General features: G+C 44.2%; 1 protein-coding gene and 1 long non-coding RNA gene across 2 annotated transcripts in view; both read left to right on the top strand.

Annotated features, from left to right (window-relative positions):
• The window catches only part of LOC135976609 (uncharacterized), a 10037-nt gene extending 604 nt beyond the window's left edge, over positions 1–9433 (top strand). Inside the window, exons 2-3 of the long non-coding RNA XR_010593891.1 lie at positions 8799–8876; positions 9296–9433. This is a non-coding gene — a long non-coding RNA (uncharacterized LOC135976609). The remainder of the gene's footprint in view (positions 1–8798; positions 8877–9295) is intronic.
• Positions 9434–23384: 13951 nt separating this feature from the next.
• SPNS3 (SPNS lysolipid transporter 3, sphingosine-1-phosphate (putative)) lies at positions 23385–71073 on the top strand. Its single transcript, XM_024103640.3, has 12 exons — positions 23385–23637; positions 28920–28985; positions 30265–30401; positions 31418–31569; positions 33492–33558; positions 35004–35191; positions 38690–38842; positions 42790–42979; positions 51107–51172; positions 63942–64040; positions 67982–68153; positions 68701–71073. Exons 1-12 carry the CDS (start codon positions 23412–23414, stop codon positions 68763–68765), a joined length of 1581 nt encoding a protein of 526 aa, XP_023959408.2. The 5' UTR covers positions 23385–23411; the 3' UTR covers positions 68766–71073.
• The last annotated feature ends 1016 nt before the right edge of the window (positions 71074–72089 follow it).

The raw sequence follows: 72089 nt of genomic DNA, 5'->3' as shown, positions 1-72089 counted from the left end.
AGGGTTGTTTGAGCCCTTAGAAGAGGTGCAGGCCTCTATGCTGAATAGTGAAGGCTTTTGGGTGTTTTGTTGGATTCTTATTATTTATATCGTTTATTTAATCCTGTAAGAAGTAGAGTCTTTGGTTAGAGGACTGAATGAGTGAGGAGAAGCTGAGGAAGTAGCTGTCTTTCTACAAAGATAAGGTAAACTACATTTGCAAAGGGCTTTACTTTGTGTTGGTTTTCTAAAATAAATAAATAGGTCCTTTCCCCTCCCCCCAAAGTTTCCTATTACTATGGGAAATACTTGTCTTATTGATGGAAGGGCACTAGAATTGGGGTTGGCCACAGAGTGTGTGAATCAGTAAGGGAAAGCCACATCAGAGGGCGAAATCTGGCATTGAGTTCTGAAAGTGGAAAGGCGTGCAGCAAATTTCATTACTATTGCTTCCTATTTCGTCACTCTGCCCCACTGAAGTTCTAAGGCTTATGGACACTGTGGCGTTAGCTCAAGTCATCTATATCTAAGGTAACTTCTCTTGAGGTAGTCTAGTGAGACCAGTCAAACTGCACAGAGTAGTTATATTAGTTGCACATAGTAGTTGAATCCTGGCTGTTTTACTAGCTCAGGATTCAGAAGCATTCAAACTTCAACCCATGCCCCCGATGAGCCAGTTAGCGCAAATTTAAAGCACCGCTTCAGTTGAGCTAGAAATGTTTGTGTGTGCCTGGGAGTCTGGTTAGGAGCATCCCTGGACTTATTCCTCAAGCTAATGCTGCATTGAAGCTAAGCCCCTTGTAGCCTGAAAGCTGGCAATTCAGTGCACTGGTCGTTCTAGCACTACCCCCCGTTACTCCTGCTATCTCTCCATTGATCTTTCTGATCAAGGCTTGGTCCTCTTATGTAATTCAACTGAGATAACACAAGAATTTCCAACACAGTTTAAATATACCCTCTTTCTTCCCTTCACTGATATTGTTATTATTAGAGGGAATCACACCGAGGGGATAGATAGCTGAGACCTAGTGTGAGGGGTGGAAATGGTCACCCATCCATTGGGAGGTAGACTCTAATCCCAAAATTTATTTCACACAGCTCCCAACCTGCAACGCTTTGTCAGTTTCATTCAGTTCTTAAAAACAATATTTAATGTTTATGTTAAAAGTCTCTACTGTGGGAGTTCATTTTGCACTTTATAGTGCTAAGCAATGAGATACTTTTGAGGAGCTATGCTGGGAATTGGGATAGGGATCCAGAATGCAGTGATACTGCAACAGTTGCAGGGAATACTTTTTATGAGCCTGCTATACTGGTGACCCTGAAACATAATGGGTAATGTGGATGTGCTGATGTAATTCTTAAATGTAGAAGAGACTTCAGCAAGCCCACTGTTAATAGATTCATAGATTCTAGGACTGGAAGGGACCTTGAGAAGTCATCGAGTCCAGTCCCCCAGCACCAAATACTGTCTAGACTATCCCTGATAGACATTTATCTAACCTACTCTTAAATATCTCCAGAGATGGAGATTCAACAACCTCCCTAGGTTAAGCAGGACCATTGTTGTTGTAGGCTTACTCCAAACTAGCTAATCCAGACTGAGGTATTGAATGTTTCTCAGGTCAGTAGTTAAAAATGTGGGTCTCTGGTAAGATATGTATTAAATCTTTAATGAAAAAATCTCAAACTCTAAAGGTAAGGAGGATTTTTGATAGAGTAGATCAGAAATATGTCAGTAAAAGTCAGGGCTATTCTAAATTTTAGTTATATAATTCTTGTCATAAAGTTAATTGAAACAGAATTTCAAGGTTCTGACAAGAAGACAAAGACAAAACTCTGAACTTGTTTCATACACAAACACCAGTGGTATGACCCAACGCAGTGTGTATGGGAAACCTTTTGCTTGATGTTAAATGTTGCTGGATTGGGAGGGAGGGTGTCTGGATGGCTCAGGTGAGTGGTAATAGGAGATGGTGCTTTTACCCAATAGGTGGTTGTTTTTAAACTCCATTAGAGTTAACATTATGATGGCTGGTGGTACACAACATGCAAAATGAGTTGGTGATGTCAGAGCAGTTCATATTTCAGCTGTCCTTATCACAAGAAACCATCACCACAGTGGGCACACACTGACACTGTTGTTAGCAGACTTGGAGACAGTGTGTTGTGAACTACCCACTCGCACTGAGAAGTGGTCACTCCAACTCAGAGATAGAGCAGGTTGGTGGGGAGCATAAGTGAAGCTTGCATGGATTATGTTCTGTGCATAAAAGGAAGCCTTCATTATCAATGCCAGTCAAGCCAGTACTAAATTAATTCAAGTTTCTGTTCTAGATGTCAATCCAGACATGAGTACATATTTCTGACAAGTCTATTACTAGATTGCAGTTCCAAGAACAGTTCTGTAGCCTATTACAATGTAACCCAAATCATACTGTACCTAGCCATGAGGTCATTTGTTGACAAAGAGTTCTTTCTTAACCACAGGGAGTCTCATGGGGGTGACTTGTGATACCTTTCTGTTTCTCAAAAGGAAGAATACTATATAGTAGGGCCTGGACAGTGTAGTGTAAAGCAGAGTGGGTGACCTGGATTCCCGTATTCTGTCAGCAGGGCCAGATTCAACACTGCCTTACAAAGATGCAGTGCATGTGAAAGAAGAAGATCAGGGAGGTTGGGGTCATTCAAAGCTCTGTGACTTACCTCCATTTTGGTGCCTATGTTGGATCAGCATACTTTGGAAAATGCCTAGTGCTGGTTGGGGGGAGGAGGGGTTGTGACAGAGATGTGTGTTTCTTCAGTATATCCCCCCTGCAGGCTCCTTCAACAGGACTCTCATGGAACCCCATTAACAAAATAAAACTATTGTTCCTTGGTAGACGGATATAGTAGAAATGCTACCTTATCCCCCCACAGTGCAAATCTTCCTGCTGGAGTGCAGCAGACCTTGTTCCAGGAAGGTGCATGCCTCCCCTGGACTAGAGAAGATGAGCTTGGCCTATTGTGTTTTCACCCTGATCTTATCCTATTGTGATTGCACCCCACATCACCTTGCATGAACACCTCAGTTTTAGTATTACTGCTTCCTGAGTCCACATACTATCCGTAAATCTTTAGAAGATCTTAATGAGCAAAGTTTCCTTTCTTCAGTTGACTTTAGCATCTCTGTCATGCTGCTTCTTTCCAGCTTCCCCTCTCTGCTTGGAAGGGGGGTTGGGAAGGAAACCTGACATCTCTTTCTTTAGATTTTTCCACTCGTGACTGCCTAAATACAGCAGCCAGTTTATTCCGGGTTTTTTTTATTAGGCTGTAAAGGGACATCACCCTAAACATTCTGTTTGCTTGGAATAGAGAACCATGAGAGTTTTTTCCCATTGACTTCAATAGGGCCAGGATTACATGCATAGTATTTTATTAGTCTTGAAAATAGCACCCCCTAGTTTGGCTCCCTGAGCTGTTGGAGCTCTCTATGCCACAAGGCCGGGGTCAGGCTAGTGTTTCAGTAAAAGCTCTGCTGATTGAATTTGCATCAGTCACAGCCTCAGCTGACAATTCAGTTCCTTAGGGCCTTGTCTACACTACACAATTAACAACAAGGAGTCTCGTGGCACTTTAAAGACTAACAAATTTATTTAAAGTGCCACCAGACTCCTTGTTGTTTTTGTGGATACAGACTAATACGGCTACTCTGATACACTACACAATTAAGTCAGCCTTACAGCCACTGCAGTAATTACTGTGTTTTTTCATGTCCACATTATCCTCCTTCTGCCAGTGGTGCGCATCCTCCCCAGGAGCACTTCCACCGATTTAAGGTGGGACGGGGGGGGAAGGAGGACTGTCAGCTCCTCAGGGAGTTCCCCGGCACTGAGAGCCAGGGCTGTCAGTGCCGGGCCAGCACAGTGTCTACACAGACACTGCACCACCCTAACTACATTGACCTAAACACTATACCTCTCGTGGAGGTGGACTTATTAGGTTGGTATAGTGGGGGACTTACACTGCCGGAAGCAATGCTGTAATGTAGATACTTAGACTTCGGTCAACCTCAGCTGCCTTATGTCGCCCTAACTCCGTAATGTAGACCTGGCCTTAGTAGAAGTAACAAGGATTAGTTGGTCAGAAGCTGATGGTAATGATCTTTCCCTTGCACCATGATAACTATCTGTAGGGGGGCAGATTAGGGAAAAGTGGTGCGCTTACCACAGCTAACTTCTGTATACTCATGAAACCAAATAACACACTACTCTCAGTAGATAGCATAGATCTCTGTAATGCAAATGTATTTCATGCATGCTAAGATTAGTGACATGAAATTTAAATTGCATCATTGATAACTATCATTAGGCTTAAAACTCAATCCCACTGAGACAAATGAGAGCATGTCATACCTCTTATTGTTTCAGGCCGTTTGCAGATTTGAGCAGTCACCACTGTGTCAGTTTACATCCTGCTCACAACCTGAAGTATTTGTTATATAAATATTCAAACAAACAAACAAACAAAACCCTGTAGTCCTTATGGTTAGAAAGGCTTAGATTCTCGTACCCAAGCAGTCACCAGGGGAAAGGACCATTTAGCTGCGCTGCTGTAAACCAGCCCACTCTGAGCCTTTACATTTTTATAGTGCATTCCTCAGCACTGGGATCTGAGTGGCTAAACCTGAATGAGCTTGTGTGTGTGATGAGGGCCAAATTTCCTCCTGAGAGATAGTATGATGGCAGCATTTGGCCTCCACCTTGCAAGCATACTCAGCTTCATGCCAAAAGCAAGTGTTCTGCAAACTCTTCTGTCAGTGAGGGCTCAGGGAAAAGACTAGAGCAGAGCACTGGGTTCTTCCATAAACAGCACCCTGTTTCAGAGATTTATACAATGGCTTGAATAACAGCACAGCAAGGTCTAAAAGCTGTGTTATTTTTCTGATTACACTTGATCTATAAATACAGTGGGAAGCTGGACCCTAGGACCAGTACTACATATGGTCAGAACTATTTTATCTAAGTTCAAACCCACTCCTGCATAGCAGGTTCAAAAGTTCAACTCCTACTCAAATGTTGCTGGGTTCATGTTCCACTGGGAAGAGCAGGAGGGGTAGCCAATGAAAAATAGAGCAGAGAGCAGGCAGAGTGGCAAACAAGTGTAGAGAAACTGTAAGGAAAAAAGTGTTGCACCTACTACAGCACATCCCTTAATAGAGTGAACCTCACTGAAGTATCTGTTTATTTGTATCACCATAGTGCTTAGATGCCCCAACTAAGATCAGAGCCCTGTTGAGCTAATCCTGCATAAACATGTCCTAAGACATTTCCCACCCTGTAGAGCTCAGAGTCCTAATAGATGATATAGACAAAGGGTGGGAAGAGAAACAATCACGCTGTGCTGAAGCGACTTGCCCAAGATCTCACAGCAGCCTGTGTTGGAGCAAGGAATAGAAGCCAGGTCTGACTCCCAATCCAGTGCCCCACTGGCTCTTGTCTTGCACCCATGCCTCAACATACTTAAGGTATGTCTACACAAAAGCAAATAACAACAACAACAACAAAATCCTGTGGCAGCAAGTCTCAGAGCCTGGTTCAGCTGACTCAGGCTCACGTTGTGGGGCTAAAAATAGAAGTGTAGATGTTTGGGCTCAGGCTGGAGCCTGAGCTCCAAAACTCTCCCCCTCGCCAAGTTTCAGACACTGGCTCCAGCCTGAGCCCGAATGTCTACACTGCTCTTTTTAGCCCTGCAGCACAAGCTCTACGAGCCTGAGTCAACTGACCCAGGCTCTGAGACTCACAGGGTTTTTGCTGTGTAGACATACCCACATGGAATATTTACTTCTGGCTTGCATCTAATGTAATTGGCACCAGCCTGTTATGCCTTAATGAGCATAGCAGTGTTCCATAGTACTCAAGTTCTAGTTCTCATATGGGGCAGAATAACATATTTTGGGAGGAGAAGAGTAGAGTGGAGTGACTTGGGTGGGGAGGAAGAGAAACAAGATGATGATGGGGGTGAGAGGGCTGGACAATACAGCAGTTTTAGTCCTTTCATAAAATTCCCATTTGCAATCAATGAGAAAGGAGTGTAGGATTAGGTCATAATTAAAGCAGTCTTCTCTCTATTGCTTCTGTGGCCACAACCCACAAAGGGATTATCAGTATTTGTCTGGCTCACAGCCCTGTGTCTAGTATTCTGCTAAAACAGAATTACTCAGCCACTTATAACAAGGTCCTTATCTGATGCCAGAAGTGAACCAATGCACAGATTCTTGAAGTGCCTCCTTTGAAGTGGGAGTTTGAACTTACTTCCAGAGCAGGGGTGGGCAAACTTTTTGGACCGAGGGCCACATCTGGGTATGGAAATTGTATGGCAGGCCATGAATGCTCACAAAATTGGGGGTTGGGGTGTGGGAGGGGGTGAGGGCTCTGGCTGAGGGTGCGGGCTCCGGGGTGGGGCCAGAAATGAGGAGTTCAGGGTGTGGGAGGGGGATCAGGGCTGGGGTTGGGACACGGGGATGAGGGCTCTGGCTGAGGGTGCAGGCTCTGAGGTGGGGTTGGGGATGAGGCGTTTGGGGTACAGAAGGGTGCTCCCGGCTGGACCGAGGGGTTCGGAGTGTGAGAGGGGGATCAGGGCTGGGGCTCAGGGGTGCAGGCTGTGGGCGGCACTTACCTCAAGCAGCTCCTGGTAGCAGCAGCATGTCCCCGCTCTGGCTCCTACACAGAGGCGCGGCCAGGTGGCTCTGCTGCACGCTCACCCGTCCACAGGTGCCACCCCTGCAGCTCATGTGACAGATGTCCAACTTGATACAGCCTGGTCTTGATTTTTCAGACATTCTCTGTCCCCAGTTCCAATTGGTATTCTATTGTCTAACAGTGCTATTAATCGTGATTAAATTTTTATCGCAATAAATTTTTTTTACTCAATCACGTGAGTTAACTGCGATTAATTGACAGCCCTAGTATAATGCCACTGAAGTTAGTGGTTATACCAGTGTAAAACTGGGGATACATTAGAAGGGAATAGGCATAAGAAATTTTGAGTTTGACTCTTTTGATGGCCTTGGACCTGCCATTACATCTCACCATATCCTCATGTCTAAAAGGGGGTACTAAAGTGTGTTGTAAGGATTAATTCATCAATGGATGAAGCCTTGTGATCCTTTTTTTTTTTTTTTTTTTAAGGTGAATTTGGAAAGATTTTTGCTTCCCCACTTGCAAAGTCTGGTCTAACTCAAAAGACATCCAGTTTTATAGCACTTTGCAATCTATCAAGTGAATTCAAGGAGAAGAAATATAGGGTAGTCAGTGTTTAGATTTGGCTTGTCTGAGGTTGGTATGTTGTTAGAAGGACACAATTTAAATATTCTCATTTGAAAAAAATAAGAGGCTATACTTCTCTAAATGAGAATATGACATGGTCTGATGAGAGGGCCGGGAGCCAGGAGTTAAAATACCAGCTTTGGTATTGACTCCTTTTCTGGTCATTGGCTGGTCACTTAACAGCCCTGCCTCAGTTTCCTCAACTGTATAATGGGATTATTACCTAGCTCGTGGGGGTTTTGTGTAGATTAAAGCACTTCTGTTGTTAAAATACTTAGCATTCTTCAACTCTCTGTAAAATGGGGATGTTGCTGTACATTCATGTAATCAGGAGAGGAAGGAGAGACACCAAATTTGAGCCAGTAGTTCCCTGTAACTGTCATGAGTGGAAAAGTTATAGAAAGAGAAGACTGCACTAGTGCGCTAGGTAGTTAGGACTGTTGTCCTCTTTTCATCTGAATTGATTTGTTACCCATTGTCTCCTCCAAAAATGCACTCTAGAGATACCCGTACTTACAGCCCTAGTGCTTGTCTTCCTTGTACATTACAGGCATAAATTGTGAAGCTTTTAAAATGATAGCTGGCCAAAATTAACTGCAATGATAGAAAATCGTCTGTCTGAATGATATTTGACTGCATAACACTAAAAAAACTGTAATATGAGTTGCATCTTCTATTGCAGTAGCACAGAGCCTTGGAGAAACAAATATAATTTTAAAAAAGTACACACATTATTGTCAACAGCTTATCTCAAACTTGGTGCGCACACACACTCACTCTCTTCTATGCATGGCAAGTAACTTTTTTTTCCTGGTATTTGTCAGTACTATATCTTTCAATCTGTACCCAAGGAGTATTCCTACAGAGACCAATGGGAGTAATGGCTCTGGGTGTGACTTTGTATAGCGTAGTCCCAAGAGGTCATCAGCTAGCAGTGAGGCCTTGTCTATTCTAGAAAAGATTTTGCACTTTAACAATACTGGCATAGTTAAATCTGCAAAGCCCCCTACTGTGGATGCAGTTATACCAACATAAAAGTGCTTATTCCAGGCTGGGAAGCAAACTAAGCTACACTAGTTTAACTGCTTTCACCCTTGCACTTACATTGATATAACTATATAGGTAAAAAATTGCACCCCTAACCAAAGGTTAAATCAGTATAACTTTTTCTAGTGTAGACGCAGACCTAGTAACTCCTGACTCAGTTTCCACAGGTGCCCAAGGGAAGGAAACTCTATAAGGTCAGCTGCTGGGGAGAGTGTGGGCGGGACCAAAGGGAGAATGCCTTGTGGAGGAAGGTTTGCTGTCTGGCTACTTTGGTGCTCAGGTCATGCTCAAGTGTTGGGTTCTTCTGGGTTTGATTTCTGGTCATGTAAAATTAGTTTGTTTTTGCAGCTATTATGCTCTGAAGGGGGAAGAGAAACACAGGCGGCTTGAGTTATAATTGTCTGTTCAACCAGTTGAATCACTCCACCAGCTTACACTTGTTTCTTTAACTTCTGTTTTTTCCAGGAGCATCTTCATGCAATGGGCCTGAACACATTTCACCAACACAAGTGAACTAAGCCGCAGGAGAACAAGCCCTGTGAGGTAAGGAAAATCACTATATTACAGACTGGAAAATTGAAGCATGGAGGCTAAGTGACCTACTGAGGGTCAGAGTATTCCTAAATTGGAATTCTCATCTTCTGTGACTGTCCTGGGCTTTAAAAACAAAGTCCTTCTCAGCTCCATTTAACATGTCATTTACATTGGTAAATCCTTATAGCCTTTATTCAGATAGGTAGTCCCACTGTAGTCAGTACGGTAGTCAGCCTGTAAAGCTGTAGGATCAAGCATATGGATCATGTTCAGCTTTAGAACGTCTTTAGTTTATGAAACAACAAGGTTGCTTCACAAGGTATCATGGCTGAAAGCTAACGATTACTACATTGGAGGCCAATGGGGTATATTAGAGACAATAATTGAGTAGATTATTTATAAAGCCTGTTTTCTGACCTTCCTTACAGAAACAGAATAAAAAGGGAGACCATAACTGCCTATCCCTAAATGAGTCGGAATAGCAGCAGAGACCATCATTTTTCACCAAAGGAAAATATACATTCAACACTCAGACTTCAGTATGCTGCCTGCTCACAAGAACAAAGCAGACAAGTACCTGCTAATACTCCATTTAAAATACAAGTAAGCCACACTATTATACCTGCCTTTTCAATTTACTTGGATGTGGGTTTCTTCTATATGTTTGGAAGAGACTACAGGTTACAACTCCATCCTGTCAAACTCTAGCAGACAACTCGGTTAGAGCCGAAGTAGCAGAAACACCATGACAATAAAATTCTGGTATTGGCATCTTGACCCTTTGTTTCAGAAACATGAAATAACACAGTGACAAAACAATTGTCTGGTGCAGTTTCAAGGTGGGGAACAGCCAACATATCTTTGGGTAGGGAAGAAAACAATGCCTAAATCTCTGTAATCGTATGGAATCTTGTGTCAAGTACAGTGTACCTTTAGAGGCCATGTTCATACTTATTTATATTTAGATATGGATGCTAGATGGAAGGGGGGACAACAAAAAAGAAGTGTCTGCTTTGGTAGCCAATCCTATGAGTATTTAGTGATCCTGCAAGTAGTTGACTATAGGCCATGTGGGCAGGGTTGTCAAGGTGTTTCAACTTTGATTTCTGGTTGATACACTGCAAAAGCCACTGTTCCAAGAGAATGAGGTATTTTCAGAAACGTCTTAAAAGTAAGGCCAAATGAGAGCTCACTCAAAATAAGAATCTCAGCAGGTCTTTCTTTGTGGTTTGTCTATCTTAGGTGTTTATATTACCTCCATCACTATAGTATCTGAGCACCTCATAGTCCTTCATATGTTTATCCTCACAACACCCACGTTTTACAGATGTGGAACGGAGGTATAGAAACTTGCCTATGATACATAGGGAGACTGTGACAGAGCAGAGACTTGAACCCAGGTCTCTGGAGTCCTAGGCTAGTCCCCTAGTCACTGGACCATCCTTCCTTCTTGGGTTAGTATGCTGACCACAAAGCCCTGCCACATAATATCTTGTGACCCCCAGAGACTCATAACAGCAGATTATCCTGGGCCTGATCATGCTCCTATTCTAGCAATCTGAGTCTGGGATCATGCCTGATGTCTCATCACGAGTAGGGTGGCAGATTTGTCACATCATTTTTTAAAATAAAAAGTCACAGAGCAGTTGTGGTAAATTTAGTGAAAGTCATGGGTTTAGTGACTGCTTGGCGATTTTTGATAAAAAATGCACTGACAAATCCTCCACCCTGGCACCGCAACCCTAATCCTGGCCTAGATGGGGCCAAGGGATGTGGGGGTGAGAGCACAGCTGGAGAGTGAGCCTGCCCCACATTCACTTTAGGCAGCAGTGGCTCCTGTGTTCCACGGGGCTAGGCCCTGGGGTTGAGAGTGAGCCTGCCCCACGCTTACCTTGGGCACAGGCAGGGCCAGCTCCTGATGGAGGGACAGCCAGGCCAAACCTGAGTGGTGCCGCAACCCTGTGTTCCTGGTCACAATGCCCAGCCTGCAGGATAGGAGCTATTCATTGATTACTTTGACACTGCTCTATGTGCTGAATATCTAAGCAGAGCAGGAGCAATCTGTATTTACATAAACACACCCAAGTCTCTCCCGCTCCCAGCTAATTGTCTGGGAAGCATTCATTCAGACCCTGCTTACACTATGAAAATAGGTTTTTACTACTGAAAAATAGAAACAAGAATCCAGTAGTGGCATATCACATGAGTAAACCCCTAACCATGCTTGTTCATCACTATGGTATTTAAAATTCTACAGCCATAGAAATACTGAGATTGTACAAGATGACTAAATGCAGACAAACAATATGATAACCTGGAATGATACAGTACTCCAGAAATGAGACTAGTTACCGTGGACTGCATTTACGTCCCTCCAGTGATGTCTTCCTGTGTAGACCTGAACTAAGGGAAAATGGGGGCGCAAAAATATATTGTAGATAAACAAATGAGTTAAGTTTCAGAGCGTGTGGATTGCAGCCAAAGTGTTGATTTGCTTCCAATCAGAATAGCACATTCTCAGAGACAGTTCTCAACCTGCCTGGAGGAACAGATGAATCATAGAATATCACGGTTGGAAGGGACCTCAAGAAATCATCTAGTCCAACCCTCTGCTCAAAGCAGGACCAATCCCCAACTAAATCATCCCAGCCAGGGCTTTGTCAAGCCTGACCGTAAAAACCTCTAAGGAAGGAGATTCCACCACCTCCCCAGGTAACCCATTCCAGTGCTTTACCACCCTCCTAGTGAAATAGTGTTTCCTAATGTCCAACCTAAACTTCCCCCACTGCAACTTGAGACCATTACTCCTCGTTCTGTCCAGGGCCGGCTCCAGGGTTTTGGCCGCCCCAAGCAGCCAAAACAAAACAAACAAACAAACAGAAAAGCCGCGATCGCGATCTGCGGTGGCAATTCGGTGGGAGAGCCTTCATTCCCAGGCGGAGTGAGGGACTGTCCGCCGAATTGCCGCTGAATACCTGGACATGCCGCCCCTCTCCAGGGCGGCTGCCCCAAGCACCTGCTTGAGAAGCTGGTGTCTGGAGCCGGCCCTGGTTCTGTCATCTGGTACCATTGAGAACGGTCTAGATCCATCCTCTTTGGAACCCCCTTTCGGGTAGTTGAAAGCAGCTATCAAATCCCCCATCATTCTTCTCTTCTGCAGACTAAACAATCCCAGTTCCCTCAGCCTCTCCTCACAAGTCATGTGCTCCAACCCCCTAATCATTTTTGTTGCCCTCCGCTGGACTTTTCCCAATTTTTCCACATCCTTCTTGTAGTGTGGGGCCCAAAACTGGACACAGTACTCCAGATGAGGCCTCACCAATGTCGAATAGAGGGGAATGATCACGTCCCTCAATCTGCTGGCAGTGCTCCTACTTATACAGCCCAAAATGCCGTTAGTCTTCTTGGCAACAAGGGCACACTGTTGACTCATAAAGGAAGACTTCCTTTAAGCACTCAGAGAGTTTGAATGTATACCACATGCATGTTTATATCTAGAATCATGTCAATGGACCATTCATGTTAATGATTGTTTGCTTGCAAGTCATAGCAATGCTGAAGACCTAGATATGTATCTGTGGTTTATCTTCTAGACCATTATCTTCAAGGATCATTACAACAATTCATACAAAAGGAACAGTATGCAAAACAAAGCACTAAGAACCACGCAAGGAATTCTAAAAACACGCTATACCTTGGAGCCTACTAGATGAAGACAGTAGTGGGGACCATATGAGTGTCACAATTTAATGTATTTATCCTCTCCTCACTCCTCTGAGGGTAGTACTGTTATCCTCATTTTACAGATGGGGACCTGAGGCACAGAGACTAGGTGACTTGCCCAAGGTCAGACAAGATATTTGTGGCAAAGCAGGGAATTGAATCAGATTCTCAGGCTTGCACCATAACTTTTGGACCATTCTTCCCCTCTCAGTGACAGCTCTTGTGTTTATGGAATAAAATATATACTATCCATAAATAGCTGCGTTCTAGCTGGCTGTGGCTTTTCTGAACTTTATCAGTAAATGACTTGGGTGTAGAAAATGGACACTTCATAAAAGAGCATAATCATGGTCAGTATAATGGTAAGTATAGAGCACACTAGTCACTGGCCAAAACTTCCCTTTCCTTCTCAAGCAATAAATTGTAGGCTGCCCTCCATACTGGATATAGCTGCCTTCCAGTGATGCTGTATATAGCTTGTGTAGGAATTTGGGATGAAAAGGGCTTTATGAATGTAAAAGACTCTCCAAAGGCAGATATATGCAATGGTGAATCATACCCAATATAGGTGTGGTTGGTTACATCTAATGTTACAAGAAGGCCTGGTGAAGAACTGCCAGAAGAACTTTCCGTGGTGAAACTATAGATGACATGTATATGAATCCACTTCCATGTTGGCTAGCTCTTCAGGGATGTTGTCAAACATTTCATTGTTTTTCTTGCTTGTAGTTCTGCCACTTAATGGTCTGCACCTGGAAAATTAAAACCTTTTTAGGGATTAAAATATTTTGGGAACACTACATGATATTGGTCTTACCTTATACTTGCATTTACTTCAGTTATAATTAATGTTGGTTTAAATACTTGCCACAGTTAGGTTAGAACAAATATTGTTTTCAGTTGCTTACCTACATAGTTCTATACAGAAGGCTCTGTCTTCTACCCTTGCAGTGTCATAACATTCTAGAGCAGGGGTTCTCAACTTTTTCTCTGTGAGGCCCCCCTTGACGTGCTATGAAAAGTCCAGGGCCTGGTAGAGGCCTAAGAGCAGGGGCCTTGGGCATAGGCGTAGTTTGACTTCTATTTGAAAATAGCTTCGGGCGCAGCTAGGGGCTGTGTGCAGGTAGAGGGATAGCTCAGAGTGCAGGGAGGGGGGTAGTGTGCAGGCAGGGGGGTAGCTCGGTGCAGGGAGTGGGTAGCTAGGGGCTGCGTGCACATGGGGTGGCTGTGGGTGCCAGGAGGGGGTGGCTAGGGGCTGTGTGCAAACAAGGGGTAGCTCAGGGTCCAGGGAGGGTGTAAGAGAGGAGTACTAGGGGCTGTGTGCTGGAAGGGCCCCCTGTGGTCCCTGTTCCCAGAGGGGTCTGCCAGCCACAGAGCCGGGTCTCCCCACCCCGATGGCTCTTACTGGCTGCCTCTGTGGGAGCAAAGGGGGCTGGGAATCCGGAGCTGAGGAGCAGCTTCAACCCAGGGCACCAGCAGGAGAGGAGGGAATTCTGCAGCTGCCTGCTCCATGGCACCAGCTGGCGGCAGGTTTGTATCATTTTTGGTAGTGCCCAGAATGGGTCCAAGTCCCGCCCCGTACCACACCTGTCGTATAAGCTGATACATGTAAAAATGGACTGGAAACAGTAAGCGTTTAACAGTTTCCCTATATTGCACAATATCACTATCATAAGAAAAAAGTATTTAACTAAGAATATAAACTTTATTAATACTCTTTTGAATACAGAAACAACCCAGGGGGTGCCTGGGATCGGGATTTCAGCCCCATGGAGGGCACCAGGGATTAGGGCTTCAGCCCTGCGCCTCCTGAGAGTCCCGGCTTCAGCCCTGCGAGAGGCACCAGCGGGGATCTGGGGCTTCAGCCTTATCTGTTCACTCCTTATCTGTTGTTGCATCTTAATTAAGAGAGAACACAATGGATAAGTGACCAAAAATGGTCCTTCCAGTCTCTCTCCAGGTACAAAAATGGTCCAAACCAAAATTAAGCAGTATTGTTAAGACATTCAATGCTGTGGTTTCCATGTGAGTTTCACAACTATATTTTGAAACTTTGATTTGTGACGGGAGGGCGTCCTTACGGTTTTCAGAAATGGATTTGTTTTTATTTCAGCTAGCTATGTGAATACCAGATAAATGGTGGTCCTAGGCTGAAAAATGTTACCAGTGCTGTCTTCCAAAATGGGGAGTCCCATGAAGACTAGTTAAATTGGTTATCAAAATAATATCCTTAGGCATTGTAGATATTGGCCAACTTTTATTGGCTTACATAAATTATCATCTGCTCTTATTCTATGCTTGAATGAATCCCAGATAGAACAGAAAGCAGAATTCCAGCTAGATGGAACTTCCTCCTTCAGTTGAAGTTATGGCAAATGCTTTCACAGCAAATCAGTCAAGATTTTTCTTGCTGGGGAAAAAGGGTAGTGGGACTGTGTTGGGAGCTTGCCTGCGTTAAATGTGGGTGGAAGGGAATTCAGAGCAAATTTGAGTGCTAAACACATGTAACTCCACTGAAGTCAGAGTTGTACGGGAGTAGTTAAGAAGCATCATGTGGAGCTTATTCAAATAAGGCTGCAGTACTGTATAAAGTTTTGGTAAAGTAACATTTTAGTTCTCTTTCCGTTGGCAATAGTAGATAGGTCTGAAATAAACCCTCCTATCTAAACATCCCCTTAACTTTGTTGAAGCTTGGCTCTACCGCTAGTTAAGGCCCATCTTATTGGTATGTACAAATAACTAATGCACACTAGAAAGTTTACAAAAAAATTATCTACCGCAAATACAAAACCATATCTCATTTGTCTGGCACTTATGTAATGCCAGTGAAGTCAGCGGGATCGATTAATATAATGGAGGAGAAATTGTCCCACAATCGACTATGGTGAAAACAAACAAGAATGGGATGGCTAAAAATTAGTAATCATTGTGCTCACAAAATGTGAAGATTGGTTTGAAGAGGATATTTTCCCCATATATGTCAGTACTAAAGACCAGTCTGACTTCTTGTCTTATCAGAACATTTTTATAAAAAGATGTTATTTGTGAAGTATATTGTACTCAGAAGACTAACTTTAAATAAGTCTGCTAGCTCGCGCAATTCAGACCCTCACACATCTTCATTTCATGCCATGATAGCCCAGGAAAGCAAAGCCAAATCAACCAGGACTTGAATGAACTGAAACAGTGGTTTCCAAACTATCTCCCATGGTCTGCAGGGAACTTGCTGGTAGTCTGATCATGTCATGTTGGTTCTCAGTTTTCAGCTTCTGAAGTCCCAAATTACTGTCACTTTCATACTATTTCACATTGCAGACTTCTGTAACTTTCTGTCCCTCTTAATTGCCACATCTGGCATTGCTTGATGTTGGTTCAAATAGCAAATCAAATTTCCGTCTCTTCAGACATGCATCAGATTCTAATGTCTGGATCCAACAGCTCCAGTGTTCTTGGTGCTGGGTTGGATCCAAAATTGGAAGGGCTCTGTTTTCTAAATGTGGTTCAAATACAGATCAAGGTGACATCTCAAAAATCTTGCCTGTGGAACCCAAACCCTCATCTAAATTGGATCAGATTCAAACACTGCCTCTTTGGCTCACTTGTAGTTGCTACTGCTTTCCATATATCACCTTCCTATTGAACCTTTCAGGTTAGTTCCCCCCACTCACCTCATGTACGAGGCTGCCTTTTCCCCCGAGTTGCATCACATCTCATCTTCCGTTCTTTCCATGCAGTGAACTCTTGAATTTGGTCACGCTGCCACCCACATTGCAGATAATTGCAGCAGAATACTAACATTCAGATTTAAAAATCACATAGTCTCTTTACAAAAACTAAGCTTCTATCCTATCATTATCAAATGTGTAGTAAAATTAAACACCCCAGTACTGCAAACGTGATTCTCGTCTGCCTTTGGATTCACATGCACAGCTCTAACTTTTTTTGCTGTAGCTGTGGGAAAGAGGTTATCGGGAGCATATGTCTTCTTTCCTCTTGCAAACAGAAGAGATGGATCCATTCCTAGCCCTTCAGTGCCAGTTCTGCTACAGATTTTGCTGCTTGATCCTGAGTGAGTCAATTAATCTCTGTCTTGGGATCTGTGCAGTGGAGGATCTGTGCAGTGGATCTAGGCAAAAACTCTCAGGTTTGTTTGTGGTTTGTAAACAAACTGGCTCTTTTGGGTTACCTTTCTGAGACTATCCTGGCAAACTGGCTTACACCTTCCAGGCTGCTCACCGAAACAGCAAACTTTAAACTAATATGGCAGAGTCTTTGGCCCTAAGAAGGTAAATGTAGACAAAAATATATTAAAAAGCATTGATAGTAAATGGTGGAAAATCATTTCAAGCAAAACCAGTGTCTTTACACCAGTTGTCTGTAAACTCTCTTCTCTATGTCTCCAGGCATGTCATGTCTGAGAGCAGCCTTTTAACTGGATTTAATGAAGCTGGCAGAAATACGCTGCTAGTTGCAATAGTGTGAGTCTTCCACAAATCTTAGCTGGCTAACTCAGCATTACTTTGGTGGGCTTACCACCTCTTCGTCAGCTGCCTCCTGTTACACCAGTGTTCTGTGGATGCCAGGGTGGGTAAGACAGTTTTTCAGTGAGTAGTATCCAAGCTGAACTCGGTCAGTGAGTTAATCACTCCAGGTAAAACAAATGCCTTCCTAAAGCATAAAGCTTCTATGGCTTGGCAGCTGAGTTGCAGGAGACCCATTCTAGCTATTACCACATATTGCGTATATTCTTATGGAGATTCTCAATTGTGTCTGCCAGGTTCAAAATAGTTTAAGAAAATATCTAATTGCAGGTATGGATTAATGCCTACAGCCTATAACAGGGGTAGGCAACCTATAGCACGCATGCTGAAGGCGGCACGCGAGCTGATTTTCAATGGCACTCACAGTGCCCGGGTCCTGGCCACCGGTCCGGGGGGCTCTGCATTTTAATTTAATTTTAAACAAAGTTTCTTAAACATTTTAAAAACCTCATTCACTTTACATACAATAGTTTAGTTCTATATTATAGACTTATAGAAAGAGATGTTCTAAAAACTTTAAAATGTATTACTGGCGACGCGAAACCTTAAATTAGAGTGAATAAATGAAGATTCAGCACACCACTTCTGAAAGGTTGCCAACCCCTGGCCTACAATAAACAGGTTCTAACTCTCTGCTGCCATAGAAGGATTTAATGGCTCGTGACTCTTTTGCGTGACACAGCTATTTAAGTTTTAACTCCCAAGTGGAGAGTAAAACATGGGGGGCAGGTATGATATTGGGCAAGGAACTATGTATTTGCATTCTATTAGTACCTAGGAGTCCTGTTGGGTCAGGCAATGCACAAACATAGAATCATAGAATATCAGGATTGGAAGGGACCTCAAGAGGTCATCTAGTCCAACCCCCTGCTCAAAGCAGGACCAATCCACAACTAAATCATCCCAGCCAGGGCTTTGTCAAGCCAGGCCTTAAAAACCTCCAACGAAGGAGACTCCACCACCTCTCTAGGTAACGCATTCCAGTGCTTCACCACCCTCCTAGTGAAATAGTGTTTCCTAATATCCAACCTGGACCTCCCCCACTGCAACTTGAGACCATTGCTCCTTGTTCTGTCATCTGCCACCACTGAGAACAGCCGAGCTCCATCCTCTTTGGAACCCCCCTTCAGGTAGTTGAAGGCTGCTATCAAATCCCCCCTCATTCTTCTCTTCTGGAGACTAAACAATCCCAGTTCCCTCAGCCTCTCCTCGTAAGTCATGTGCTCCAGCCCCCTAATCATTTTTGTTGCCCTCCGCTGGACTCTTTCCAATTTTTCCGCATCCTTCTTGTAGTGTGGGGCCCAAAACTGGACACAGTATTCCAGATGAGGCCTCACCAATGTCGAATAAAGGGGAACGATCACGTTCCTCGATCTGCTGGCAATACCCCTACTTATACAGCCCAAAATGCCGTTAGCCTTCTTGGCAACAAGAGCACACTGTTGACTCATATCCAGCTTCTCGTCCACTATGACCCCTAGGTCCTTTTCTGCAGAACTGCTACCTAGCCATTCGGTCCCTAGTCTGTAGCAGTACATGGGATTCTTCCATCCTAAGTGCAGGACTCTGCACTTGTCCTTGTTGAACCTCATCAGGGTTTTTTTGGCCCAATCCTCTAATTTGTCTAGGTCCCTCTGTATCCGATCCCTACCCTCTAGTGTATCTACCACGCCTCCTAGTTTAGTGTCATCTGCAAACTTGCTGAGAGTGCAGTCCACACCATCCTCCAGATCATTAATAAAGATATTAAACAAAACCGGCCCCAGGAGCGACCCTTGGGGCACTCCGCTTGAAGTCTGTTCCAGAGCTTTCACTCTGTATTTGTGTTTAAGTAAGATGTGTAAATGAAAGAGACAAATAAGGAGAGGGCATGACTAGGTAAAAGTTAATCTGTTGTATAACAAGCAGTTGTATTACGTAGCCTTTATCAGATGGCAGCATTGTGTAGGCATCATAGCAGAGGTCAGTCATGAAGTGATAGTTTAATTTTGGGATTTTTTTTTAATGGAGTTTTCCCCAAGCATAATGGGAGCATTTGAGAACATTAAAGTCTTGATGGGAGAAATACTAATGGGCAGTATAGGCTGGCATCTTTTGTAGAGCAGTGATGATGGCTGTCATGTCCAGAAAAACTGATAGGGTGAGGCTAAACCTTGAAGGGCCATAAAAGTAAAGACAAACTTTGGGCTGACATTGGAAAAGAGGAGTGGATGGAGGGATCTGAGGGTGTGTGAAATCTTAATAGCAGCAATTTCAGTGGAAGATAGCAGAGTTGAGATGCAAGATGAGGGCCTGGCTGAGCGATGTTGATGGAGTGCAGAGAGGAAAGGCCAGATCCATAGAATTTTAACAGAAATAAGTAATAAGAATTAGATATGGCCTGGAAGTGTGAGCCTAATGAGAGGGCAGTGTCAAAGATGACCCCTAGATTACCGGCCCAATGTGCTCTGGGCTGCTTTGCATGGGAGAGCAGGATGTTACCCTTGCTTGGTAACATGGAGTTTTTTCTAATTAGGTTGGGAGGGAGAAAGAGGTTTTATCAATATGCTGATTATGAGCGATTCTTGAATAGGTGATTAACAGTACTCTCATTTACCCCTTTTAGTTTCTATTCTTGGGGAGAGGAACATACGACTTTGGCTGATTTGTGAGTCCCTAGATTGTGTCTCACATGGTGTGAACCATTTTTTTATTTACTTCTAGGTGGCTCTGGCTCCTACTTTGGGATGAGTAGAGATGGACAGCTTTTCTAATTTCTTGAGGGCCAGAAGGAGTTGGTCCTTCAAGACATATCTGCTCTATATATCTCTTACGCTAGGTACTTGGCAACACGTGCAGTAGCTGAGGTTCAGAATCCTGTGGCAATGCAGGACGTGCCCTGGAGCCAACAGAACCTGAAGTTGTGTGAGTGTGGGAGGGAGTCCCAAGCAAGAGGGGATTTAGACTATCAGAAGTGGAGGTGGGTCCTGAGTAGCCTTCCCTTCAGTGCCTGCTCCTGAAGCACAGACGACTCGATTGGGTAACAAATTGGATAGGGTGGGGCAGTGACTCTGTACAATGAATAGAGCAATAGATCCATCTTGCCCTTGTTTTGAAGGGATGCTTAAAATAAAAACAATGGATAGCTAAAACTATGAAGGCATTTTCATTTTTAAATTTTGGTTAACTGCATATGTTCTTTGCTTTGCTTAGCTTAAATAGTGAAACTCAACTGGTCTGTTTCACTTCCTGTTTACAATCAGCCTCACTTTCTAGTTAAGCACTAGAACAATGGTGCTTTTTGACTTTCCAACACCCCAGGACAATATTTTTACAAACACTTTTGAAAAACCTTAAACTAACTTAAACGCGTGTAATATTAGGCCCAAAACATAAGCTGCCTTAAAAAACAAAACCTAGAGAAGCCTGAATTACTAAAGCGTTGCTTTAAAGGAGAAACTTAGCTATTGAAAACATAACCATGTGGCTGCATCCAAACTTCTAACACTCCCAGAGACACTGTTTCAGTGGCTGTAATGTTCAGTGTCTGGGTTTAGTTGAATAATGCCAGGGCAGATTAACAGTCATGGTTTCTGAGTGTTACACTCTTTAAAAAGTGTGTGACTTATTAATAGTGACGCTGGCCCACAGCAGCCCATTGTCTGACTGAAGCGTGAAGGTGATATGAAATACAACAGGAACCTTGGACCGCATTCTATAGTGTAACAAATACATGCTGCTTTTTCGTACTTCAGTGACATCTGGTGGCCCACTCTCCTGTTGACTTAAACTACACTGATTATGCCAAATAGCTATTTCCTACGAAAACAAACAAACAAACAAACAAAAAGTATATTGTGTGTTTATTCACATGCATTCAGTATTGAAATCAGAGCACCCCCTTCAATTTCCTTAAAATTTAACTCTCTGTTGGAAGATTAATTACTGAAATCAAAACAGCAGTCTGTCTAGTTTAGGAATACTTAGCAATTCTTAAACTGAGCTTGCATATCTATCTCTAGCCTAATTACCAACAATGGTAGCTTACTTTAATTGCAACAAGGTTCTCTCACCCTTTTTTCCCCCCAGGTATTTGTAGCCAAAAGGAATGTGACCACTTACTTGTATGCACTAAGATATAGTTAATCCTTTAGTTACTGGACTAAATATCCTCCAAACCCAGTTGGGTTTCATGTGAAGCAGAATACTTGTGGCAAAATTAAGCTATTCTACTTGTCATATGCAGTTGGTACAGAGAGACAGTACTGAAGAAATGTCATGAATTTAGTTTTGTAAGAACTATGAACAAATGAGTTTTTAGAGTATACCTATTGAAAAGCTGTTTGGTATGTAATTAAAATGTTCTTCCTTTAGTTTTTGCAAAACTAAAATCTTGCTTAAATTTCACTAGGGGCAGAATCAAACCCTGTGGTTCACAGAGAGCCAGATCTTCAAGAAAGCAAGACCATAATATTGCAGTTTTTCTCCACTTGCAATTGCGGCCAGATTGTCAAAGGAATTCAGCATGCTAGGTGCTGATTGTCAAAAGAAATCTGGCCCCAAGTGTGAGATGCTGAACACTTAAAAATGTGACCCTACTGCTCTGTCTCTATGCGCAACACACCAATGATGTCATTAGCCATTCCTCCTGGAATACAATTGAAGTGTCTGCCTAGCTGTTGCACATAGGACCAGATGCTATACTGTTAATTCACACATCACTCATGCTGCAGTCTATTAAGGGAGTTTAAAGACTGAAGTTGGTAATGTGCAAGAGTGACTCACAAGACATGTGTGACGAGTTACCATTTTTTCTCTACAACTTAGATTTGACCACTCTGTGTTCACAGAATGTTTTTTTCTGCAGTAGTTTCTAGAGATTTCTAAAATAACTTCAGAAGGCAAACTCTAACTTCTAAAACAAGCACTTCAGAGTCGTTGCAAGCACTTCACCATGAATAATATGGTCTAGCAATTGACTTTCCATTAGAATACTCAAACAGTAATTCCAGTACCACTGTAACATCAAGTATAGTTGGCCTCTGTATGATAAGGTCTTTGTGTCTCCTGTACAAGGAAAATAAGTGTCCCTGAACTCCCCCCCACCCCATTTATCCTAGAACTTCACTTAACTACCTCACAAACAATTCACAACTTGGATATCATTTAGTAAGCTGGTCACTGACTCTTGTGTCCTGCAATACTCAAGTATCTATGACCAGAAGCTTCATAGGAAATCACAATATCGCAGAAGCTGCTGCACTGTGATTTTCAAATCTCTCTTTAGTGTTGTATTTGTGAGGCTCAAAACTAAGCCTAAAAATAAGATTGGAAAGACCACAGTGCACTGCATGATTAGAGGAGGAAACCGATGGTGATGTTAATGAATGCCTAATCCTCTCAGAACCTTTTCAGTACTCAGTCTTGAAATGAAATTTGTCCATGATTTTGACAATATGCAGGGAGAGAAGGAAGTTCCTTCCTTATTCCCTCCCCCTCCCAAATATGCTAAACCGTTCAGTTTCTGTCAGCAAAAATCCCTATAGTAAAACATGCTGAGATTCCATTGGTAGATCAAATAATTATCCACTTTCCCTTAATTGTGAGTTATGTGGAGTCTGGCAGCAATATCTGAGGTATGTGACCCGCATCACCACAGTATCAGAGCATCAAGATATTTTAATGTATTTATCCTTGCAACACCCCTGGGAGCAAGGCAGTGCTATTATCCCCTTGTTACAGATGGGAACTGAGGCAGAGACTAAGATCACACAGGAAGTCCGTAGTAGAGCAAAGACTTGTAGCCAGGTTTCCCAAGTCCTAGGCTAGTACCCTAGTCAGTGGATCATCTTGTCTCTCCTCCTTTTTCCCCTCTGCCAAAGAGGCCATCTTTGGTTCTAAAGAGTCTCCCTGAGTCCTGGCATCTGGAAAAGGTTGTTATTAAGATCTTCTCCGTTCACTCTTTGAGGCCTTCACAAAATTCTGTAGTACTTTTTCTTCATGCACAGTGGATTATCTTGTATTTACCTTGTCCAATCTTACCTTGAGTGCAAGGTAGAATATATTTTACAACTTAAATTTCTCAGCAAAATCCACAGGGCTGGATCTTCTTTTCCTGCAGAAGCTCTATCATGGGAACCTTAATTTTCCGTGCAAGTCGCTAGACTTGTGGGAGGATCATCATTTCAGGAAATGACTACACCGGGTGAAGTTCCTCATAACTTGATTGCAAAATTGAGACCTTACTTAATGCACTTAGAAAAGAGTTTGAAACTTGTGGTGCCTTTATGCACGGTGGATCATGCAGAACTCTGTGCCAGAGGGGTCCAGTGGAATGAATGAGTTCACAGACCTGCAGTCCCAGCAGCCCCCTGGCTCACAGAATTATGGAGCTATTGCACCAACTACAAGTACTGCTCAGTTCTTACAGACACCAGGAAACATTTCAGCAAAGAGATCTTACCTAGCAGTTGGTGTGCTGTGCTATATTAACTTACTCAACTACATGGATTGGTTTATTGTACCAGGTAAGACTCTTCCTCCTCTCTCTTAGAAAGAACAAACTATAGTTCTCAGCAACTCTGTTCACTCCACAGTTAACGGGGAAACATCTGGCTTAAAGCTGTTTATCTGTGTAAAAAAAGTAAATTATTCAGAAGCACAGACTGTTTAACACTTTTCACTTGTTTGTTTTGGTCCGTTGGTCACACTTCCTGTCAAGGTGCCATTTATAGATTTTAATAATTGTTAAAGGTCCATAAAGTTTTAAGCAACCTCCAACTATTCATGTCTATAACATGCATATAACATGCATTAATCCTTTATTAACCCTTAAATCATTTATAAATGGAACCTGGGTATAAAGGGCAACTGATCTGGTTCTAAGTAATGACTTTGCAGAGCTTTGACAAAGATGCTTTTCTGGGGCTGTAGACAGGCAGCTCACAACATCTACCTTCAGTTGGCTTTTCTCCTCTCTGCCTGGGAAAGTGAGTGGGGGATTACTGCCCTCTTTGCTTGCTTTTAGACAGTGCTCCCATTGAAACTAGTGAGCTTTGTATGGAAAAAGAACTAATGATGAGATCATCCCTGACTCGCTTCTCTTATGGAGGGGATTAAAGGAGCAAAAAACCTACTCTTTTGGCCAAAATTTTGACAGGGAAAGGCTGGTTTTATCTTCTGGCCCAGTGGAAACTAGGTGATCTCTGCAGTTAGGAGTTTCACATAACTTCGGGAGAAGTTGAGGCTAGAGGAAACCCATTCTCCATTTCATTGCCCTTCAAAAATCACAAATAGTTCTCTGAATAAGATCATTCTGACTTAGGAGGATGGTTTTTGCCAAGGCATGAGTGGGAACCATGATAAAAGCAGTGCTTCTAGTGGAGCTTTGTTGCAATTTGGATATCTGGAGAATCGTGAGGAAGCCATGGGTCTTCAGGTGAATTGTGATCTGTGGGATTTCTTCTGGTTTAGGTGTCAAAATCCTATTTCTACTCCGCTCCCTCCCTCGCCTGCAAACCTCTAGCTTGCCCTCAACTTGGAGGTAAGAATGGAAACTTGTGATGGGTTTCCCAGGCTGCCTGCCAGTGTTTTTCAGTTTCTGATTGGGCACAAAGACTGGAATTTCCTCAGTTTCTCTGTCTAGCAGACTCACTTTTTATTCACAAAATAGCAAATTTAACTTGGCAATCCTGAGTCTCTTGTTTGTCAAGATCTTTGCGGGTTTGGTCATCAGTCTGGACTTAAATAAATGCCTGACTGCCTTTAACAGGAAAGGGAGTTATTTTGTGCACTAAGATGAAACTATATGTGCCATAGACTTAATTCACACAGGAAGCAGTTTTAGCAACGATGAGGGACTGGGGCTGTACATTGTTTGTGGGTTCAAACTTGTTTTCCCCTGAATAATTGGGGAAATGAACATGGCTCCTTTTCAGCCAGGAATAGGAAACAAATAAGAATATGAGCTGAATGAAGTAGCAAGGCAGTTATTGCCACAAGTCCTTCATGGGAATTTTTGATTCTCCTACTATTTTCTTTTGCTTAGGCATCAAATAACTGACCCCCAGCTAGGAGCCGAATGGGGGATGGACAGAATAACTGGAAGGGGCGATAAGGAGAAAGAATACACACAGGGAAAATGTTGGATGTTAATAAAATGAATTTGACAGAGGCTAGGTATGCGAAGTCCTGGCCATGGTCATTGTCATTCAAGACATTACTAGAACTGTACTACTTTAGCTCCTTCCAGTCTATGACATGAAAGTGCTTTACACATATTAGTGAAAGTTTCACAGCACCCCTATGAAGTCAGTGATGGCACCCCAGCTTAACCAATAAGGAAACTGAGGCACAGTTTAACACAACCGAGATAACACAGGAACTCGATAGCAGAGATGGGGCTAGAACCCAAACAGTCAACAGATCAGTCCTGTACCCTAACCCTAAGCTAGGAGTTAACTGAAATATGTTTCAGTTCTCAGAGTTCTAGATCCCCTTTTGTTTGCCAGTTAAAATAGCTACCGATATCCTGTACATCAGTATACCGATATCCTGTACATCAGCTTGAAGTCAAGCTGTATTGCAGAATTCTTGCATCAGCCACCTTCCTTTTTAACTCTTCTATCTCTTTGGCTATCAGAACCCTTAAGTAAAAGGTATGTCTACACAGCCCATGGCAGCGAGCCTCACAGTGTGCTTTGGCCGACTTTGGATACCGAGGTTTGCACTGATGCTCTAAAAATAGCTCTGTCGACAGCATGGGAAGTTGCAGCTCAGGCTGGAGCTCAGGCTCTGAAGCCTAGGGACGGGCAGGCGGGTGGGGGGGAATAAGACAGCAACTTCCCATGCTGTCCACACAGTTATTTTTAGACTACTATTGTGAGTCCTGCTAGCCCGAGTCTGTGTAGACATACCCAAAGTGTCTGGCTTTTAATAAGTTTGAACAGGAAAGTAGGGGAGGTGTGTGCATCAACTTGCAAGGGTACTGAAGGCTATGGAGAAGTTGTGGTTTTCTGTTCTTAACAGTTCTTTTCAAGATGTAATCTGCTTTGCTCTGACCCTCAGCCATGAGAGACCTTTTGTCTGTGTGCATCTAATTATATGAGGGGAAAGGATAGAATAGATTCTGTCAAATGTTTCTTCAAGTGTTGATAATTGAACTTTGTCCCTCTTGTTTGTAATCCCATTGCTGGGGGTTAAGGTCAATACTTTCCAACTTGGTTCCCACTAAAAGTTATACACCTAAATAACTGGCCTGAATTTCAGAGGTGCTGATCATCTTTGGCTCCTATTGACTTGTGTGACTTGGTATGTGAAAGCTAGAGAATTATTTAGGTGGATAATTTTAGGTAGCATTCAAACAGAATTTTTTTTAACTTGGGTTGGAATGCTCAATTTGCATGTGTGGAGAATCTACTTGCAATTCCAGTTGCAGTTTTACTTTGATACTTTACTTTTTGCATTTCCTGTTGATCAGTGGTGCTGTGCATTGATAAATAGCTACCAAGTTCTACCCTAGAGGCATGGATAAAAGGGTATAGTTTGATTGATTTCAGGTGTGGTAAAATCTTGACCATTAAAAGTCTGTCTCAATCATTGAAATAACTTCAGGATTTAAGTGGGGTTCTGCTCGGAAAAGTGACTAAAAATGTCACTGGAGTTCCATGTGTTGTACATCAATGTTTGTTTTGTTTTGTTTTGTTTTTTCTCATTCTAAGCCCTGCAAATTTATCCTGGGATATGAAAATCAAAGTCTGAAGGTCTACACAATCGCTAAAAGCAAAGGGTCTGGAGGCAAAGTTCTGCCTTCAATTACACCTGTGTTTTCTGTAATGAAGGCACAGGGATTGTAGGCATGACATGTACGGATGATTGCAGAAACTGACTGGTGAAGGAAAATAGACTCTCCAGTCGCTGAGGGAGATTGCAAGAGTAGTAGACTACAAAAAATAATCTGTTGCTTGCACGTGAAGAATACAGTATAATCGGAAGAAATTAAGAATCAAATATGGAATCTCAGTGTTGCTGCTAGTCTCATTTCAAAGTCAGTTTAATCAGTCATCAAAGTAGGCCACATTCAACAGTTGCTTGTCTACCACACTATTGGAGATTAGAGAGTGGCACCATGTCTCCTCATTAAAAATTTTTAAATTCCTTTTTCAAAAACATAAAAATAAACTAAACCAAGTAATACAAGAAGTGAAAAATTGCTAAAATATCCACTATTATCAGACTAAAGGAATACAAATACATCCCTGTTTCTTTATTGTTTAAGCCTCTGCTATCTATTTTAAATTTTGTCTCAGGAAAGGGCTGATGCGTGATTAAAAGATAAGTGTGTCCTAGCTACAAATGCAGTCTAAAAATGATGATGCTCATGATATTGGGTAAATGCCATGTTTTATCACAACTGCATTAATGCATCCATATGATGTCGAATCCTATATTTTTCCCTATTTTGTTGCTGATGTAAAGTCAAACAGTTTTGAAAGAAACTAACATTTCTTTCAATATCTTTTAATAAGCTGGAAATGTTCAAATTTTGCCACTAGTCTTAATTAGTTAAGAGGAAGTGAGGAAGATCAGCAACAAGCCCTTCACACCTTTATATAAACCAGATACAGAAACATCAAATAATTCTTTATCACTGCAAGCTTGTGGTGTTTGTCAGTGTCATAGGGATTACAAAAATCCTTTGTCTCAAAATTGCTCTCCTACATGTGCCTCAGTTTACCCCAACAAAGTGGGTACAAAACATCAAGCTCTTGTCAGGATAACAATCTTTCCAAATGGTGAAAACTATTTTTAGAGAACTACTACACCAATCACTAAAGTTTATTTTTTTTAGCCTTCAACTCATAATAAGGACTATTGTAATCATTAATACTCTCTTTGGAGAGAGACAGAAATCAGAGCACCTCTGTACACTGGAAATGTTAAAATGTCATCCTTAACAGAATTTTAGAAATAACTTTTGCTTATCCTAAACATTTCAGGATCTCTAGCTGCATGCAGCTAAAAGCTTATCCTAAACATTTCAGGATCTCTAGCTGCATGCAGCTAAAAGCCCACAGAATTAAACTACCATCTATTCTATTTTGTTTCCCATTGGGTCCGTCTAAACCAGTGGTTCCGAAACTTGGTTCATGGCTTGTTCAGGTTAGGCCCCTGGCGGGCTGTGAGACGCTTTGTTTACCTGAGCGTCCGTAAGTACGGCCGCTCGCAGCTCCCAGTGGCCACGGTTTGCCGTTCCCGGCCAATGGGAGCTGCGGGAAGTGGCGTGGGACGGGCCACCGCTTCCCACAGCCCCCATTGGCTGGGAACGGCGAACTGCAGCCACTGGGAGATGCGAGCGGCCGTACTTACGGACGCTCAGGTAAACAAAGCATCTCACAGCCCACCAGGGGCTTACCCTGAACAAGCCACGAACCAAGTTTGGGAACCACTGGTCTAAACCTTGAATTGTAAACCGTTTATACATCACTATGTACACACATGGCTCTGTAGAAATTCTATGGAAATCCTGGCTGAGTTGAGTCTTGCAAGATCTCCAATAGTAGGATGACTATGAATTGCCTGAAGAAAGTGATGGAAACTTCACAATAACTAGTTTATTAATGTATACAAGATGCTATGGAAGGTTTAAAGATTACAGCCCCCAGGAAAATTAATGGGCCAACTCACCACCTCTGTGCTACCCCTTGACTTGAAGTGAGTCTTCAGGTTAGCAAATGAGTAAAATGGCAACTACTGAGGAATGATACACTCTGCTATAGCTGCATAATTATGATTTTTCTCTTTGTTGCAGGGGTGCTGGTAGATATAACGAAGTACTTCAACATCAGTGATAGCAGTGCAGGCTTACTGCAGACAGGTAAAGAGATGTCACACTACTGGGAGCAGCTTAGCCTACTCCACATCCATTTTGCCTGTCTCTAAAATGCAGTCTAGTTTGTCCCTGCTCCTTATTTTTTCCAGTTCCCCACTGTCCTGTTGATTTCGGCTTTGATCTTTAAAATGTTTAGTCAGTTTGATCACAAATACAGGACTGAAAGTCACTGGCTAAAGTCTGACCAAGCCTGCAGCCTTCCAGGAGTAAAGAAAGTGCTTGACTGTTTGTGGTCACCACTAAAGTTCTTACGGCACTTAAATCATAAGAATTGAGGGGGGTTAAACTTGGTTTCTCACCTAACTTCCAACTTGGGCAATAAAATTCTTCACATAAAAATTCTCCTTGAGGTTACCATTGGGAAAGATACTTGCTTCCTGCCCTGAACACAACAGGTAAAATTCTAACCTAATCAAATCCATTGACTCCAGGGTATAAATAGAACAGGCTAACCAATTAAATTACTCTTTTTTTCATAAAGCAATTGGCATGAATTAAAGTTCTACGTAAAGTGGTCATTGTATGTAATCCCTTTGTTTTACTTTTAACTGTTGGGTATCTCTCAGACTCTGTAAAATGATCAGTTCCAGAATTAGAACTCTTTAACTGAATTCGATAGTATTTAAGGGTGTACCCCCTTTTGGAGCATGCTTTGGGAGTAACCAATCCATTCTGGATGGTGACATGAACTAGTAAGCTGGGCTGACAGTGTCTGAACTGTAGCTGCAGAGTCTGGAGATGCAACCTTAGGCTGAATTTTCAGTGTCTCCCTATGGTCTGTTGAGGTACCTGGGAGAAGTGTCTTTCAGCTCTGTATATAGAATAGTAACTTAGTAACACATTTCATCCAGTTTATCGCGTTAAACATGTATTTTACTGTCCATTGGCTCTGTCATCTCCATCTGTAAACTTCAATAGCTAGAAAAGCCACTGCCTAAAACAGAATTAATAAATCCAGACATCTTGTAACTAGAGAAGAGCCAGGGATATAAAAATGTGAATTGTTTGGATCTGGAGAGTTGGCTCAGAGCTCTCTACTCATGAATTGCACTTCTGCAACCTCAAAATTGGGCATTCTGCCTAGTAAGTAGCTCATGTCAAGTATCAGAGGGGTAGCTGTGTTAGTCTGTATCCACAAAAACAACTAGGAGTCCGGTGGCACCTTAAAGACTAACAGTAGCACATGGCATCCCTCTCTGGGGAGTGAGGGGAGCCATAAGAATAATCTGGCCAGCATTGTCACTGCTCTTGCTTTGGATTGCAGTCTTCATCTTCTGTTTTTTGCTGTCTGCACCCTTCTTCGGATACCTTGGTGACCGGTACAGCAGGAAAGTCATCCTCAGTGCTGGTATCTTCCTCTGGTCAGGTGTGACGTTAGGCAGCTCATTCATCACTGAATCGGTACGTCACTTGCTTATTTGGAATGGTACTTTTAGAAATCAGCTGCCTGAGTCTTGCAGTGACTCATGGAACTTTTGTTCTGATCACGTTATAGTTTGTAAACGCTTTCAGGCAGCACCCTGGAGCTAACTCCTTGACACATGAGTAAATGGGCTTTGTGCAGGAAAGCTCTATAGGGAATGATGTCCTGACCCTTCCAGGCCATAGCACACCAGTGAAGCTGTTCTACAGCTGCTGCTGCAGTATCCTTAGCTTTGTCCTTGCCCTCTTTCTGAGCGTGTACGTTAGGATGTAGGGGCTTGGCTGGTGAATCTGTGGAACTACTGACCATGCCTTGCAATGCCCCCCAGTGACACCCCAAGAATTCACCACATGCTGCTGCAGAAGGAAGCTTGAAAAGCAGTGTTGTGCTTGGAGGGGGTGCAGGTGTGGGAGGAGACAGCACTCTGAAGTTAATGGGAGTCATGAATGAATAAATGCCAAGCACTGCAGGATTTGGCCCAGTTACTTCAGCTGCCCTTCTTAGATCCTCCAGTTTAGTGAGGCTACCTTAGTAACTATAGGGGACTCAAAGTGTTCTCCCTGTTGTAAACACTGGTAACTGTAACGACCCTGGCAGAGGCAGCTAAGACCTTGTCTACACTAAGGGCTTGTCTTCACTACTGGCTAGATCGATGTAGCGGCCATCCATTTAGTGGGTCTGGTGAAGACGCAATAAGTTGATGTGAGAGCGCTCTTCTGTCGACTTCAATACTCCACCTCCCTGAGAGGTGGAAGCTGTGTTGGCGGGAGAACATCTCCTGTCAACATAGCGCAGTTTAGACATAGCTGTAAGTCAATCTAAGCTACGACGACTTAAGTTACATAATTTAACTAGCGTAACTTAAAGCAACTTACATTACCCCCTTAGTGTAGACCAGGTCTTAAACTCCCATCCCATGAGAAACATGCTTCCTTAAAAGGTAGCTTCCATTTCACGTGTGCTCATTGGATCTTAATGCCTCTTCTGTCCCCAGTACTCCTGGATTTTCTTCGTTTCACGAGGATTTGTTGGCATCGGCACAGCCAGTTACTCCACCATAGCACCTACCATCATTGCGGACCTGTTTGAGAAGGACCAAAGGACCTGTATGTTGTCTGTCTTCTATATCTTCATCCCAGTTGGAAGGTTTGTCTGCTCACCAGTAACGGGCACTTCTTGGAGCACTTTCTGAATTGAATTTTTTCATGTTTACTTTTTCAATTAAGAATGGCTTTTTGACTCTTTTTTTTTCTTGTGGAAAACTTTGATTTTGGTGGAAAAATTGAAATATTTTAATAAAACGAAAGCAAACTGAAAAGCAGAATTTTCTGGAATACCCAAAGCTCTTCCGCTTTTTGGTTTTTCCTTAAAAATATTGTCAGGGAGGTTTTTTGTTGTTGTTGTTGTTGTTGTTGTTTTTTAAATTTCCCATGAAAAACTTACACTTTTGAAACATTTCTACGCATAAAAAGAATAAGGTACTGAAAATGTGGTTTGCTTTCTTAATAAAAAACCTCCTCTGAGAGTGGGAAAATAATGGTCTTATAGATAAGCTGTCCAGAGTCCTACCATGTGTTAGTGACAGTCAGGACAGAACTCAGTCTCCCAGTTAAAGCTAAAGGAAGAGCTTAATTCATATGGTTTATCCAAACAGGGTCTCGCAGTGAACCTGTGTGTGGGCTGCCTGGATTTGGATGCTTGGGTCTAATTACACAGAGTAAATGTTTACTCCCAGGGAAAACACACCTTCTATCTCAGGGGTGGGCAAACTTTTTGGCCCAAGAGCCACATCTGGGAATAGAAATTGTATGGTGGGTCATGAATGCTCACAAAATTGGAGTTAGGGTGCGGGAGGGGGTGAGGGCTCTGGTTGAGGATGTGGGCTCCGGGGTGGGGCCAGAAATGAGGAGTTCAGGGTGTATGAGGGGGCTCTGGACTGGGGCAGGGGGTTGAGGTGTGGGAAGGGGTGCAGGCTCCATCTGGGGGTGCGGGCTCTGGGGTGGGGCTGGGGATGAGAGTTTTGGGGTGCAGGAGGGTGCTCCGGGCTGGGATCGAGGGGTTCAGAGGACGGGAGGGGGATCAGGGCTGGGGCAGGGGGTTGCGGCATGGGGAGAGGCTCAGGAATGCAGGCTCCGAGCGGCACTTACCTCAAGTGGCTCCCGGAAGCAGCAGCATGTCCCTTCTCTGGCTCCTACGCGGAGGCGCGGCCAGGTGGCTCTGCACGCTGTCCCATCTGCAGGCACCGCCCTTGCAGCTCCCATTGGAGCACCAGAGGGGGTCACTGAAGTGTGTAGGAGCCAGAGCGGGGCCATGCCTCAGCTTCCAGGAGCCGCATGGTGCGGCCCCAAACCCTGCACCCCTGCTGGAGCGCTGGAGTGAGGCAACCCCCAGACCCTGCTCCCCAGCAGGAGCTTGCGGGCCGGCTTTAAACTGCTCGTGATCTGTAGTTTGCCCATCCCTGTTCTATCTGATACGCTGAATAATACTCTCCCCTACCCTGCTTCTTAACCTTGCCCCTACCTCCCCCCACTCCCCGTTTACCATTACCTTCATGGAGGGAGGGTGGGCAAGCCAGAGGCATCATCACATTGCTTCTGTGCCTACGTGGGCCTGGAAGACCCTTTTCTAGAATAGTCCAACATGATTGGGTAGCTGCTCCCCAATCTTAACATTATGTGTGGGGCTGCTGGATAAGGGCCAATCTCCCTGTCCTGTGAGGGAAAGGTAGCCTGACCTCCTGTGATTCAACAGTAGGGGCACGCAGAGTGTGTCTGTACTATGAAAAATCAGTACCTGTTTTTCAGCATCAACATACTTGCATAAATATTAATGTAAATGTGGCTTGGATATTACCACCATCTCAAACCTGCTCTGAGCAGGTTACAATGCCTAAACCCAACTAATTTCCCTGGGAGCTGCAATTGAATAGGCCTCACTGCTAGGAAATGACTGCAAAAAATGTTCCTCTATGCTCCTCTCAGTACAAATCCTACCCCTGCAGGGCCTTGGGGTCTCACGGCACCAATGGAAACTAATATAGTCTTGGCATCACATTTTGTCTTTTACAGTGGTCTTGGTTATGTTCTGGCATCTAGTGTAACACAGGCTGCTGGCCACTGGCATTGGGCATTCAGGGTGAGTCTTTCCCTTTCTCTCACTGCTCAGTACTGATCCACTCTTTGTAAAATCCTGGTTTTGACTGGGATCCATATAGTCTATTGGGGTCTGTATCATTAGGATTTCAATCCTGTATGCAGGGACTTCTCTGATCACGGTGTCTCAACAAGAACGTTAAAAGGGTTTTAAAGAAACAAAATATAAGAATAAATGGAGGGGAACATAGTTACCAACAGAGAAGAGAGTTGCAGTCCTAGAATCTTCCATTAAAGCCCCCCTTTCTTACATGAATTCACTATTTAATTGAACTCTTTCTGGAGGGTGAGCAGGAGCGCCGCCAGCTTTTCTGCCATCCTAGGCGGCGGAAGGTCCCGCCCCAAAATGCCGCCCCCCAAATGGTAGCACCCTAGGCGACTGCCTAGGTCGCCTATTGGGTTGCGCCGGCCCTGAGGGTGAGTGGCGTTTTAAGGTTCCATGACTGTAACTATGCTCAAAGCAAGGATGGGTGAACTGCAGAGCTGCCATCCAGTCAATTTTTAGGTGGGACATTGGATCCTCCTTAGCTTCATAGGTACCCCTTAATTCAAGACCCATTTGGAAGAGCTACAGTGGACTGAAGGGTAGCTGGTGCTGGGCCTAGAGGCCTTTTCAGACAGAGGCACCTAAAAACTAAAATGGTCATCACTTTGGCATAGAATCATGTCATTCTGCAGAGAAATTGTTACAAGAGGAACCAGTTTTGTGAAAATACTGCTGCAAATAACCCCTATGCCAGTCTTGTATTAGTCAGATTGCCATGATGAATGCTCTGCCCTTATAGGACATTTCACATCTTCAAAGCACTTGATAAATCTTCCTAACTCACCTGCAAAGTATGTCAGCTAGTATCAGTGGGGCAAAGAGGACATGGGGTTTGACTTAGAGCTGCACGGAAAATGAGTGACAGCTGGGATTAGAACTCTGAAATACTTGATTTGTAGTCTCAAGCTCAATTCTTCTACATTATGCTGCTCAAAGTGTCCTGAATAAACCCCCTATTGAGGTACTTGCTGGATTAGAAGTGTGCATGTGGGTGCGAATGCTTTTCTAGATGCAGCAGGGATGCTACGGCTCCCCTATCTGGTGACCCGCCTGCTCGAGATCCCAACATTACATCGTGGGGAGCACTCCCCTTACATTTTTCTCCAGGATCGTGGGGAAGGGGGGATGGAGCCTTTGCATAGGAGACTGCATAAGGGTTGGGGAACATACTGCATCTTTTCACCAACATCACCAAAAGGATTTCTCCCCTGAGAGAAAAGCTAATCATGTCTAGGTGACGCATGCAACTGGGTCTAGGCTTGTCTGCAGCTTCCCTAAATGTAAATCTTTAGGAGCAATGTTGTGACTTTCTTTTGCTATTAACTGGCCTTCAGTATCAGAGGAAAGGTGACCGTGACCTTACTCCAGTTTTATCTCTACAGATAACTCCTTGCATAGGTGTTATAGCAGTGGCTCTTCTGATTCTACTGGTCCCTGATCCAACCCAGGATGCAGCTGAAGGACATGGAGGCGAGAGCATCACTAGCACAACTCAGGGAGCAGATAAGCCTGGTGCCCAGAGTACTGACAGCTCGACCTGGTGTGAAGATGTCAAATCCCTCAGCAAGAAGTAGGTGGCTATGGCTGCAAAGGCAACACTCTGTAGGTGGCTATGGCTGTAAAAACTAAACCAATAGAGTGATTCCAAATTCAGAAAGCTCCCATATTCTACATGCAGGTCCTCTGCATCTATGTGCTGTAGGGCATGTAAGATCACAGAGATGTTGGTAATGAATCCCCCTTCCTTAATTACTGGGATACTGCCTGTGAGACTAAGAACTGATCTGCATTGGCCACTCTCCCCCTATGAGGGGAAAGAAAGATGCAAAGCAGCTAGTCTTTGGGACAGAGGGATCAGGGGTGTCTGGCTCACTCATTACTGGAGAGACCCTGTTAGAATTGCCTATCTAATTTAGAAATGGGCCTGAACTCTAGCACTGGTTCAGTCTAGCTGCTACTGTCATGCAGTTGGAAACCTGATCCAAACCTGCCTCTAAACTTAACAGCCCTGGGCCTCTATGTTGGGATTCAGTTCAGGGGTATAACTTCACAACTCTGGCCCATCCCTAACATGTACAAATGTTTGTGGTCTCCCTTGAGGCTATCTGTTGCTGTGATTAGTTGGAATCAAATGGAAATATAAATCCAGTGTAGAGGAACTCCTCACCTGCTTGTGGTAGACCAAACATAATCCTATTCCTAGGTGTACAGCTGATGGGGCTGAGAGTTCACCCCAACAAACAAGGGGCGGTCCCAAATGTTGGGTATTTTGACAATTAGGTTGCAACTTCCTGAGTCATGGTGTGAGGATGAACAACCCAGATGCTTCTTCAGATCCAAGCAAATGGAGCACATTAGAGGGCAGAAAGAGCTGTGCTACAATCTGTTGATCCCAGTTCAAAGTAGCCTTGCGGGCCCTAGATATTATGGTCTATAGCGTGCTTGGAGGTCTCAGATGACAGGAGATACAGGAAAACGAGGTGTCTTTATAACAGGTCTGAGAGCCAATTAAACACCTGCAAATTAAGAATAGACCATATAATTCTACACTACTACTGTCGCACTGTTTGTCTTGTCTTTATACTTTGACTATAAGCTCTCTGGAGCAGGGGCTGTCTTTTGTTCTTTCGGCATATTGCCTAGCCCAGAGGGGTCCTAGTCCATGACTGGTGTTCCTAGGCGCTACAATAATACAAATAGCAAATGAAGGCAAGCAGCAATTCAAATGGCTGAATGCCCCGTGGGGCTTTCTAACGGAATCTGTCTCGTTCCTAGTGTTCTGCAGCAGCAGGAGCAGCGCATTATTGCTAATAATTATTCAGCCCTGTGAATCTATAATGCCTTCTGCCCTCCCTTCCCTAAGAGCTTCCAGATCAGGGGCCTGTCCCAGCAAGTGCTTACTGTTGGGCATATGTTTGTTACCATTTGTGACTTTAGCAGGGCTACACTTGGTAGTACATGTTTGCCTCTCCCAACCTTGCTCCTTTAGGGGAATGCTGGGCTCAGGATCTGTTGCCATGGAGTATCAGGTCCTCAGCTCTGAAAAGTGCCTAGAGGATGACATGGCTGGCAGCAGGGGAAAAATAAGAACAGGAAATTCCATATCTCTCAGTGGTGCCATTACTTGTGACCAATGTGCTGTTGAACTTTGTGCCTAGGTGTTAGTGTTAATACCATTGTGTGATCATTTCCTTTTCCTGGTGCTGAATTTGTGGGTGTCTCCTAAGGAATGTCGTATCAGCACTTCTCAGGCAGTCTTGAATAGTCTGCTGCAGTGCCTTATGATATCAGGGGGCTAGATCCTGCAAGATCAGGACTTAGATTTGTGAAGTAACTGTGCATCATCTGATGTATGACCAGCTAACCACGTCAGTTTTGGCAAAAGGCTGGAAATGCTGATCTTCTTTATCCGCTGGGTGGCACTGTTTACCTGCATGAAGTTTATTTCTCCCAGGCCAGACTAACATTGTAATCTGCCTTCAAATGCATTCCTATCTGCTCCCTTTATTTTAAGGACAAACTCCCTCTTCTGCTTTCCTACGAACCAGGCTTGATCATATCTGGCCACCATAGAGTGACTACATCTGGGAAGATGGAATTGTGGTTCATTAGTAGTGGCTGGACACTAGACTAGAGCACAATCCTCCATTTGGAGACTGGCATTTCTTTATGTGCACCTTGCGCAATAATCAGACTTGAGACCCAAATCAGGATTTTTTGTGGTCTGTAGGCAACTGCTGTCTTAGGTGAGCCAAAAGGGTTTTGTCCTTGGTTGTTCCAATGCATGCAATGCAAAGCTTTACTCATCAGAAGGTCAGTCTCCAAACATTAGTGATGTAACAGATCTGTGGCCGTCTAGTGTCACGTACTGGCTGTGTATGTATGCGACCTATTTGCCTCTAGTGACTGATCCACAAAGAATAAGGGACCTACTACCGCAAATTTAACTCTTTAACTCAAGTGCTAGAGCCATGTGTCTTGAGGAGCTGAGGTACTAAGCTGCTAATCCTGGCTCACTGGGAGGTTATGACATGTCATCTATAGCACATTAGTGGTTCTCAGCCAGGGGTACGCATACTGCCGGGGGTTCACAGAGGTCTTCCAGGGGATACATCAACTCAACTAGATATTTTCCTAGTACATAAAAAGCACTAACGAAGTCAGTACAAACTAAGATTTCATACAGACAAAATGAGAAAGTACACAATTTTTCAGTAGTATTGTGCTGTGACACTTTTATTTTTATGTCTGATTTTGTAAGCAAGTAGTTTTTAAGTGAGGTGAAAATTGGGGTATGCAAGTCAAATCAGACTCCTGAAAGGGATACAGTAGTCTGGAAAGGTTGAGAACCACTGTCTTACACTAAGATGTCATCCTTACCTTGACCCCTTAGTCTAAAGTAGACTTTGTTAGTCCTAGGGGGGGTCTGTGAAACAGTTTAACAGTTCTAATTGCTTCCAGTAGAGACAGCCTGTTACATTGCTTACCCTTCTGCTTGAAAACTATGTAGGCTGATTAAGAAATAATGTATACTTTCATGACACTTTGAGATACAGTAACACTTAACTTCTCAACTCCTTCCTTAACTATTGGGCCATCCAAACTGTTGTGCTTGTGTATATTGGCAACAAAACAGATTTCAAATCATCCTGAGGCACTCAGGGCTCTCTCTGTGCACTGTATTTTCAAACTGTTGGCAAGTCATGACATTTTCACCCACCTTCCAACACTCATTTTTCTTTCAGAGCCTACCTGCAGTAAATGGTGGTGTGAATCTTCAAGAGACTAAAGATGGACTTTAACACTGTGAAAGCAATAGTTCACGTAACTAATTAATGCCTAACCCTTGCTGGTTTGAGTGTATATAGATTTGATCTCTTCAATAATCAGATCTTCGTAATCAACAGGGAAGTTACTCATGTCGTTAACAGGTCTCTGAAGCAATCCATTCATATTGATTTCTTAGAACACTAGATACCCAGGCTGGACTTCCCCTTCCTTTCCATGCCCCATTCTTTCAAACTATTGATCATACTAGCACTAATACTTATTTCTTTTGGTGTGACAGCCAAAGTTTCATCTGGTCCTCATTGGGTGTGACAGCGATGGCCTTTGTGACTGGAGCCCTGGGATTATGGGTACCACTGTTCCTTGACAGGGCTCAGGTAGTCCATGACCTTGTACCTCCATGCCTTCAGGAGCCATGCAAATCTCCCAACAGGTGAGGCACACTTCACTCTGAAAAGATCAGACGGGATATAGGAAATGCATATATGAACACTCCATGTTTCAAAATGCTAATGGCTGTCATGTGCTTTCTCTTCCTAAAGACAAAGGGTGGGATGTGGCTGTGAACGCTTATTGAGAAGGCATAAGTATTGCTCCATTTTACAGATGACAAACTAAGTCAGATAACTGACTTGTCCAAGGTCACACAGGTAGTATATAATGTAGCCAGGAACTAATGCCGGCATGCCCTCCTTATGATGGGGCATAATTCATCTGTACATTGCTTTAAATCGTCTAAGGAAAGAGATTAACTGTGCATATTACAATTAGCAGTGTAATCTCTTGACTAAATTACTCTTACTGTACACTTCTTGCGACAGAATCTAATAACTGGGGTGCCCTAAGGGGCTGCTCCTCATCCCAAGTGAGTGGATCACCTAATTAGGAGAAGATGCTGGCTTGCTCCTGAAATGCTTCTCAAATGCCTTGACTTGGCTCGTGTACAACGTGCCGGTTCACTAAAGGGTTAAAATCGGCCACTGGTGAAAGGCTCTGATTTCTCCCAGATGAAGCTGACTTGTAGTGGAGGAAAATCCAGGGCAACATACTAACTTCTTTAAACAGCACTTAGAAGATTGTACTAAATTGGTTTGGCTTCGCAGAATTGGCTCCCTCCTTACAAAGAAGTATCAGCCCTTGATCTGCAGCGCATCCCTACCTGGATGCCACTGAATCCCGGATGGGTGTCCCAGACAAGCAGCAGCCCTTGCAAGAAGTAGAAGTCTTAGAGCCAGGCTTACACACAAATATATCAATTCAGGTGTTCCCACAAGGACTTTCACTGATTTTGCTACACGGAATTAGTTAAATCTGTGCAATTTCCGTGTGTAGACAAGCCCTTAATTTGGCTGCTTGGGGAGCATCCCAGTTAAACTTATTCTCTTAAAGGGCTTTCCAGTTGCATCCGATTTATATCAGTATTAGAATACGTGGGTTGGAGGGGAGAAGTAGTTTAAACATCTAAGTAATGAAAAATTGCTGCCTGGAGAAGGATTCAAGCATGAGGTTCAGATTCAGAGTTTAAAGGAGTTTAGTCCTACCTTCAGTGCATATGGAGAACAACTGATCATTGTCCTCTTCCCTTAACATATTTGAAGACTGTTATCAGGTTCCCTCCTCAGTCTTCTTTTCTCAGGACTAGATATGCCCAGTTTTTTTAACCTTCCTTCATAGGTCAGGTTTTCGAAACCTTTTATAATTTTTGTCGCCCTCCTCTGGATTCTTCAGTTTGTCCAGATCTTTATAAAAGTGTGGACATCCCTATTCCTTTCCTACTATTCTGGAATTAGAATCAACTGCCAGCGTGGCAAAGTTACTATGACTCCGGTGTGAATCAGGCTTGATTAATCTGGCACAGTACCATAACCTTTTATATCAAAATAAGGTAATTTCCACCAATCAATAATTTATCTGCAGGCAGAGCTCTTCTGGAGAGAAATTCTCTGTTACAGATCTTGCAATGCAGATAAAATAGGTTCCTTCAGAAAACCATGTGTGGTGTCGGGAGGAAGGGAAGGATTTGTTACTTTTGTGTCCCAGCAAGGCAGCAGGACAGAGCATCTGATGCTGTAATTCCGATCTGACATTTCATTGGCTTTGACGTTCTCAGAACCCTTCCTCCTTCAGGGTGGAAGAAGACGATCCTCCTTGGCTTTCTGCACTTAGGGATAGCGGAGTGTGCTCAATACTGTGCTCCCACCCTCGCTAGCTACTGCCTTTCACAACACAAGCAGCAAAACATCTCCCCGTCCCCTCTTCTCTATGTGCCGATTGCCAGACTCCATGCAAGTGTGACTCATCGGACTTATAATCTGTCATAGACATCCCAAACCAAGCTATCCCTAACCTTTCAGGATATTTCAAGGACTGAGTGATTTGCCATACTCTTCATCCCTGTAGGGGGTTTAGAATGAAGTAAAGCAAATCAGTAGAAACCTGGTCATGTCCTGGTGGCTGTGAAATACAAGAAACCTCAAGGAAGCAGGCCATAAGGTTCTGAATTTGGTGCTTGAGGTATCCAGACAAGTACCTGGGGTTTTCAAACACTAAAAGATTCCATGACAGTCTTAAAACAAAAAAATTATCTCCAGAAATGGGTTTCATCACTTAGATGAAAAGGCCTCTTCCACTCCTTCTGTCTTAGCTGCGCCTTTTCTATCTTACGAGTGGCTATGTTTCAGTACTAGCCTACAGCTCATAGCTCCTTTGGGATAAAAAGGGATCTCTAAACACAATTGCAGGGCCCCTCAGAAACACTAATGTAACCTTAGAGATTCAAACTTGCCTGTACCTGGCAAATGTGTATAAAATAAATCTTTTGACCATTGATGCTCTATCCATGTTATTTCTAAGAACTATTTAACTGTGATGGTTGCCTAGAGTACTGAAGAGTGGTAAGCCTATTGCACACTTGAACTCTGCCTAATAGAGTTGGCTGTCAGTTATTGCTTCACCTTTTTAGTGTAGAATTAGTAACTAATTTCCTCCTAATCATCTGGGAGAAATGGTAAGAGCCAGTGTGCTGCAGTTTAAAAGAACAGATTCCTTGTTTGGCATCACAGCCTGCTATGTATAAATGCAGATCTCCCTGCCCTAGAGCCAGGGAGAGCCAAGAAAGGTCACCGTTTCTTAAGGGTATTTCTACTCTGCAACTAGACACCCGTGGCTAGCCCGTGCCAGCAGATTTGGGCTAGGCTAAGGGACTGTTTAATTGCAGTGTAGATGGGCTTGGGCTGCAGCCCAAGCCCTGGGACCCTCCCACCTCACAGAGTCCTAGAACCCAGGCCCGAGCCTGAGCCTGAACATCTACACCACAATTAAACAGCCCCATGAACCCGAGTCAGCTGGCACGGGCCAGCCATGGGTGTCTAATTGCAGAGTAGACATACCCTTAAAGCCACATAGAGTGCTACCAGAATGCTAAAATAGTTAGAGCCTTTTGTGTTCGGAACACTACACTTCTGTCTCCATTTCATTCGAGAGGGCTATGATAGATTAAATTATCAGGGACACCAAAATCTTATTTATCACAGGGAAGTTTATTTTTGTCATCAGAATCTCATCTGGGATAGAAGAAAGGGTTTACAAAAGACCCACTGGAAGTCAAGATAAGTCTTGCTTTCAAGAAGACAAACTGGCTGTTCCTCTGAGGAGCACTTCAGCTTTCACAGGCACATGAAACAAAACTGAGTGGCATTTGAAACTCTACATTGTGAAAATATTTTGTGTAGTTCCAACTGGATAACTGTTCAGTCTGCCCCGAGCTGTCATGTAAAGAAGGGCTGTATCCAGCAGTGGGAGAAGTGTCCCATGTGAGCCAGATTAATTTGAGGGTTATGATGGGTTCTACCAGTATGATCCCATGTGATGGGATCTCTTCCAAGAGAGCAGACTGGTACAAAGCTACCCCATCCATACTGGGGGTGGGGGAGTAGCTCAGTTCATAGGTATGGCCAAGATGGCTGGAAACTCCTCTCAATCTATGGCTCTCTAAGGCAGCTCCTACTGATGGAACACCCAGTGGGTTGTTAATCTCCCTTCCTCTGGCACAGGTGATAACACCTGCTCTGTGCATGGGCGCATCACTGCTTTGGCGGATACGACATTGATAGCAGAATTATAATTTCCAACTAAGCATGTATTTAGCCCTGGAGGACTTGGGTAAAATGGAGCCCAGATTTGATTTCTCCATTAAAATCCTTCTCTGCTTTGTGCAATAAACACCAAAAAAACGGGGGCGAGAAAAGAAACTTGAAACTTCTCTCTGAGACGTACAAGACCAGCTGAGATCACAAACTAATGATAGACACTTGGACTGATTCTTCTCCCTTAATGTGCCTTTATTGCCTTACTCATCCCATCCCTTTCCTTTACCGCCAGCCTAATATTTGGAGGAATTACCATCGTGACGGGAATTGTTGGTGTCATCACTGGGGCAGGAGTTGCAAGAAGATATAAGAAGATAAACGCTAAGGCCGACCCTCTTATTTGTGCTGTGGGCATGTTGTCCTCTGCCCCATGTCTCTATCTGTCTATCATGCTGGCCGAGCGGAGCATCCTTGCTACTTACGTAAGTGTCGATGAACTGTATAGCCTTGACAAATGGTTTTGTAAGATAGCATGGGCGGGTTGCAGGGTGTGGTCCTCAGAATGGTCTAGTTGAAGGAATTTAATTAACAGCTTGCAATGGCTCATGCCACAATGTAGCCCGCAGGCTGAGTGCTGCACAGGGGGCTCTAACCTGGTCTGTGGTTGCAGTCTCTGCTTCCAAGGTGCAGCCTAGGGACTACACACCCCATTGTGCAGAGCTCCCCTTTCAATATGAACAGCCAGACCACCTATGGAAAAGGGGACGTTGCAGACTGGGACTTGTAACCTCCATGCACTGCATCTTTGTATTGAAGAGGGTGGTAAATTTATTCAACCTAGTATGGCCACTTGCTAAAAGACTACAATGCACCTTTAGCTGGGCATGGTTTGACTGCCCCAGGTTTCCAAAGGTATATTTAAGTGCAAACTCGAAGTCCTAACTTGGTGTTTAATTAAATGAATCTGCCATGTATGATACTATTTCTCTTCTCTCCCAGAACACTTAAAGATTACAATGTGCTTGGCACTGTACAATAAACAGAGTTCCTTTTCAGAAGAATTTAGTCAGCAAGTTGGGTGCCCAAAATCACTAGCTGCTTTTCTTAGACCTGTGGAGATGTAACCAGAAGCGAAAATAGCCTAAATCCTGCTCTCAGTGAAGAGGAATGCAGAAACATACCAAGAGAGATCAGTAGCTGCAGGAACTCCCTGTGAGGATGAACTGAATGCAAACCTTATTTTAGCAATAATCTGTTAACAGCTATGAAAGAAATCCCAAGCCCTCTCCAATGACTCTAGATCCACCATTACCAGAATTAACATAAACAATAGGATCCATGTAAAGTTAATTACAGTAATCAACACTTCACTGCAAAAAAGGGTGCTTTCACAGTGCTTTCTCTTCTAAAAATAGCTTTTGTTCAAAAAGGTTTTCCTTTTGCCTCTTCAGCAATCTAAAATCCCAGTGAAAGACCACTGACACTTAAGGGGGAAAGAGGATGAATTTTTCACGCACACAGAGCAAAATGTGAACTTGACTTAAAATAAATAAATAAATAAAAGATTCAGGTATGCAGAGGTAAATGGCAGAGAATATAATTGTCTTGAGAATCTGCGTACTTTCTCTTTATAAGAGCCTCTATCTCAAATCCATTTACAGTCCTGCCGCTAGCAGACATTTTTACACCTAAAGGTGCAGCGCACAATCATAACTGCGTATTGCACTAACGTTAACAAACATTATAGATGATTCTGCCAGCCTATCATAGTGCTTCTCTCCCCCTTCACGGCCTCTATTTCTGACTATGGATGGTTGGATGAAAACTCATTTGGTCAAAGGAGTTTGTCAGCTCCTGTTCCCTAGTTGTTGCATGAGACATCAAATGACGACCAAGCAGCATGAGATGAAAATCTTCATGAATGAAAAACATTTTTCACACAAAAATCTCGTAGTTTTAAAGGGTGGAGGAACATACTACCATCCCCATCAAAATATATTGGCAGAATCCTCCTCTGAATAGAGGTTGGCATCCAGCACTCTGTTCTCAGGATTTGGGAGGAAATCCCAGAGTGGGATATGGACAACCATCATTTCTCCCTTCTCTCCTCCTTCTCCCCCCCTCTCCCAAATACAGGCCAGTGGGTCTTTAAATGCTGCAGCTTCTCTATATAGATAGAAGAATATATTATAATATATTATATTATACTTCATTTATTTATTTATTTATTGAGGTCTGTGTAGTCTTGCCACCTGTTTCTTCTGATTCTTACAAGTACAGCTGCCTAACTGTTCCCCTTCCCAATACTTACTATGCTGTTTTTTTTCTTTCCAAACTCCATCTGGCATAAGTCGTCATGGTGTGAGAATTGGGGTGGACTGCCAGCTGGTGCATCTGACTCAAAGCTCCCACTGAATTGGAGCTTTCCATGGTGTAGGACGCAGGCAGAGAAGCTGGCTTTCCCATCACTGTTAATTCAGCCGCATGGAGGCCAGGAAACTAGTCTATATCTTACAGTATAAGAAAGCTACTGAGGCAAAAACTGCATGCTTCACATAGTTTCTTAAGAGTGCTTGGTGTATTGCTCTGTCCATATCTGAATACATTATGAAGGCTGCTTTGGCTGTAGGTAGCTGGTGGGTGAACATCAGCCTTGTGTTGTCTATCCAAACTTACAAGAAACCTCTGGTGGATGTTGAAATGGAAGTATTTCAAGACTTTTTCAGTATTTCTCTGTGGCAGCTGGATTGGAGATGCCATTAGAACAGTCTCTTTCCTCCGCTTTCTGTCTGCATAGTTCAGCAATTCTTGATTTCAAAATTAGTTTTTGTGCAGGTAATGCAAATTGCAACAAAGTTGTCTGAATTTTGTTCCATCTCAGGATGTAGTTTGGTTTGGATCACCTGTCTGAATCTATTCCACCATTCAAAGCTGTAAGTTTCCTTATGCTGACAGGAAAGGAGTATACTTGTCTGTAGTAGCATTGAGTACTGTCTCCTTAGTGCCTTGATAAGTTTTTATGTTTGAATTTTAGCTATTTATCAAGAGCCAGATTACAACGAGGGCTGAATTCAAACTGGATTTAAATGGGTGCACCTCCATTGACCTTAGGACTGAGTTTGCCCCAGTGAAGCCAAATTTTGAGCCAACCTGCAGCTACTCTCTTCTTAGCCACTGACTGCTGCAATCCGGTGGGATTAGTACCTGTGGCCTGCATTTAGACTTCCTTGGTTACGTGTGATGTCTGCTTCTTGCCCAAGTGACTCTTTTACTTTGTTTAGGAAAGAGGCACCATGTTTTCCTTAAACCAGCCCATTAATTGCTACTCTGACTCTTCCCTAGATAGATCTTGCTGGAACTGATTTCGTACAAACTTGATTCCTTCATCTATTTATTTTTCATTTGACAATGTAACAGCATGTTGGCTGCCCTTAAAATACCTTTCTGAATCTCTTCAGGAAAAAAAATCACAGGGTATTTAGTTTTTTTCTAGGACAGTTATAGGGAACCCCAGGGAGACAGATGCTCCGCATGTTGCTGTCCTCTTCACAACCCTCCAGGGCTGATGTAAGTCTTTTCTTCAAAGCTGACGGTACCTTCACATAGAAATTGTAGCCAATGTGCCATGTAAACTACCATCAGGCTTTAAATTGCCCATTTGTCAGGGACTGGGAAGGGAAACAGGGAAAGGAAATAGACAATTGGAGTGGGCACAGTGCTGGAATCCAGTGGAGGGTGGGAGGCGGGGAAAGAAAGGGGGCTTAAAAATGAGGGCAGAGAAAGTGATACAAATTTCCTTTGATACAGTACACATAGCTACCAAGTTCTTGCCCAAACGCTACAGCTGTACTAAATATGCAATATTTAGGGCCACTAATGTAAAACATAATGTATTTGAGGCAAGGTGGGAATCATTAAGACTTAAATAATGGACCAAATGTGCATCCTTGGTGCAACTCCCTTGACTTCAGTTGTTGGAGGAGGGATAAATCTAGCCTATTATGTATGGCAGGCAGGTATGATCTAGCTTCGCAAGCCATTGTTGCAATGCATTTATTAGTCAGTTTGAAGACAATCATGGAAGATTATTTGTTAATGGTATGTCACAAGGTACGTGACTGACTTATAACAGGGCTTTCTTGAATCTCATTTCATGTTTAAATATCATAGTACAGCGTTCAGTCTACTTTATAGGTGCTATATAAGAATACAAATACTTCATTCACAGCATTAATCCTAATAAAATAATAACCCTGTTACTGTGGAATCTTATAACCATTTCAATATAACTAATTGCTGTCTCCTAGTACTGTATATAGGACCTCAGCTGACTCTGTGGTCTGAACAGTACCGTAGCTGGGCTTTCCCTGTTGTTTTGGACAGACATTCCAAACCATTATACTTATTAACAGATGAGGGCTGACTTGCCACAAAACAACCAAGATTGTCTGTAGCTCTGACAGAGCCATTCCCCATATTCATTTAGAGCAGTGATTTGAGGCTGCATTGGGGAATGGCAGAAATAGCACGGTGCACATAAATAATGCATTGTGTGTGGCTTCTCTGTGTGAGTAAAGTACTTCCAGGATCTATGTCCCTGAACCAGGAAAAAGAAACACACACAAAATCTCTATACTCCTGTGTGCAGCTGGATGGTGAGTATATCTGGGATGTACCATGCTGCATTTATACCATAGGTGGGAAAATAAAATTGGTGCTAGTTCAAGAACAGATAACAACTACAACAACGTGAATCTGCAGCTTTAGGTATTGCATCCCAAAGCTGGTTGGGGTAATATTTTTCCTCTCTGAGCTAAAACTACTATCTGCATGAGACCTTAAAAATGAACTCTGTTAGGCTAAGGTGGAATCACTCATACTACCAGAACTAAATAGATCTAATAATATGGAATAGTACAAAGTATTTAATAATGATCTAAACTATTCTAATGGAATTGTATGGAGCTGTAGGGCCTGGGGCCTTTGCTGTAGCATGCTGTAAGGCCTTGGCTACACTGGCGCTGTACAGCGCTGCAACTTGCTGCGCTCAGGGGTGTGAAAACGCCCCCCCCCGAACGCAGCAAGTACAGCGCTGTAAAGCGCCAGTGTAATCAGAGCCTGCAGTGCTGCATGCTCGCTCGCAGCACTGCAAGCTATTCCCCTCGGAGAGGTGGAGTACTTACACCGCGGCAGCGCTGGGAAGTCCTGAGTGTAGCCAAGGCCTAACTCTTTATCCCTGTTTCTCTGCTCTTCCAGCTCATGTCAGTGCCACCACTTGTAATACTCTTGGCCCAGTTCATCTTTGACTTCCCTCTTTGGCCCTCTTTCTCAGCACCTTGTTTGGCACGTCCTTGTGCTGGAGGAAGTGTCTGGACCTATTTCCACTTTGATTTTAACACTAGATTTTACGGTTTAAAGTTATTCTATTTCTGTATGACAGATGTGCTCCACATGTCCTCTTTTTTTGGTGCATGCACATTATATATAATGCCTTGTCCTACTATACTGCCTTTCATCCCTGAATCTCAAATTATTTTACAAATGCAAAGCATCGTGAGTCCCCTGTAAGGGAGATGTGTAGTATTAACCTGCTACTTCTATAAAACAAGGATAAGTGAGTTGCTGAAGTCCATAGTGTGTTAGTAGTGTCCTGGACTCTTTCAATCCTTTGGTTCTAATCGCTACACGAACACACACCTCTTCTAGATCCAAAAGATCTGCCACTTTCTTTCAGTGTTTCCATAAATCTCCACTTTCTTTCAGTGTCTCTTCTCTACATCACTTGAACCTGCACTGCCTCTTATAACCTGCTGCATATTTGCATAACGCTTAAACTGCACAGCAGGACTCAACTGCATGCAAACACTTGCAGAAAGCCCCTTTCCAGTACTGAAATTCGCTCCCTCAAGCTGCAGTGATTCTAAAGTATCAAATTACAGATAATGATCCAGTTGAATTTTCATGGCACCAGTTAAAAGAGAGGAAGTAAGGGACTTGTCTAGCACATGATCAGTTAGGACTGTCCAGGGAGAAATTAACGAAAGCATGGTAGTTTGGGTTCAGGCAGAGAAGGGCTAGTGTTCTCTAATGTTCACAAGGTGCTAGGGTATTTGTGGTTATAGCCAGGTGGCTTGACATAGGCAGAGTTGTATGATATTGCTACTCATATTAACAGACATGTTTCATTGTGGGTTTGGTCCAAAGTGCTATAATGAAATTATTGCTTGCTGCCCAGCTAAGACTGGCACAGAAAGCATTTTTGTACACTTTATGGGCTATCTGGAACTGGAAAAGAGACTGCATCCTAGTCTGCAAGGTCAGATGTGACTGGGCACTCCCTCAGCTACCCCATGTGCCGTGCTGCCAGGCCTGTTTGTATTCTTGTGTAGTCACAATATACGCACAGTCTTTTGCTTTTCCCCCATGTGTATCTTCAATCTTTAGATTCCTAGCATCGCCGAGCAAAGTATGGGCATATGTCAGGAGGAGCCTTCCACCCAGCTCGCTCTCTAAACTCTCCCCTTCATTCCTGTTCCTGCCAATTACATAGCTTCCCTTATTGAGCTAATTACCGCATTAGCCCAATCATTGCCCCCAAGTGTCAACAGTCTCTCATAATAGGTTAACTGCCTCCAGTTAAGCCTGTAATCTTCTTTGTTATGCCATTACCTAAGTGACCAGGGTGCTACAGTTAGTACTCTGGCACAGTGGGTTATAGCCCAGTCCACCTCCCACTGAAGTAAAAGGAAAAGCTTCTGTTACTTCAGTGTCATTTGGGCTGTGCACATAAACACAGGTGCTGATACATCCTGAGCCAGGGATATTGGTATTGGTCACGGTCTGTTCAATTAATAGCATTTCTATTGTAGTAGGTGGCTTAAGTTTCATTTAGCTGAGTTCAGAGTTAATGGGTGCAGAGGCAAATTAGGAAACTGCTTTATTAAGCATCTTGGAAGGAGATAGGCCTGGATTATAGCTGTATCCACATCCCTCTGAACTTTAGGGGGCGGGAATGACTCAGCATCCAAACGCAGGTCAGACTTCACAGCTAGCCCTTCTCTCTAATGGGTCCACCCAGAATCCTAACTCCCCTGGGAAGAGCCTACCCATAAGATTTGGCTGTGACTGAGAGTCCACCGCTAGCCTTACTTCAGTTACACGAGCTGAACTTCTAATGTAAGTGAACTAGAACTAGTTTGAATTGATTGAACAAAGGAGAGACTCTTGTTGCATCCATCCTCCTCTTTGGTCCGTAAGTCTGTCTAGACTGGAAGGTCTGCAAGCAGATCCCTGGCCTGACATTTCTAGCCTCCAGTGTGATGATAACTGCTTCTCACAACTTCTATAAATGATCCCTTTTGGTGGGTGTCATTCCCCAGAATCATAGCACAACTGGGCTTCCAAGGAGGTAGGTCAGTACTGAGGTGCATGGGCTAACAAGGGAGGAAAGCTTGCCACAGCATCTTCCTCCACGTGCTTTAACTGTAAATTCACCCACAATTCTTAAAAATGAGAAGAAAAACAAAGTCACAGATCTGTAACTATGCCATCAGTACAGTGATTACAGGCTGTTCATATAAGCACTTGCTTTAACCACTGGATTTAGTGGTTCTCAGCCAGAGGTACACTATCCCTGGGCATACACAGAGGTCTTCCAGGGGGGAGCCAGTTCCTCACCTAGATATTCGCCTAGTTTTACAACAGGCTACATAAAAAGCACTAGCAAAGTCAGTACAAACTAAAATTTAATACAGACAATGACTTGTTTATACTGCTTTATATACTATACACTGTTACAAGTTAACTTTTTAATCTTGTGGTGTTTCCATCAGATGCGGTTTGGTCCACACAACCTGATTTAAACCCATATCTAGGGCCTGGCAGGGAGAGGGTTAATACTTTCCAAGACCACAGATGTAAGATTTATTAGGGACCCGGCATAGTGGGAAGTGTGGCGTGGCCCATCTGCGGTGAATTAGGGAATCCCCACAGGGTACCATAAGAGGGATGTGATCCAAGGAGTCTGGGCTGGCTGTGTCTAGGAGCCAGTTCCTCCCTCCTCTTGGGAAGAGCCCTCTGAGTGCAGTACTTGAACTTTGCCGGCACAGAGTCATCCTGTTGGTTTCATTTAGAAACCTGGCCAAAAGAACCACATGGAGCTCATTTTAAAACTCATCTCACTGTGGGGAGCTCCTGCCGCGCTATTGGTTTGATTTTTTTTTTTTGACTGGGTTCTGAAATGCTTGCTCCCATCTGCTACACCTAAACCTGTCCCTTCTGTTTTCTGTGTCTGAGAGTTTGGGGATTGGGAGTGAGGACTCATGACTCCTGTCCCGGACTCTGCCACTGATGAGATGTGATGTTTGGCAAGTCACTTACTCTCTGTGCCTCCATTTCCCCATCTTTAAAATGAGACACTATTTGCATTTATCTCTGGGGGTGTTAGGATGCTTAGTTAAGGTTTGTAAAGAGATTTTCATGTACAGCACCTCTCATTAACATAGCAAAGTGTAATTACGCTTAGGTGAACTCACCTAGCCACTTTATGGTACAGAAAGTCAGTCTGTCAAACAGAGCTACTATGGTTTGTTTTGTTTTTGTTTTTTCAGATTTTTATTGCACTTGGAGAATTTTTTTTAGCCTTAAACTGGGCCATTGTGGCGGACATACTACTGGTAAGTTCAAGTTCATTCTTCCTGCCATTGTATGGTTTGTGCTGATCATTTTAATTCTGTTCTCAAATCTGTGTACTCAAAGTACCTGCTTCTCCTACTAAGCCTTTTGTCTCCTCCCAAGAGTACCATAATTGGTACCCCATTAACACTAAAAGTTGGCCTGCACCACCAGTAAGAGACTCCATTTCATTGCCCATATTCAAATGTTTTACGTTTGTGCTGAAATGGCTTTGAATAAGAGATCCAAGTGGGGAAAACTCAACATCTTTAAATCACTGTTTTCTAAAGAAAATTGCTTATTAGGGAAGTCTGATGAAATATGCATTGTTACTCTCCTTGGCTTGCGGTGTCACTACTGGAACCCCCAGTAGTGTAGTGAACTTCGCTGTTTTCCTAACACTTTGGAAATGTGGCACTGTTTATTAATTTGATCTGTAAACGCTGAAAGCTGTGTGCACTGTTTTGGGGAATAGAGGAATTTCCTGATAATTGACAGAGTGGTGAAATGAGGTGGAGTCACTTGCTTTGTAATTTTAAGCCCAGATATTTAACATTTTGAGACCATTAACTCTCTGGAAGGGGGAAAAGCATTCTAGCAGATGGACATTATGCTGTCATTAGTGAGCTCTGCTGAAGGTGTGCATGAAGGGACATGCTCAGTGACAATAAATTCACTTGCAGCATGAACTCGAAAGCCCCTCGGAACAATGGCTTTGCTGCCACGCTGCTGCCATGTGGAGAGACTAGCTTAGGCACAAAGCTGGGACTTGGGCATCATTCTTGCCATGCATTTGGAGTGTGCATGATCTTGGGACAGTACCTGTGGTGGAGATAGGGAAGACGATTGCTGCCTAATCAAGTGTGATTAATAATATACTTTTGTTATCACTAATGCTGTCAGTCAGTGTCCTGATGGACACCGGTCCCATCAGCGCTTGCCTTCAGGTGACCCTTCTGTCGGTTCGTTCAGTCAGTCCGTCCTTGCTTTCTCTGCCTATTCAATAACAACTTGCTGAATTCCCCTCTCAATATTGACATCTTCTTTCCAGCACTGGAAGCTGTCATTGTGACTCTTTTCTTTAGTGGGGACTGTCTGCTAACATTGCTACTCTATAAAGGAGTTCACGTTCACAATGAGTGCACAATCACACCTTCTTACTGGGTAAACTTCTACAGCCTATTCTATTATGCAGTAGGTCAAACTAGAAAGCTAGTTTAAAAACTCAAAAGACCAAGCAAGTCACAACTTTGATACACTCTTTGATACACTCGTGATAGAAGGTGACACTACACCAGCCAGGTCCAAACCTTTTAATTTTTCCACTTGCCAGTGCAGAGGTCTGTCACCATTTTATTAGCGACTAAATGCCCATCGGTGCAAAGTGCAGTAAGCTATTTTCTGAGAATGCTTTGTGAGGTAATCTTAAATTGTAAACTTCAGTCATTCTCATTTTTCTGGTTACACAAACCTTCACTTAGGTCACTTGTTGTCTTTGCTCACTCAAGGCCACTATAACTTAGGAATTGTATCCATTGCATTGAAAAGCCGTGTGGGTTCAGTGTACTGATGCTATCATCTTGGCTGCAGAGCGACACAGTAACCATTTAATCTTGGGTTTTTTATATATATGTATTGTCATTTGTATCGTTCAGACAGTTGCTGATAATACCATTGGACTTGGCAATGGCTGTTCTTATTTTGCCGTGAAAGTGGCTTTTTTTCTCCCCCAGTGGTGTGGCTATCCAGAAAATATCTCCAGGCTTTATTTATCCTGCAACCTGTGGAGCTGCAGACCAAGGAAGATGCTGGCTGAATGATAAGGCTCCTGCTCTTTTGTGGCTATTGAATTAAGATGTATTGAATGTAGCAACCTCTGTGCCCCTTCCCCGCAGCACTAACAACAAAGAGAACTAATGTACACACATAATAACGTGTGTGAAAGGAGAGGTGCCAAGCTCCTTTATGGCTCTCGTCTAGAGAGGTTGTAGATGGAGTCTCCCTGTGTATGAGTCTGGTTACCAAAGTGAACAACCAAGACAACAGTCATGAGGGAAGAAGGCAGCCTGGGGAAGAACACATTTACTTGTGGGGTGTCAGTGTGCGCGCAGGAGGACTTCAGCAGCTCGGGGTGAGGAAGATGCCTTGGCTGGAGCCTTTGGGTTGGGACTGGGTCAGCTTGTCTGGTTTGGGAGAGGCTCATGAAGTATATGGGTACATTTGTGTGTGTGTCACAGCTGGGAGTGTGAATGGCAGCTCTCCTGGGAACGTACCCAGTCTTGTGCAGCCAGCACCGAAGCACATGTTGCAGCATCCACACTTGTATTGTTAGTGAACAGGCCCTGTAAATTAAGACATTTGTTTGGGGCACTTTGCCTGTCTGCATAGGCGTGCACAGCCCATTTCATTAGGGTGTGCACCCAGGGAGCCCCGCCCCTGCCCTAGTCCCGCCCCCATCCACTCCCTCCTACTTCCCACCCCCTGACTTCTCTCCCGCTCCTTGTCCCCTGACTACCCCCTCCTGGGACCCCTGCCCCTAACTGCCCCCCCCCAGGACTCCACCCCCTACCTAAGCCTCCCTGCTCCTTGTCCCCTGACTGCCCCCCTAAGACCCTACCCCCTACCTGTCCCCTGACTGCCCCGACCCTTATCCACACACCGTCCCCCAGACAGACCCCTGGACTCCCATGCCTATCCAACCGCTCCCCACCCCCAGACAGGACCCCCAGAACTCTCGACCCATCCAACCCCCCTGCCTCCCCAACCCCTCTCCACACCCCTGCCTCCTGACAGCCCCCCCCAGAACTCCTGACTCATCCAACCCCCCCTTGTCCCCTGACCACCCCCTCCAGAGACACCCCCCCCCACTAATTGCCCCCCCCAGGACCCTCCTTGCTCCCTGTCCCCTGACTGCCCTGACCCCTATCCACCCCCCGCCCCCTGAGAGACCCCGGGACTCCCTGCCCCATCCAATCCCCCCTGCTCCCTAACTGCCCCCTCCAGAGACCCCCGCCCCTAACCAACCCACCCTGTCCCCTGACTGCCCCCACCCCTTAACGAACCCCCCTGGCCCCAGACCCCTTACCATGAGATGAGGCTCCTAGCCTCCCCGCCAAGCCAAACTGCCCTGCGGGAGCGCACAGCCCTGGCCCCCAGAGCTCTGCGCACGGCGGCATGGCTCCAGGGGAGGGGGGAGCGTGTCTGACTCCCAGCGGAGCCCCGGCCCCCAGGGCGCTGCGTGCAGCAGCGTGGCTCCAGTGGAGGGGGGAGCGTGTCTGACTCCCCACAGAGCCAAACGCTGCCCCGCGGGAGTGCGCAGCCCCGGACCCCAGAGCGCTGCATGCGCGGCAGCATGGCTCATGGGGATGGGGGGGCGTGTCTGACTCCCCGCAGAGCCCCAGCCCACCGAGAGCACTGCACACGTGGCATGGCTCCAGGGGAGGGAGGAAGGCGGGGGAGGGGCTGGTGGCTTGCTATGCTCAGCCGGGCGTTCCAGCCCGGGAGTGCAGACCCCGTGGCTTGCCGCGCCGGGGAGTGGAGCCATTTGCCCACCCCTGCATTAGGGTGTGCCTGGGCACACCCCGTGCGCATGCCTATGCCTATCTGACAAAGAATCCTGACTGGATCTCCCAGCTGATGACTTGCAGGCTGCCATTGGAATCAGTGAGAATGAGTGGGTGTTTAGGACATCTCCTTTGATAAGCAGGATATTATGACACATGATTCAGAAGCCTTTGTGTGGGGATGCTTGGTTTGTTCTGTTCCTGACAAATGCCGTATTGCATTATGTGCTAATAGGAGGAAGAGTGCTCCACTCAGTTCCCATTTCATTAGCAAACATCATGTCCAGTCAGACTCTGACAGAATGAACTGCACAACTGTATAACACTTAATGTTATATATGAGTGAAACCATAAGATGAACCTTATCTCACCTCCTCATTCTTGTTTACTGCTTCTCCTAGCAGCCCCACTCCATTCACTCCTTGTAGTTCTGGATATTGGAAATCTCTTCAGTTGAGTGACTGCAGCATCAGTGGAATTGAATGGGTGCAAGGTATTGAATTAGGCTATAGAGATTTCAATTTCTGGGATGCTTGTTCAATAATTCTTAACACTTTTCATCTCTATATCATTCAGTGTATAGTTGGCATCATTAGTTGCTTGTAGAGATGGGAAACAGAGTCGGGAATACAACCCAAGTCCTTGACTCCACTCCAGTGCCTTACTCACTGTAGCATGGCACCATGTTACCCACCGATTTATAATTGTGTGCGGGCATTCCGGGCAGTCTTTTTGGTCTCTGGCTCTGGAGAAAATGATCCTTCCCCCAAAGCCACTAAGCACCATCTGGCACCTTGACCATCTTTCCAGATAGGCCAAAGACCTCTTGAGCCATCAAGAATGAACTTTCTCACCCCCACAGAGCCATACTGGGTCAGACCAAGGGTCCATCTAGCCCAGTATCCTTAATAATATATATTCTTCTATAGCAGATAGCCCGGTACATAAACACACACAATACTTGTGGCAGGAGTCCAGCTTCCCACATTGCCAGACACAAGGGATATTGAACACGTCAGTTACCGTAGCCATGCCCATGTTTCTAAGACCCAAACAGTATAAGGCATCTTACGGTTTTGACCAAAATGGCTAGTCAAATTTGGGGCCTTGCTGGTTGTTTGCACTAGGAGGAAAAATTGATGATGAAGCCAGGTTTTGTTTGAGGCCGTCTGGTTGATTTTCAAAAATGTACAAATCCTGTTTCCCCAAATACAGGAACAATCAAACAACAATAAGAGACAGTCTCCTGCCTCACAGGTCCAAACTTCTTTCGGCCAGTACCCAACCCCAAACCTCTCTCTCAGCTTCTCACAGGGCCACACAATGTATCTCTCTCTCTGTCCTGCCATGCACACCATACATTTAGCCAAAACGATAGCAAACAAAGTTCATCTATCCAGCTTTGTAAATTCCTGAGCTGACTCACTTATCCCTTTGTTTTGGGCAGCGATCTGGGCTTGATTGTCTCTTGCAGTTATTTTAAATGAAGGTCAGCGGTTAAACCTATAACATTACTCAGCATAAAGCTGTTATCTAGATGTAGAAAGGGCTTATCTACACCCAAGCTGGAACTGAAATAACTCAACTGGTTGTAATTCATGCCACTAGTTATTTACTTTGGGGCAACTCTGTGTGTGTGGACACGTACTTAGGTTAAGTGCCCAGTTATATCTAAATAGGACATTTTTATTTTCAAAAAAGCATTCACACACAGACTCACACCAAAATAACTAGTGGTATGAATTTAAAAAAAAGTCTTCACTTCACCAGCAAAGAGTTGTGTTCACAGCAAGAGAGGTAATGTAATAGTTAGCTCCTATAAAATCCTAATGGTGACAAAATGTAGGCAGTTTTAACGTCACCCATCTACACGGTTAACATTCATAGATTCCAAGGTCAGAAGGGACCACTGTGATCATCTAGTCTGACCTCCTGTATGACACAGGTCATAGAATTTTGAACTAGAGCATATATGTATTTCAGAAAGACAGACAGACACACACATTCACTCAATCCCTGTAGCTGACTATGCCTACCTACCTCACAGGCCTTTGCTACACTGGCGCTTTACAGAGCTGCAACTTTCTCGCTCAGGAGTGTGAAAAAACACACCCCTGAGCGCAGCAAGTTACAGCGCTGTAAAGCGCCAGTTTAAACAGTGCCCCAGCGCTGTAAGCTAATCCCCTCGGGGAGGTGGAGTACCTGCAGCGCTGGGAGCGCTCCCGTGGCAGTGCTTTGGAGTTTCGAGTGTAGCCAAGCCCACAGTAAAAAGTACCTCCGTTTTATCTCCACTGGGACTTTATGGCAAGATAACTAACATGTACTAGTTGTCTCACTGTAAACAGACACACCTTTTTCAGCTGTCAAGACATGGCCTTGGTTATTTTGATTCCAGTTTGTGTAGGCATAATGTTTGAAGTAAGATGCCCACTATTAAAGCAGCATATACAAACTCGTGTCTGAATAACACATGAGGGAAGGGGCTTTTCATGTGGCGAACACTAGAATTGAATTATAAAGTGATGCCAACAGAAGTCAATGCTACCTGCCTGGTTAGACCCCAAATGGAGACCTTTATGGAAAACCCAGGTAAAACAAGGATTGGTATTTACTAACTAGGCCAGGGGTAGGCAACTTATGGCATGCATGTCAAAGGGGGCACGCGAGCTGATTTTCAGTGGCACTCACACTGCCTGGGTCCTGGCCACCGGTCCGAGGGGCTCTGCATTTTAATTTAATTTTAAATGAAGCTTCTTAAACATTTTAAAAACCTTATTTACTTTATACAACCATAGTTTAGTTATGTATTATAGACTTATAGAAAGAGACCTTCTAAAAATGTTAAAATGTATGACTGGCACGCAAAATCTTAAATCAGAGTGAATAAATGAAGACTCGGCACACCACTTCTGAAAGGTTGCCAACCCCTGAGCTAGGCAGTGCTCTTGTGTGTGTTCGTGCTGAACCCAGTGCCTCAACATGGTGTGGAGGGAAGTTTTGGGGCTATTGCAGATGATTTCTTAAAGATGTAAAATTGAGGCCTGCTCTATTCACCCATTTTTTTTTGTACTGACATGGCTATGTCAGTTAGGGAGGTACATTTTATTTTGAACCAAAATAGTTACACTGATCCAGCCTGTAGTGTGGACACAATTATACCGGTTAAGCTAATTTCTCTTTCCAATACAGGAATAAGCGATACTGGTATAACTGCATAAAACGTTTATGTGTAGAACCTAACCTCTTCTGGTAATTAAAGAGCGTATGGTCCTTTTTGCAAGAGTATGGGTGTTAACCCTGGGGTCCTGGCCAAAACTAACTTGAGTAATTACTTGTAGCCTTCCTAATTTCCACCTTCAGTTTTAGCTGAAGCAGTTATATGTGATGGTGGAGTGTTGTTGGTGCAGTGTAGCTGCATTTCAGTGATGGGTGGAGTGATTCCTCTGTCAAGGACTCTGGGATCTCTTTAGATGGAAGGAGACGCATAAACAGACACAAAGCATGTTCATGAACTTCACGTGCACATCAAACATGAAAGCAGATCTTTTTCTAAGACTTCTTTGCCTTGCTTGTTAGCTCCCTTTTACACAGACAAGAAACAAATACTTCATTTCTCATAGTAGCTAATGCAGGCACTTTGGGTTTAGAAAGAAAAACACCAGCCATCACATTAAATACTTTATGAGATGCCCTAAGGTGAGGGACGGTTTCTATATTTATGAGAAGACTGTTAATAATTAACAATGCAGCACTGTGTCCCTGTCTGGTTCTGTCTCATCTAAGATTTTAAGCACATGAGCCTTTAACAGAAGAAACTGTCCTTCCACAAAGCACAGAGAAAGGAATATAATGTTACATAGCTTCTCTCCAGTCACTTACTGGATGGAGAGGAGCCTCAACTGGAAAGTCCAGAGAAGTTCCCAAACTTCAGGTATGTTTGGATCTGGAGCTTTGGTGTTGCCTCATCTGGTTGTAAAATCCAAGGGTTGCTATACTCCAGGGGTGGGTTTTCAGTAACCTCATGTAAGAGGAAAGGGATAAACATCTGAGTCCCTTAAACATCTGTTAGAGGGTAATGATACAAAGGCGCCGAATGCTGTCCTGGAACAGAATTTTGCCTGCCTCTTTGCATAAGAGTGCTTCATCCCAGTAGCACTGCTTTGGAAGGGAAGAGGGTGCCAATTAAGCAGCATTTAGAGGGTTAGGGAGCCAATAGAAACTAACAGACTGAATTTCACCTGTCTGAAACTAAGTGTTATAAGTGAATATAGTGAGTTGGGAACAGGATAAGTAGCTCATTCAATTTTGAGGCTTCAGATTCCCCTAGCAAAGGGCTAACCTCAAATTTCAAGGGTTGGAGAGGGCCGCAACACCAGAGCTGTCTATCTGAACCTTGGAGCTCTAGGATTGACTTGTAATGCAGTTACATTGTTTATCCTCATTCAAACAGCTTTGAAGACCTTTCCCAAAGGTCTTTATTCTTCAGGGAAAAGTCCTGCTGATGCTCTGGTGCCAGAATCCCTACATTTTGGGCTGATGTTAGCATTGCTGAAATTAGGTTTCAGTTGTTCAGGGCCTCTGTGCCCACCTTTATAGTGGGTTCAATTCAGACTCCTGTGGCTGTAACCTGTTTCTGGGCTTCATTGAACTCAGAGTAAAACTTGGTTGGACTCAACTATTTTTTTCCTTCTTTTTTTAAATGAGTAACTGAGCTGGTAGCAGTAGCCAGGCCAGTCACTAGAGAGAAATATTGCAATTAGCCAGTGTGTTATAGTCCCCTCAGTGGGCACTTGCCCAAGTCTGGGGTCCACAGGAGTCAACTCCAGGCAAGAGGCACAACTTCTACCCACTTTCCCCCTCCGGCAGGGGATTAATCTCAAAGTCAAGCAGGCAGCCTAAAACCCCACAGACCTCCATGTTAGTGTCTCTCAACACCTTCTGGGTTTGAGATTAAACCTGAGACCAAACAAGACTTTGTAGGCCTGGGGTTTATGATGAAAGTTTGTCATAGATATGGCTGATGGTAGGGTATCACCTGGGATTAGAGCTTTAGGTAAAGGTAGGGTTTGGTGCTTCTCCTCTTCCTCCTCAGGGATCTTCTTTCACCCTTGCTCGGATCAGAGTTTCATGCAGCAATAATACAGTACTTCCAATGGGCTAGATACCAATGCCTTGTCCTCCCTGGTTAGAAACATGTGTAAAAGGGGATAATACTCTCACCTACTCCTTGTTTTGCCTACTTAAATTGCCTACTTAAATTGTAATCTCTTTGTGGCAGGGATTGTCATATTCAGGGTATTTCTACATCAGGAGAATACATAGTGTGTTAACAGATCTTCAACACATTGTTAAATACAATTTTACCCTTGGGGTTAACCATGACCAGTTGACATGTTTCTAAAATATAACTTACCCTTGTCCATAATAAAGGTAAAATAGCGTCTTAACATGTTGAAGACATGTTAACACGCTCTCTATTCTCCCGGTGTAGGCTTATCCTGGCTGCCCTGTACCTAGTCCAATGGAACCCTAATCTCAGTTGGGACCTCGTGGCACTACCATTGTACCACTGTGTATTTATGTGTGGGCCCCAGGTTGGCTTTGGCTTGATTGCAGTTGATCTGAGGCTGTGTGTGTTATCTCTGGGCTGTATGTATGAATGTGTCTTTCTCGTCAAAGTTAATCCAGATAAAAAGACTGGTGTTTCACGACTGTATAAATACATTGCCTGGCTATCTGTAATAGTGTAAACATACTGTCAGAACAGAAAAGAGGCACAAACTATGTAGGATCCCACTATACTTTTTATCTATAGTTTATCTCCTCCATTATCCAAAATGACTATATTCCATTTGTAAAAATCACCATAATTATCTCAGTGCTTTTCAGTGTCTTGGACACACAGGTACATATGTTCTTCTTCAAGTGCTTGCTCATGTGCATTCCATATTAGGTGTGTGTGCTCACCGCATTCACCGGTGCCGGAAGTCTTTCCCTCAGTAGTATCCGTAGGGGACCGTCTTTGGCGCCCGCTGTAGTGGTGCCCGCATGGTGCAGTTTGAGGGGGGCCACTGGCTCCCCCCCACCCTCAGTTCCTTCTTGCCGCCAGTGATGGTGCTGGAACATCTGCTGCTTCGGCTAGCATTGATTTCTTTTCTGTTCTTGCAAACTTTGAAATCCTGTAAAATAATTATACATGGGTAGTAGTTTTCTTAGTTACCCTTAGTAGTAGTTCTCAAACTCTCTGTTAGTCCTGAACTGAACCCAGCCGGGAGTCAGAGCATACCCCGGTCCCCATGCTTTAAGCCCTGTGATCACTGCAAACGGCCTATGCCCGTCAGCAATCCCCATACCAGCTGCCTAAGGTGCTTAGGCGAAGGGCACATTAGTGACAAGTGCCGTATCTGCAAGTCCTTCAAACCTAGGACGAAGAAAGAGCGCGATATCCCTCTAAAAGCGCTCATAATGGAGTTGCCACTAACTCTGGCACCGGAGCAGCGGTCTGATTCCGCACCGAGCACCGTGGTCTCTGTGTGCAGTGCTCCCCTGGCGCCGTCTACAAGCTGGCACCGGTCTCCCGCCACGGCTCCGGTCAAGAAGCCGAAAGATAATGTGAGGGGAAGATCTCCTACCTCCCACAAGGGAAAGGAGAGGGCAGGGGGCAAGCCAAGACCTGTGACGGGCAGCTCAACATCCTCCTCGGGAAGTTGGGCCCCAGCTCAAGTCGAGCAGTGCAGCCCATCCCATGTCTTGCCTGCAACTCCAGATAGCGGTGCAGGCCTTGGGCAGCTTCAGGGGCCGTTGACGCCCGAAGCCCTTCAGGCAGCTCAGGAAATCCTGACACTCCGGGTGTCACCCTCACCAGCTCCTGCGGTACCCTGATCTCACGGAAAACCCACATTGGGACCTATGCATCTGTCCACACCTTAGTGGTACCATTCCCCATCGAGAGGGATGTCCCACCAGCGTTCACCCACTCGCAGCCGTCACGCCTCAGGACGTGGCAGGCTCAGTGGAGCCCTCTTCAGTCCCCGCACTGGGGGCACCGATCAAGGGACTCGAGGCGTACCTCACCAGTAGATTGGCACAGACCCTCTGAGGCAAGTGCCACCCAGCAAGAACTCCGGGACTGGCCCCGACATCTTTAAGGGCCCGGTACCGATCCTGGGATCGATTGGACGCCAGAGACTGCCCATCACTGCGCTGTCATCGCCTATCTCCAAAAGGAAGGTCGCCCTACTCAGGACGATTCTCCTGGCAAGTGGCTCATAGTAGCTCCCGGTCCTATTCTTGAGAGGGCTCGAGAGACTCTTCCCGCAAATACAGGATCCTGTCCTGCAGTGGGATCTTAATTTGATCCTCTCTAGGCTCATTGGTCCACCCTTTGAGCTGCTGGGTTCCTGCTCCCTTTCCCACCTGTCATGGAAGGTCGCGTTCCTGGTGGCAGTGACATTGTCAAGACCGGTCTCTAAAATTAAAGCCTTGACCTCAGAACCTCTGAACACAGTCTTCTACAAAGATAAGGTTCAGTTGTGGCCCCATCCAGCCTTCCACCTTCCATATGAACCAGGACCTCTTCCTCCCGGTGTTCTGTCCCAAACCACACAAGACCAGTGAGGAGAGGTGTCTTCATGCCCTGGACATCCAGAAGGCCTTGGCTTTCTACTTAGAGCGTACCAAGCGTTTCCGAAAATCGACTCAACTCTTCATTGCTACAACAGATAGGATGAAGGGTCATCCAGTGTCCTCGCAGAGGATTTCCAATTGGATTACCTCCTGCATAAGGAGCTGTTATGGTCTGGTGGGGGTTCTGCCACTGCCGATTGTCAGAGCCCACTCAACGAGAGCGCAGGCGTCTTCTGCAGCCTTCCTGGCGCATGTCCCTATCCAGGACATCTGTAGAGCTGCAACGTGGTCCTCTGTTCACATGTTTACCACTCATTATGCCATCGCTCAGCAGGCCAGAGATGATGCTGGGTTCAGCAGAGCTGTGTTGCAATCTACACATCTGTGAACTCCTACCCACCTCCAGGGGTACTGCTTTGGAGTCACCTAATATGGAATGGACGTGAGCAAGCACTCGAAGAAGAAAAGACAGTTACCTTTTCCGTAACTGGTGTTCTTCAAGATGTGTTACTCATGTCCATTCCACAACCCGCCCTCCTTCACCACTGTCGGAGTTTCTGGCAAGAAGGAACTGAGGGTGGAGGGAGCCAGTGGCGCCCCTTATACCGTGCAATGCAGGCGCCACTCCAGAGGGCGCCAGAGACAGTCCCCTACAGATACTGCTGAGGGAAAAACTTCCAGCACCAGTGCATGTGGCAAGCACACACCCCTAACATGGAAAGGATATGAGCAACACATCTCAAAGAACACCAGTTATGGAAAAGGTAACTGTCTTTTCTTTCAACTTGTTATTTAAAATGTGTGTAATTAAAGCAATCTCTGAGCAATATTATTAGGTAGAATGGATGGCTCTAGGGATTAATAAAAGGAAACAATTTTAGTGTGTCATCAGAGGTAGAATTGCCAGCATCTGACACCTTTTTGATGCCCTGTATGAAAAGTTTGAGCTCCATCCCTAGTGACTTGGAATGCATAATGTTTCATTTCAGCTGGCATCCTTGTTAGTCTTGGCAGAGATTCCAGACTGAGTCTGGAGTCACAAGTACCCTCAATCCAAGATGCAGTCCTTCTAGGCTAGGCAAACTGACCATGTAGTGTGGGTGAAACTACATAGAAAAATATCTGCTTATGGGTAAATCAATAAAGCCACAAAGGCTATCATTCGGCATCGTCTATAAAAGCTAAAATCACGTGGCAGAATGGATCGGTATACGCTGCATTGAGAGACAGTGTGGGTGAGGTCTTTTATTGGCCCAACTTCTGTTGGTGAGAGAGAGAGAATCTGTGAAACAGATTGAAATATGTGTTAACGCCTTATGCTAAACAATGGACCATTCAAGGTGAAGTGGCCAGCTAACTGCTCTCCAGTTATGGGGGGCAGAAGGAGGAAAGGGGGAGAAGGCTATTAATGGAGTGCCACATTCTCCCCATTTCACCCTCATTCTTCCTTCGGAATTTTTTTCACCAAATAGTTTCTCAAAACCAATCACAGAAAGTAGTCTGCAGCTTGCAGTATTACCTGTAGCGTAGATCTGTGCAGGTCATTCACAGAATTATTGATGATCCTCTTGTTTCGTTTCAGTATGTGGTGGTACCAAAGCGCCAGTCAACAGCTATTGCCTTGCAAATTTTCGTGAGCCATTTGCTGGGAGATGCAGGCAGCCCATACCTCACTGGAGTGGTAAGTAATGGGATTTTATGGCTACTTCTCTGAAGCTTATCCAAACCTTTTTTAATATAAAACGTTTGGAAATTTCTGAAGAATAGACTCTGATTCCTGGTCCCAGATTGGAAATGCTTTGAATAGTCTTGCAGTGTGGAGTTGGAATCCAGATGCACTTAAACCAGCACTTCTGTACTAAGTGCTTTTATATCACTATTGGTCTCCTGGCTCTGAAAACCCTTAAGTACAAGCTTAACTCTATACATACCATTAGTCCCATTGAGTACAAAAGTGTCTGTAGGCTTAGGACTTCACTTTGATATCAGCTATATTAATTCATAAAGATTTGGTATCAGTTTGATTATCGCAATGGCACTTGTTCAGAGTGTTTAAATCCAAGTGCTAAACTTTTCTGCCAGGTTAAAGGACAAATTCATGGGAACTACTAAAATATCATTTTGCACCTCAAAATGTAAAATACAATTAAATAAAATCTGTGGGCAAGATCTCATTTTGCAAAATACCCTCTGGAAAACTCAAAATATGCAACTCTTGTAATAGGAGGGGGATTACTGTAGCTGAGGTTGCATAATGATTGGCATTCCGAGCCCCTGGTCTCAAATGCTCCTAACTTTCCAAAACTTTACCTTTCTGGACTCAAACTTTCAAAAAATTCACTCTGAAGGACAAGAGGTGGAAAGACCAGGGAAATGAAAAGAGTTCAAGGAGTGCGAATGAACTTTGTCACTTCCAAAAATAACTGGAAGGTTCAGTGGCTCCAGTGCCAAAATGGGGTAGCCAATTGAAATTTGGCAGAAATATGCTCACTGAAGAAAAGTAGATGCGAGTGGTCTGATGAATGCTGGGTTTGATTTTATGGCTCTGCTGCTCTGAAAATCACTCTGATGTGCAGTAACCTTTACACAGTAGCTTTTATTGGATAGCTAAGGAAGGCTGCATTGCACATGAGTGCCTGAACAGCAGCGGTACATTCTACAAGAAGCACCTTGGTATGAGCTTTGAGTTCTTCGCGTGCTTTTCATGTCAATTCCAATCAGGTGTGTGCATGCACGTGTGCACAGCAGCCGGAAGATTTCCCCCCTCGCAGTATTCGTTGGGTCGGTCCAGGCACCCCCTGGAGTGGCACCATCATGCGCTCAATATAGGGCCCTACTGACCCGCCACCCCCTTAGTTCCTTCTTACCGCCAGCAATGGTTAGCTGGAACTTCCCTTGTCTTGTCGTGACAAGCACATTTGGCAGCCTGTATATAGTTCTCTAGTTAGTGTTAAGTAGTTAGTAGGTACTTTACTTAGTCTACATCTACACTACAGGGGGGAGTCGATTTAAGCTACGCAAATTCAGCTACGTGAATAGCGTAGCTGAATTCGACGTATCGCAGCTGACTTACCCCGCTGTGAGGACGGTGGCAAAATCGACCTCTGCGGCTTCCCGTCGACGGCACTTACTCCCACTTCCGCTGGTGGAGTAAGAGCGTCGATTCGGGGATCGATTGGGACGCGATAAATCAATCCCCGAGAGGTCGATTTCTACCCGCCGATTCAGGCGGGTAGTGTAGACCCAGCCTTAGTTCTTAAGTTTCCTTTGAAGGGGTTTAGGAGAGGGAAGAGAAGGTTCTTGCTTAGGAGGATTTCAAAACCTATAGTGCAGCAAACTGAATTCCATATGGATTCGGCATTGTGCCAGAAACTTCAGTTCTGCCTCCTTCATAAATTTATGCTAATAACATCAAGCAGAGCCAGAGGGGATAACCTAATGTGGGTGCACATAGCAACTTCCAGCTGAGACCACCGTAGCACAGCTGCTAGCAGTCTGTCCAGAAGGAAAGTTCCCTTTGTTTCACCTGGTGCAGCTGCTACTGATGGCCAATAAGATTCCCAGTTGATAAGTTAATCCTGCAGCCAAAGATAGTCCTGCCACAAGATAGGAGAATCATATTGTTTGGCATTGTGGAGGTTCCTAAGTTCCATGTTCGTGCCAGCTGTAGTGATGCGTTATGGTGTGGATACTTGCCCACAAGGGCCTAGATTGAGGCTTCTTACTGAATGCGTTGAGGGCTCTGTGAACTGCTGGTCTAGCTTTTGTTCTGTCATGCAGCTTCTGCAAGCCCATTTCCCAGGCCTGTTGCATCCTGTTGTAATTTATGTGCAAAATGCTTTTTTGAGTTGTGTTGCTGTTTGCAAATATATTACCTTGTGTGGAATTCTTAAATTGTGCTTAAAAGCACTTAAGGAAAAAAAGTATAAGCCTCTGATGTCTTATCCAACTGTTACTCCTAGAACTGTTTACGTGATGATGCATAATGTTGTAACTGTCTTGCAAGCCACACTACGCTAAGCAGACGTAATAAGTTAATGACTGAGACTGTTGTATTTCCAGCTGGGATTCTTGTGCAAAAAGCCTCTTTTCTGCAGGATTTCTAGACTCAGGACATTCGGATAAACATCAGACTTCGGGAGGCTTGTGTGAACCCCACCATCAACCCTTCTGAAATTCACCCATTCCTGATCTCGTTGGCCAGACATGGAATATTCCGTGTTCAGATCTTGCTGTTGCATGCTAACCTGCTTCCTCTAGCTCTTGATTTAAAAAAAAAAAAATCCACTCTGGAAAGCTTGTGAATAGCCTCTTTTTGCAGTGTAGACATACCCTCTGAAGGAGATTCTCCCCCCTAGGCAGTGACTCTCAGAGCTTGGGTCAACAGAGTCAGGCTCCTGCCGTAAGGCTAAAACTAACCATGTAGACATTCCTGCTTGGGCTGGAGTACGGGCTCTACACTTCTATTTTTAGCATTGTAGTGCAAACCTGAGCCTGTATACCCAGGCTCTGAGACTCGCGGCTGCGGGGATTTTGTTTTTGTTTTCTGTTTGTTTTTTTACACTGTAGGCATACCCAAAGTCTATATATTTTGTTTTCTCAGGTGCAGAGATTTCCTTACTGTGCTTTAAATAAATAAATGTGTTAAATCTGCATTTTAGCAAAAACTCATGGTACAACCTCTGGCTGCCTGTTTGCAGTTAATCTTACTCTCATCTGCCATAAATAATCATATCATATCAGTCTGGCTTTAAGAGGCTCTTGTTTGTGTATATTTTAAGTCACTTAGCTTATCAGATCTATGACTGGCCAATGTAAGAGTAAAAAGAACTGCCCTTATATATCCATCCCTCAGCTCTGCTCTACGAGCGAGGTTAAATACTGAGGTTTTTATTGAACATCTTGAAATGAGCACTCATCATCTGGCCACACAGCTCAAACTCATTCATTTGGGCCTGTCATGACTCCTGCAGCCTCCCTCTCCATTCCATAGACTATGCAGCTATTAAGACCTCTTCCTTTCCATTTCTTACCATGTCACCCCACCTCATCTTCAACGCTTCCTTGCTCAAAATCAGACTCCCGTTCCTCACCCTGAAGCCCCTTCATAGCTCTTCCCATCTCTTCTTGTCTCTTACTCCTGCTTCTGCCTACTTCTGCCAACAGTGCCAGCTTTGACACCCACCCATCTATCAGAAGTAAAAGCTTTGAGGAGGGATGGGTGAAGACATTCTGATAATGCAAGAAATGACTCAAACCTTTGTACAAACTTGAAATGTGGCTCAAGCCTGTTTTATGGAGACCAAGTAGGAAACCCAGTAAAATGAGTTAATGGCCACTGCACGAGCACTCCGCACTTCCATGGTTACAGCTGTTTCCAGCTCACGTGAAACTGGAAGCTCTGGACATATGCAACAACCTGATTGCATGAGACTTCTAAGCCGAGTGAATACTGAGATGCGGTGAGGGCCAGTTTGTGTGTGTTACCAGATCTAGCGCATGTAGGCAGTGAGTTATCCTTTCCTGTCAGTCGTCTTCTGGTCAGTGATGGCATTGCGAGCAACACATTTAAAGCAGGGAGAAAATAAGCCAAATTAAATGACATTGTGTCCCCCCTACCAGATCTCTGATGCTCTCCACACCAGGCAGACTGACTCACACCTGGGCACCTTCCGGAGCCTGCAGTACAGCTTCATCTTGTGCGTCTTCATTGGTGTCCTTGGGGGAGGCTTTTTCCTCCTGACAGCCCTTCATGTTGAGGAAGATCGTAAGGAAGCCCAGCAACTTTGCAGAGGTTTTTATATCCGTTTGTAATTTCCTCTATCAGCGTATCCATCTGCCGTAGCTGTTTGTCCCCCAAACTAAAATACACTCTAAGTATGTGACATAACAAAGGGAAGTCTGTTCAGCCCAAACCCGCAGCAAAACCAACCAACCACAGTAGCAGACTCAACAAATTCCTCATGCCCCGGGACAATAGGCTTTGCAATGTGCCCTGAAAGTCAGCAAGTTGCCTTTCTTGGCAATTCCTCAAGTAACCTCGCAATACTACAATAAGAAGACATAATAAGATAGCGTTATTGTAAGTATTGCATAATTCAACACACTGTGGGGGTTTTGGTCTTTATCTGGATCATGATATCAGTCTTTCCCAGGCAAAATGCCAGATCAGAAGGACCATTTCTGGTCTTATGCAACCATTCCTATAAGTTCTCTCTCATTCCATGCAAGGATCTAGGTTCAGAAGTGTAAGAATTCTAGTGAAAACTGATGTATAATGTTCCCTTATCACAAATACTCTGGTAAGTAGCCCACTTTTTGATTTGGACTCTGTTTTCCAGGTATTGAGAACAAAGGCTACATTTCAACTGAAGATGGACTCCAGGATGAGCCCCTCAAAGCATGAAGGAGCCACTGCCTCCTTTCCTTTTGCCTCATGAAGCTACAGTTGGAGGAAAAGGCCAAATAACAATCCCTCCATATGGAAAGAAAAACCTGCATACTCATTTTTATGATGCTTTTGACTGAGAGTCAAAAACTTGCTACTGAAATGGCATATGGCAAACCTCCACCCCCATCTGTGAAACTGGCACGAGAGCTCTGAGCAGCTTAGTAGCTCCAGAAGCCAGGAGTATAGAGCTGTCACAGAAATGGATAGTATCCCAAAGAAGACAATCCCATTTAAGGTGGAATGTCTCGTTGAGATGGGGGATGGGGCTACTGTAAATTCTCAGCAGGATGATGAGTTGTCTGTCTAAAAGCTTGGAAAATCAGGGCAAGTACAAACATAGCTGAGGATTCTGTATCCCCATGTCCTTATTTATGAGGATGGAAGGCAAAGGCTGGCTGTGGAACTGAACAAGTGTAACTAGGAGGGGCAGAACTTGCTGTTATGGAAGTTTAATAAATTACAACTTTAAACAATCACGGGGGAAAATGGATAACTAACTTGGAGCAACTTCTGCAGGACATACAACAGTAACCTGTTTCAGAGTGGTAGCTGTGTTAGTCTGTATCAGCAAAAACAAGGAGGACTCCTTGTGGCACCTTAGAGACTAACACATTTATTTGGGCATAAGCTTTCCATGGGCTAGAATCCACTTCATCGGATGCATGAAGTAAAAAATACAGGAGCAGGTATAAATACATGAAAGGATGGGGGTTGCTTTACCAAGTGTGAGGTCAGTCTAACGAGATAAATCAATTAACAGCAGGATACCAAGGGAGGAAAAATAACTTCTGAAGTGGTAAGAGAGTGGCCCATTACAGACAGTTGACAAGAAGGTGTGAGTAACAGTAGGGAGAAATTAGTATTGGGGAAATTAAGTTTAGGTTTTGTAATGACCCAACGACTCCCAGTCTTTATTTAAGCCTAATTTGATGGTATCTAGTTTGCAAATTAATTCCAGTTCTGCAGCTTCACGTTGGAGTCTGAAGTTTTTTTGTTGAAGAATTGCCACTTTGAGGTCTGTTATTGAGTGACCAGAGAGATTGAAGTGTTCTCTTACTGGTTTTTGAATGTTATGATTCCTGATGTCAGATTTGTGTCCATTTATTCTTTTGCATAGAAACTGTTCGGTTTGGCCAATGTACATGGCAGAGGGGCATTGCTGGCACATGATGGCATATATCACATTGGTAGATGTGCAGGTGAACGAGCCCTGGATGGTGTGGCTGATGTGGTTAGGTCCTATGATGGTGTCCCTTGAATAGATATGTGGACAGAGTTGGCACCAGGGTTTGTAGCAGGGTTTGGTTCCTGGGTGGTGTTTTTGTTGTGTGGTCTGTAGTTGCTGGTGAGTATTTGCTTCAGGTTGTGGGGGCTGTCTGTAGGCGAGGACTGGCCTGTCTCCCAAGGTCTGTGAGAGTGAGGGATTGTCCTTCAGGATAGGTTGTAGATCCTTGATGATGCGCTGGAGAGGTTTTAGTTGGGGGCTGTAGGTGACGGCTAGTGGCATTCTGTTACTTTCTTTGTTGGGCCTGTCTTGTAGTAGGTGACTTCTTGGTACTCTTTTGCCTCTGTCAATCTGTTTCTTCACTTCACCAGCTGGGTATTGCAGTTTTAAGAACATTTGATAGAGATTCTGTAGGTGTTTGTCTCTGTCTGAGGGATCGGAGCAAATGCGGTTGTATCTTAGATTTTGGCTGTAGACAATGGATCGTGTGATGTGGTCTGGATGAAAGCTGGAGGTGTGTAGGTAAGTATAGCGGTCAGTAGGTTTCCAGTATAGGATGGTGTTTATGTGACCATCGCTTATTAGCACTGTAGTGTTGAGAAAGTGGACCACTTGTGTGGACTGGTCCAGGCTGAGGTTGATGGTAGGATGGAAATCGTTGAAATCTTGGTGGAATTCCTCAAGGGTCTTCTCCCCATGGGTCCAGATGATGAAGATGTCATCAATGTAGCACAAGTAGAGTAGGAGCGTAAGGGGACGAGAGCTGAGGAAGCGTTGTTCTAAGTCAGCCATAAAAATGTTGGCATACTGAGGGGCCATGCAGGTACCCATAGCAGTCCTGCTGACTTCAAGGTATAAATTGTCCCCAAATCTGAAACAGTTGTGGGTGAGGACAAAGTCACAAAGTTCAGCCACCAGCTTTGCCGTGATGGTATCAGGGATGCTATTCCTGATGGCTTGTAGTCCATCTTTGTGTGGAATGTTGGTGTAGAGGGCTTCTACATGCATAGTGGCTAGGATGGTGTTTTCTGGAAGATCACCAAAGGATTGTAGTTTCCTCAGAAAGTCAGTGGTGTCTGGAAGATAGCTGGGAGTGCTGGTAGCATAGGGCCTGAGGAGAGAGTCTACATAGCCAGATAATCCTGCTGTCAGGGTGCTAATGCCTGAGATGATGGGGTGTCCAGGATTCCCTAGTATGTCAGGGTCCAAAACGATCTGGATTCTGAAATACTGACCAGCTCTTCCCACCTGTAGAAGCTGCTGACATCATTTTTCCACTAAAATTCTGATTGAAAAGTGAAATGGTGCAGATAGAGTCTTATAGTCAGTGATGGATTCCTAATGCTAAGTGAAAGTGCTGGAACAACTTGAGCTGGCAACACAATATCATGTGTCGATATACAAGAGCCTTTCATGGCATTTTCCCAGTGTTTGTACCAGTTAGTGGCAATGCCTGGATTGACAGTTTGGTTCAAGCTTGACAGAACTGGTGGAGTCCCCAATGCCTTTCACCCTTTGCTGCTGCACTGGTTCAGCCAGTCTTCCTACGCTTTCCAAAGTGTAGAGCCTCATTGTGGGATGGAGTAAGGGGGCCTGGTAAAATACCCAAAAGCCTATACAGTGTGCTTTGTGGATAAATCCAAAGGGCTCTCGCAAACTCGTTCAAGCTGAACAAGCTAAATTGCAAGGGCAAGTGAAAAATCATTCATATATTTGATAACTCTGCAGCATGTCTTCACTAGGCACAACCGACAACAAGCACATCAATCTCTTATGCCCTAAATATACCCTCGTTTTCCAAAAGGACAAACCCCAGATCAATCTGGTAACAATAGAAAGCTCATTGGAACTTAAAATACACCCAGTGTAAAGCTCTGACAGAAATAATTAGCAGTACTTCATCTAGAAACCAAAAAACCCATGGTGCTAAATCCTGAAGTCCTCAGTAAGGAAATAGAAGTTGGCCCCATGTACCTCGATTAAACTAAACTGGAAAAAGACACTGTTCCTCCAGAATAGAAGTGTCCACATAGGGGCTTATGCCAAAATAATTA

This window comes from Chrysemys picta, chromosome 19, assembly GCF_011386835.1.
Source record: "Chrysemys picta bellii isolate R12L10 chromosome 19, ASM1138683v2, whole genome shotgun sequence".
Classification (NCBI taxonomy): domain Eukaryota; kingdom Metazoa; phylum Chordata; order Testudines; family Emydidae; genus Chrysemys; species Chrysemys picta.
This window is presented reverse-complemented; position numbering and strand designations above follow the sequence as displayed.

Excerpts from the sequence above, each read along its gene's own strand:
- SPNS3 (XM_024103640.3), top strand. The coding sequence starts at position 23,412 with ATGCAGAACTCTGTGCCAGAGGGGTCCAGTGGAATGAATGAGTTCACA. Across the intron at positions 51,173-63,941 it reads TTGTGGCGGACATACTACTG|TATGTGGTGGTACCAAAGCG; the intron begins GTAAGTTCAAGT and ends GTTTCGTTTCAG. Across the intron at positions 64,041-67,981 it reads GCCCATACCTCACTGGAGTG|ATCTCTGATGCTCTCCACAC; the intron begins GTAAGTAATGGG and ends CCCCCCTACCAG.